The 70207-nt window shown below is 32.7% G+C and overlaps 5 protein-coding genes and 2 pseudogenes across 6 annotated transcripts; 3 read left to right on the top strand and 4 right to left on the bottom strand.

The window, feature by feature from the left end:
• Window positions 1-4168: 4168 nt before the first annotated feature.
• LOC120254456 lies at window positions 4169-5766 on the bottom strand (annotated as a pseudogene).
• An 8005-nt stretch (window positions 5767-13771) lies between these two features.
• LOC120254455 (putative 12-oxophytodienoate reductase 11) lies at window positions 13772-15736 on the bottom strand. The gene is made up of 5 exons (XM_039262555.1): window positions 15544-15736; window positions 15154-15294; window positions 14935-15065; window positions 14687-14860; window positions 13772-14608 (listed from the first exon to the last, which is right to left on the bottom strand). The coding sequence occupies exons 1-5, from the start codon at window positions 15603-15605 to the stop codon at window positions 14013-14015; spliced, it is 1104 nt and encodes a 367-aa protein (XP_039118489.1). The 5' UTR covers window positions 15606-15736; the 3' UTR covers window positions 13772-14012.
• Window positions 15737-20387: 4651 nt separating this feature from the next.
• On the bottom strand, window positions 20388-22019 carry LOC120254459 (annotated as a pseudogene).
• Window positions 22020-31644: 9625 nt separating this feature from the next.
• On the bottom strand, window positions 31645-37318 carry LOC120254457. Its single transcript, XM_039262556.1, has 3 exons — window positions 36708-37318; window positions 36218-36611; window positions 31645-31788 (listed from the first exon to the last, which is right to left on the bottom strand). The coding sequence occupies exons 1-3, from the start codon at window positions 37316-37318 to the stop codon at window positions 31645-31647; spliced, it is 1149 nt and encodes a 382-aa protein (XP_039118490.1).
• A 9611-nt stretch (window positions 37319-46929) lies between these two features.
• On the top strand, window positions 46930-51455 carry LOC120254462 (KH domain-containing protein At1g09660/At1g09670-like). 2 transcript variants are annotated; one of them, XM_039262562.1, is made up of 7 exons: window positions 46930-47226; window positions 48678-48763; window positions 49277-49419; window positions 49566-49700; window positions 49788-49904; window positions 50811-50954; window positions 51043-51455. In XM_039262562.1, the coding sequence occupies exons 1-7, from the start codon at window positions 47114-47116 to the stop codon at window positions 51199-51201; spliced, it is 897 nt and encodes a 298-aa protein (XP_039118496.1). In that variant the 5' UTR covers window positions 46930-47113; the 3' UTR covers window positions 51202-51455. The 2 variants fall into 2 exon arrangements, with proteins under 2 accessions (XP_039118496.1, XP_039118495.1); XM_039262561.1 differs by having other exon boundaries at window positions 48663-48763.
• Window positions 51456-54565: 3110 nt separating this feature from the next.
• LOC120254453 (peroxidase 47-like) lies at window positions 54566-57112 on the top strand. Its single transcript, XM_039262553.1, has 4 exons — window positions 54566-54894; window positions 54987-55175; window positions 55376-55538; window positions 56549-57112. The coding sequence occupies exons 1-4, from the start codon at window positions 54721-54723 to the stop codon at window positions 56944-56946; spliced, it is 924 nt and encodes a 307-aa protein (XP_039118487.1). The 5' UTR covers window positions 54566-54720; the 3' UTR covers window positions 56947-57112.
• Window positions 57113-64587: 7475 nt separating this feature from the next.
• On the top strand, window positions 64588-67817 carry LOC120254464 (fructokinase-2-like). Its single transcript, XM_039262563.1, has 5 exons — window positions 64588-64875; window positions 66545-66955; window positions 67029-67163; window positions 67251-67367; window positions 67480-67817. Exons 1-5 carry the CDS (start codon window positions 64669-64671, stop codon window positions 67609-67611), a joined length of 1002 nt encoding a protein of 333 aa, XP_039118497.1. The 5' UTR covers window positions 64588-64668; the 3' UTR covers window positions 67612-67817.
• The last annotated feature ends 2390 nt before the right edge of the window (window positions 67818-70207 follow it).

Below are 70207 nucleotides of genomic sequence, written 5' to 3'. Positions count from 1 at the left end.
AAGTATTGTTCATATGCGGGTTGGAATGCCCGGGTGAGACAAGGGCTTCGGGCCGAAGCCCTGCGTCAAAGGCACCGCCTGCATGCTTTCCGCCAAGCTTGTGCGGCTTCCAGTGGGGATGGCCTTTCTTTAGTAATAATAATAATACAACTCCTACAATGCTAAACAATCCCTCTTCGGTAGCCTAAAATGAGATAATGAACTCTAAAGATGATAAACACGCATACAACATGCAAGCCACCCAATTTAGCGTGAAAAATCCTTCAAATTGAGGGGAAAATCATGAGGCTCCTTAAAGCCACTTAGAAATTCTTCACTACATCAATAATGGATACACGAGGTTTCGCCTAGATACAACTAGAGGATTACAATCTACTCTCGTAGACACAAGCTCAGAGGTTCACAAGAGGGTGAGCATCATCAATACATGATGGATTCCACAGAGATAATCCAAAAGAAGATCTATATTTCACAAACATGAGTATCACAACAGACACCAAAAAGAGATCAAGGAAGGATCAAACTTGAAGAATCTGTAGGGCAACTTGCAAGGAATTCCTTCGACAAATTGAGCTAGATCTCGCATGACTTCGGCCGATCATCTTGCAACCCTACTCTCTCTCCTTCTTCTTATTGGGTTCTTCCCTTTCACTTTTGCCCTATCTCCTCACATCTCTCCCCTTCTCACTTGGATTTTAATCCCAATGGCAAGATTACCATTGTGCCCTCAAGTGGCTTCCACTATTGATGTAGTTTTGTTTTTCATTATGGGATTGGGGCTAAGTCCAATTTTATTTATCTAGCCCAAATGGGTTGAAACCCAACAATAATTATGGTGAAATCTTCTTTAACCTAGAACATCTACTTAGATATTACTCCCTATGTATAATCAATGCCCTTATGATGTTTTTTCTTGTATTTTGTAAATAGATTTCCGTTTTGTGTAGATTGTCTGATATTATTAACAGTTGGGTGCTGTTCTTGGTGTTTAATATAATAGAGTCTCCTATCACTTTGTTTTGTGATAATAATAGAATGATTACACAAGCTAGAGAACCAAGCGCTCATCAAAGGTCAAAGACATAGAAATAAAGTTTCACTTAGCATGAGAGATTGCTAAATGAGGAGGTATAGAAATTTTGAAAGTCTTTTCCTCGGAAAATGTTGCAAATCCATTAACTACACCTTTAAATCAAAATGTGTTTGAGAAATATATTGACATGCTAGGTTTCAAATTTGTGTTTGATTAGCTTTGAGTACAAATAGAAAACCGGAAAACTAGTATGCCCTGCAAAGGCAATTCTAGTCATTATTTACTCATTTTGTTACTCTTTATTTGTCACTTTCTAGAAGGCTTTTTCTTTTTAGTTGTTACTCTAAAAAATCAAAAGAATTAATTTTTTGTTTTGGATTATGATGAAAGAATTAAATGCATTATCTCTTCAAAATGCATGCCATAAGTAAATAAGTAAATGGTGGCTCCAACTAAAAATAGGTTGCCTTTTTGTTTTCCAATAAAATAATATTTAATTATTATGCATTGTGAAAAACTTATAAAATTTTTATCAAAGATATATATCTTTGAGTTTTTTTATTTTTAAAACAAATTTTGGTGAGAGTAAATGTTGAAAATTAAATTGGAATTTTTGCGCATTGTTAAATTTTTTGAAGGGATATTTTTAATTTTTGATTGAAACTATATATTTTTTATTTTATTTTTATGTTATTTTCAAAATAAAGTTTGGTGGAAATGAATGTTCAAATTTTTTAATTGAATATTTTTCATATTTTAAAAATTATAATAGGAGGGAGTATTTTTTTATTTTTAATTAAAATATATATGTGTGTGTGGTCTTTTTGATTTCTAAAACAAATTTTGGTAGGAATGAATATTCAAATTTTCATATTTATTTATTTTTTTTAGATTTTAAAAATCATGGAATGAGGGAATTATTTTCTAGAAAATAAGCATGCATCATATTTACTATATTTCACAACAATTATGGAAAGATAATATGATGGTTCATTTAAGATTGAAGAAAGAGTAAATTCAATGAGATTATAAAGTAAAGGGTAATTTTGGAAAACAAAGTGATATTTTGACAAAATTAAAGCATGTAACTAGGGATGCAAGTGGGGCGGGGCGGGGGCAGGGCGGGGAATGGGATCCCCATCCTCATTTCCTTTTCCCACGGAACGGGAATTCCCCGTCTCAAAATTTCCCACGGGGGAGAATTTCCTCCGGCTCACTCTCTTGTGGGTCGGGGAATCCCTGCCCTACCAAATTTTTTTTTGTATAACATTACATATGTAAGACATCATATATGAAATTAAAAAAATTAACAAAATATTTTTTAAAATAAACATAATATTATGTATGAGAAAATAACAAACTAATTATTGAAAATAACAGAAAGTTTGAAAGTAAATTAAATGTATAAATTCATTCATAAAATTCATAATACAAAAACTATTACAAAAATTTCATATTTCATTAATTTTTTTAAAACCCAAATATTTGGTCATTATAATATTATATTAATATTGAATTTTTTAATGAATAAAATTAATCATATGAGATATTTTTAATAAATATTATATATATATATATAATATTTAATTTAAAAGTCGTGGAATCCCCAAGGGGAGCGGGGTGGGGAATACACTCCTGCCCCACCCCGCAACTCGAGGAGGGGGTTTTCCCCATTCCATGCCCTGCCGGGGCGGGTTCCGGTAGGAAACGGAGATTTTCCGCCCCACTTGCATCTCTACATGTAACTAACTTTCTTAATACATGTGAAACAGTTAAAAGTGGCAATTGTATAATAATAGAGGGAGTAATAATAAAATAATGTTATTTCATTGCATATATATAATTATGTGTATATTATTCATGTTTAATGGCATATTTATTCTTGGGTTGTATTGTACAAAAATCGAATTAATGATGGAGATAATTAAATTGAGACGTGATTATTAATGTTTCTTGCAACTTAAGCAACTTAAAATAATTCACTACTTATGAAATAAAATATGATGTTGTATTCACTATTAATTACAATATTTTGTACTGATGCATGTGATAGAGTTATATATTTCAGCTGCAAGAATAAAGAGTCTTAATAACATTGTAGATATTTGTAGTTGACAAACACTAAATTGGACCACTATAGAACATTTAAACAAAACATTGTCAATTAGAGAAACAATTATTGTGGTTTTCTGTCACAAAGAAAAACATTTAGACAATTATTGAATTGAACCACTAAAGACACGATTCTAGTCCTATTACTGAGATGGGCTTACTTTTTGTCTTTCTTGCTCCAAATGTTTTGACAAAATGACGAGTATTAGATATTATTCTGGGGTTATGTTATTCTGATTTTTCAAATGATAAGTATGTCCTAATGTTCGATAGTCTAATCAGTGTCATTAGGTAGCGAGCTCAATCAATATTTTCTTTCATTTGGTTCCGTGTTTTGCTTAATCACGAGAACTAATAGTCTTTTGGTTCCGTATTATTGATCGTGTTGGAGGATTGGAGGATTTTTGTGCTTGTGAAATCTATGTGAGATTTAACACATATATTCATATGTTCATATGATGGATCCTCGATAATTAATTGATTGTTGATTTCATATCAATGAGTAATAATTGCTAACTTTAATTCAATTATGAAGATTTTTAAACAAAAATTAGGCCTGATTCTAGTCCGCTACCGAGATGGGCTTACTATCTGCCTTTCCTGCACCAAATGCTTTGGCACAATCACAAGTTCTGGATATTATTCTAGGGTTCTGTTATTCTGATTTTTCAAATGACAGGTATGGCCAAATGTTCAACAATCTTATCAGTGTCATTGGGTAGCTAACTCAATGAACATTTTTATTTATTCTTTAGGTTTCGTGTTCTGCTTAATCACAGGAACTAATAGTCTTGCTGTAAATTTGTAATTTCCTTTGTTTGATTGATCTTGTTTACTTTTGTTTAATTAATGATGGGATCACAGGATCACACTCATTGTATTGGTGAACTAAAACAATTTTATTCCAGTCAATTTAAATAAATATGGGTACATGATAATTTTTGTATCTTTTAATCTGTAATATGGTTTTCTTCTTTTACTGAAACAAATGCAGGAATAAACTTCAAAAGGCAGGCAAAAATCTTCAGGAACTCAAGCAGAAGGCTCATTGAGAAACGGGTAATCTGTATACCCGACGACAGGGTCTGGAGTGTAGAAGGTAAACCTGTTGTACTTGTTCAACTGTGCATCCAACTCAAATCTCTTCGGCAAGTCAGGATTTGCCAAGAACAAGCGACCAAAGGCAATGAGATCAGTATAACCTTCAGCAACAACCTTGTTACCTTCATCCCGATCATATCCTCCAGCAGCTATAAATGTTCCATTGAATGCCTTCCTCAAGTTAAGAAGACGGTGTGGAATCTGTCTTCTACCATCTATAATAGCCATTCTCGGCTCGACCATATGGCAGTAGAGAATGCCGAACTTGTTCAGTGCCTGAACCATGTAGAGTCCGAGAGCCTCTGGGTTTGAGTCCCAGGCTTCCATGTAATCTGCAAATGGGGAGAGTCTAATGCCGACTCTATCAGCACCAATCTCATTCACAATTGCTTCAATCACTTCAATAGCAAAGCGGCATCGGTTCTCCAAGCTACCTCCGTATTCATCAGTCCTGTCATTCGCGCTGTCCTTCATGAATTGTTCCAACAAGTAGCCATGAGCACCATGGATTTCAATTCCGTCAAAGCCTGCATTTCAGAAACAACAAAGATCGGGTAATGTGATTGGTTTTGAGTTCGAACTTGTATTTAGTATAAAAAGAACTTACCAGCTTCAATAGCGTTCCTTGCAGCCAATCTGAAAATCATTGACAATTTGCGGGATCTCATCGGTTCTTACTCGTCGGGGAGTAGAGTACTCTTCAACAGTACCATCATGATGGGTTTGAGGCGGTATTGGCCGATCAGTACTGGAGATCGGAGATTGTCCATTAGGTTGGTAACCTATTTTACCAAAAATTTCATAGATTATTAGATTAAACACATAAATCTTTACACGAATGAATTGCATGAATGATTGCATTAAACTTTACCATAGTTTGAGACTCTTCCTACATGCCACAACTGACAGAAAAAACACCACCCTTTATCATGCACAGCCTTCACAATTGGTTTCCATAGCTTCCACTTGTTCTTTAGTCCAAATTCCAGGAGTTTCAGGGTACCTGCAATTCAGATTAAGAGCAGACATTTTATTTATGATTAAAATGGAGAATTAAAAGGATTTAGAAGTTGATAGAATGAATTAATTACCCTTGAGCAGTGTCAGAAACTCCAGTAGTTTCAGTAATCAGAAGGCCCTCCCTTTGGAAGCCCTCTGACAGTAGTACAAAATGGCATGGGGTTGAGGAACATTGCCATAAGACCTTGATCTTGTTAATGGAGCCAAAACTACTCTGAAGTAAGTAAAACATATGTTGTTTATGTCTTCATTATATCCAATTAAATAAACAAAGTGTAACAAGATTAATTAAATAGTTTATACATTAAGATAAGGCATCATTAGCAGATTGTTTAATAAGTTTGATGAGATTTGAGTAATGAACCTGTGTGAGAGATCAAACTTGCCCATCTTATAAGAAGTTAGTAGAGGGATTTCTGCTGCCATCTCTTGTGTTAAATCACCAAAACTTGAACACTGAATTGAGGAACAGAAAAGAAACAGCTTCTTCTTTTTCTTGTTTTCTTTTGATTGTTTTTGAAGACTTTGAGCTCCATTTCATGGTCTATTTATAGCAAAAAGGAAGAATGGATTCTAGGAAATATGGAAGGGTTTTTGCAAATACTATTGAAAGCGCCATTTTGGCTGCTATTTTACTTTTTTGTCCTTGGTCAAAGATGAGCAGGAGTCAAACGCATTTGACTTGGAATATACATTGAATTTAGTCATGTTCTTCAATTTTGCAGCCACAAAGAAACATGCGAGTACACAAATATTTGACATTAAATATTATCAGATGGAGTGTGTCATGTATGACATCTTTATTATGCTTCAAAAATTTCTATCTACATACTTTTTAAGATTTAAAAAACAAAATCATAATTTATTAAAAATTGAAAACCGAAGTTGAGGGGATAAATCATTGCTTAATATAGTGATCGTTATTTGACCGTGAATAAAGTAGATTCTGCGATCAAATCTTCAATGTTGTCTGTTGGATCTCCTGAGAAGAATATTGTTTCATTCTTCTTCTTCAAGGTTGAATAGTAGGAGATTGATCAGCTCTATTTAATTCCTAAAAATCTTTTGAGAGTCATTTGGTAAAATTTTAATTACCCTATGCGATATTTAATCGAGCTTAATAAACTTAATGATCAATAAGTCCATCGAATCGGAAGTCGAGTGACCAAGTTTAATAAATAATTGAAAGCTCGATAAGTCGACTATAATTTGTGCACCACTGTACTTATTTGTTTTTTTTTTGACAACTTTTAAGAGATAATGTTGGCTGTGTTTGTAAAAGAAAAACATAAAATAAAATAAAATGTTTATATGAAAATAGTATATTTCTTTGAAAAATAAATCTTTAGAAGATTCGAGATTTTTTTTTTCTTTTTCTCTTAAAAAAAAGTTTTGTTATTATTTTTATAATGAAATCGTTTTCGCACTAATTTAAAACGGTGGTGGGCGATGTCTGAACTCGGCTGCCAATGAAACAGTTCAATGCACCACCGACAGATGTAACCCGATAACTTAATTTGACCATAAGTAGCTATTCATCCACATGTTCTTTAAGATTCGTGGTGGCTACAAATCCATGAATCGAAGCCGTTGGAGATGGTATGGTCACAACCTTTATATTGTGTCTCTTTTTGTGAGTGTGATTTGCGGGTCCCTTTTGATGTGGCAGGCTGACAACTTATTTATAAAAAGTGATTGGCGGGTCCCATTTTGGTCGCTGTTTTTATTAATCATGTGCTGCGCGTCTACTTCGTTTCATGATAGTGGATTAGCGTCATTGCAAATGTCACCCATAAGAGACAATAATAAAAGTTTATTTTATTTTATCTTATTTTTAGCACATATTTCTGCTGCATGCTGAAGTTGAAGGACATTCTAATTTGCCAAAAACCAGACTTTACAATGCTAATTATACTATATATATACTTTCAGCAAGAAACCACCCCAACTACATTTTTGTTATTACAATGCAAACACTTAACAAAGGAGTGAAGTATCTTAGACCGCTCGATTATTACCACGTAGTAATCATAATAAAATTAATTTAATTAAAAAGTATTTATGATAATTATAATAATTCACTACAAAGTATGTAAAGGGATGAGAGTGAGAGTTTAAAACTTTACTGTCGTAGTATTGTTTATTGGTAATGTTTATTCATTATATATTGGGTCTCAATGTGGATCTTATGTGGGAAGAGTTATATTCTCCATCTCTTCAGAATTACTTGAATATCATCTTTGTACATGTCTATCTCTTGACGTTTCTATCAAAATAAATAAATAAATAAATAAAATAAAAGTTATGTTTCATTAAAACTAAACTAGCAGAAATTGATAATTTCTATTAATGCTTTATGGGTATTGTTTTGGGTAATAATTTTCATTCCTTGTTTTCACTTCGGAATTTTAGTCAATTTTAACTAAAATACAGGAATATTTTACTTATGAGCAAATGTCTTTTTCATCATATGCATATATATCCTTAAAAAAAAAGTTGAAAATTAATTACTATATACCCATATTGTTTTATATCTGATTGGATTGAGTTTCCTTTCTTTAATACAATTTTTAAAGAAAGAAATTAAAAAGAAAACTCCAAACCGGAAAGAAGTGAGAAGAGATGTGAATTTTTAGGTATTTCAATTTTAAATACTATAAAAATATTTTTTTATTAATAACTATCTAAAGAAAAGATTGAAATTTGTGAGATATACTCATAATTATATTGTTTTCCATTGGGTATATATATATATATATATATATATATATATATATATATAAATATAATTTGACGAGATGTGGACAAACCATGTTAGGAGCTTGCACAAACATAGAGTTAATATCTTAGCACAGTTGTATACTCACCCTACGTGAGTTGAGGTCAATAGCGGAACCAGAAACAAAATTATAGAAATGCTGAATTCAAAATTTTTTCTCAAAAAAAAAGTATATTTTAAACAATTCCATTAATTCAAATTTGAGATTACAATAATAATTTATATGAAATATATATACATCTAAAAATTTTGGGTTAAGTGTAAAAAATCTATCATATCTATATAATTAACAATGAACTCAACTAACAAGTAACAAATAATCCAATTAAAAAACAACTTAATGCAAATTCATAATCTAATTCAATTAGTAATCTCCGTAGTCTAATGCAATTGAGGTTTAAATTCATCTCTTCGGTAAGTACATAAATACCTTACACAGGATACCCATTGCCATTAGACCAAGAAGTGTTGATTAATTTTTCAATTATTTTTTATACGAAGTTCTTCTTATAAAATTATAAACAAGCTAAGGGGTTGTTTGGATTGGCTTCTAAGAAGCCCAAAAGCATTTTTTTTATAAGTTAAGCACTTTTGGATGAAAGAAAAGATGGTATTGGCTTTTCTGCAAAAGTAGGAGTTGTTAAAAAAAAAGCCCAAATTCAGCTTTTTTTTCAAAAGCTGGTAAAGAGGTGCTTTTGAAAAAAGCACTTCTAAAAAGATGTTTTTTTGTGTTGTAAATTACCAGTTTACCCTCAACAATTAAACAAATTAATGCCCTCAATCCTAGCTTATTAAACAACAAAAAACATGACTATAATAATAATAATTATTATTATTATTATTATTATTATCATAACACATCAAGTTATAATAATTAATAATAATTGTAATTATAATTATAATTATATTATAATTACAATACATTAAGTTATTATTATTATTATCATTATTAATAGCAATGTATAATAATAACTTAATGAATGCCCACTTTAGTAATTTGCCACCCCTAAAAGCCCTTTTAAAAATCCACATCCAAACAACTTCATACATATAAAAGTACTTTTACATTAGCTTACCCAAACATAAAACATTAAAAAACACTTAATTTACTCTCAAAAACACTTTTAAAATAAGTGCTTCTATAACTTGAAAAAAAATCATGATCACATCTGACTTTAGTTAATTTACCAAAGAGTTTCATCAACACAATTTCCGCTGCTTCACATCTTACCTCTCTAATATGCCTTATATTTCAAAAACCATAACTTTAGTAAATAAATTAATTTTTTAAAATGTTAAAAAGTATATATTTTAAATAGTATAAATTAGGGTTTTTTTTTTCAAAAAATTAACTTTTAACCATAGAGGTATGTGCATTATTTCCCTTAAAAGATTCTTTTAAAAAAATCTTTTTTGTTCTTGAGAAGAATCTTGTAAATCAATTTATAAGGAGACTATTTCCCTAGTAATGTCATTGCAAATGGCATGTAGAAGATACTAACGAATTAAATCGTTCTACTTTACAATTGATTTAAAAATGATTACTTTTATAATTTTTTAGTTTTACTGTAATTTACTGATCCCTCCACTGGGCAGGATTGTATTCTTTGCTCTTTTAAATAATAATTAAAAAATTCCTTCAATTAAGTATAAATTATTTTATTTTATTTTATTCTTCTGCCTTTTTTTCTTTTCTGAGCCATTTACATATCATGCAGACATCATTTTAATTAAGTTGGCATATCTAGGGTAGGACAAGCAATCGAAACGGCTTCTATTCTATCGGTTGGACAATTACTACGCTTAGCAAATCTGAATCTGATTAAGCATTCCTAAATGACCAAAAACATTTTTGTAATTTTAAACTCTGAGGACAAAATCTGGGTGGATATCTTCCAAGCTATGGTCATTGGAATGTCTGGAATATGAATTGCTTAAATCGAACCTCCTGGTTTTTCAAATCCATTTGTAAAACTAATGAGATCATCAGAGTAAACCTGAAAATTTCTTCTTGCCACCCTCTTTCTATTGATCTGTGGAGAGACCCTTGTATCATGGATTTACCCATTAACATGAAGCCCACCACATCAACATGAACTTAATCTAGAAGAATTTGTCCTTTGTTGACTTTATTCGCAATGACTCCTTGGATCAAGATACGTTGAGTAATATTTTCGGCCAAAATCTGGATTGGAAGTGGATAAACAAGATTGATGCTAATGCCCCAAAAAACTTCTGGATTTGGGGTCATGAAACTATCAAAATTACTCTTGCTTCTACAGTTTATGATCATCTCAATATTTGTGATGCCAAAGATTGGTTTGGGTGGCATCGGATTTGGAGACTTCGGGTTATCCCTCTCATCAAGATCTTTATTTGGAAAATGTTCCATGGTAAATTGCCAACAGGGGCCTATTTATATGATCTCAACATCGGCCCTTACACTCTTTGCAAATTCTGTGAATTAGAGCCTGAAACCGCAAGCCATCTCTTCTGGAATTGTTCAAAGACCATTGCTTGCTGGTACAAAGTCCTAGACTGTTTGGGTTTACCTTTTCTTAACTTTCATGTTCTCAATTCAGGGCTCTGGATTACCAGTTCCTTCAACCACCACCACAAAAGCCACTTTGCCAAAGCTCTAATTGTCACTACTGTTTGGTTAATTGGAAAGAGAGATGCAACCTTATCTTCAAGAACCGGAGACCACATCTAAACACCATTGTAGACAAAGCTTGGTCCTACTGCTCAGATTTTGATCATGCAATTACCAGCAAACATAGGGAGTTCTCTAAACCCAGAAATACTCACCCTATCATCATTGTCCATATTGATACAACCTGGATCAGAACTTCTCATGAGTGTGGAGTAGGATATGTTATCATCTCTAACTACAACAAAATCTTGATTGCAGGAGCCTGTGGTAGCAGATCCGACTCGCCAGTCTTGGTTGAGATGGAGGCCGTCATTCAAGCTCTAAGCCTTTGCATCTCCAATGGATGGCATCCAAACAGACTTTTCTGCGACTACCTAGGAATAACTCAAATGATTAATAACTTTCAAAAAACAGTTTCTTAGCCCTTCAAGCCGAAATTCCAACAGATGCAAGACTGTCTCAATATATCACTTCCCCCACCTCTCGCTAGAGCTTATTAACCGTGACTTAAACACTCTTGCAGACTCCCTAGTTGCTTTCGGCCGTCTAAACCCTCAACTTTCTCTCTTTTCATAAGGCCACAACCCCCATCACTGGCTCGAAGATTTGTGCTAGCAGTTGCAGCTTTCTTTTTAAGTCTTTTTTTTCTGTTCTTTTTTTCTTTTTTAGATTCAGCTTTTTGCAACAAAAAAAAAAAAATTTGTAAAACTCTCACCCGGCCCATTAGATGTGCGCATAAATAATAAATTATTATTTATTTATTTTTAGGAAAGTGAACATGCCACATTAGTCTACATAACCATCGGACAATGAACATCTTAGCCCATATAAAAATCGTCAAAGAAGTGCGCAATTTTTTTAAATATTCCATGCACGTTATGCCTGCAAGGATTCATTTTTCGTCACCCTCGAGACATGAGACTTTATATACTAGTAGGTTAAGAGACCGGTAATCTTCAATTAAATTATCAAAATAATTTTTCTTTTTTGACAAATTTGACAAACACTATTAGGGGTATGCACACAAGCTAAGAATTAAATATCTAGCCCCGTTGCCCTCATCCAGTGGTGCGGGGGTTGAATTGTAAGCCTGAACCCACAACTCTGGATCCATTACCATCACTGTATTCAGCAAGATTGATTCAAATGTCTTACACCAATGGCTTTAAAAATAGGGTGGATGTCATTGACCTATAAAACTTTGACCAAAATAAAGAATTATGTATGGGCTTTAAGCCCTTTTTCTATCAATTAATTCCCAAATTGACAAATGCAAGCTATGTTTTTATATTTGAGTTTGGTATCATATATGCCATTCTATGTGGCACTTATATAGATATTTTTAAATTATACTTAGAGAAAAAAAAAATTCTTTTATTTCTTTGTTTTTGTATATTTTATATTTTGTAATATATATATATATATATATAATTTGAAAGGGAAAATAATAATTTTATGAAAGGCCAGAATCTATGGAAATTTGTGTAAATTTCAGATTTGCCAAGGATATATATGTTAAATCAATTTTAAAATAGTGTATAATTCATTATTAAGTAAAGTATCTCAATTAATTATTAAAAATAAAAAAATAAAAAATAACAAAGAGTACATATCAAGCCATCAGGCATTAACAGCCGTTGGATTAGTGGGCCTTCAAAGAAAAATAATAATAATAAACAGAGTTTGTGTGCCTCCACCGAAAGGTATGTGGTTATTCTAATGGTACTAGCCTGATTACAAAAGGTATTTTATAAAAACTCTAGTTACTCATAATTTGAAATACGGACACAATGACATCAAAAAAGATTTCCAACTGTGGAAGTGGTTTTGTAAAGTAATTCTTCTGTTCGCTGGATAACTGCATAAGATCAATTTCCAGTGATACACACCTTTGACATGTGGTTTGTCCACATGTTAAAAAAATAAAATAGAGAATGTGCCTTGGATTGGACTCATCCATTATGTTTGTGTGCTGCAATTACAGTTGAATGCTGTGAAGCGGCTTTTATCTGAATATAAATTGCTTTATCATCTTTTCAATATTTTTTTTGGTGTATGTTTTGTGATCTAATTAACTGTATTCAAAAGTTTATAAACGTTTTCTCATACTTTGGCTTTAGGTATGCCCTTCTAGTGAATATTGCAGCTACTTTAATGTGTCATAATCAGCATTTAGATTGCTGATCATGTTGGCTACTTGATCCGGTCATGCATGACAACTTCACAAGAGATTGAGTGTACAAAATTCTTGTAACATTATTGTTTCATGACATATTGTTTAAGTCTTACAAATTGGTGCGATGATAGACAAATTTATTGGTTTTCATGAGCCTTAAAAAGGGAAATCTCTTAATTTAATCCTGAGTTGATAATTGGATAATGTATCCTTTTGATGCTGATAATCTTTTATTTGCTTATGTTATTTTTACATGCATGCTTGCAATGATGCAACTTCATTGTTTCCTCTGTGATTTAATTGTTTAGATTGCAACTTCCAGATCTAGTGTCCTTTGGTTTTTCTCTCCTCTCATGTTATGCTTGAACTTGCTGATTTATGCTAGAGTTTTGGTTTACTCATCTGGGAGGAATTTCATGGACAAATTCAAAGAGTCCCCATGATAATGTGTTAGCTATACTTTTTGTGCCAAGAACTCTCATGAAAATATTTTCTTATTAATGTAACAATTTTGTTCACATAACAATATTGGTTGTTATTATGAATTGCTTGCGTTTATCTTTATTAACTTTATTTCAGGCCTTTCCCTGCAACTTTCATATTTCATTGACCTTAGCTCTTTGCTAATTAAGTGATTAGAACAACATCCTTGGTTTTTTCTACCTTAACAAATAGATATGATTTAGGACTTCAAAAGAAATTAATTCTGAGAAGATTGTCTATCATTACTAACAAAGATCGATGTGGTCAAATGAAAATGGACCTTCCGGCATGGTTGCATCTCATGTATTCATTTTGGAAATCTTCTTTTGTATTTAAATTCAAATTAAATCTTGTGGTTCATGACTTTTATCATTAGAGTCCTATGGAAAGGATTATATATAAAGAAGCACCACGGGTTTTTAATTAATCCTTCATATTCATGTGAATATCCAACCATAGACAGGACATAACAAAATAGATTCGAAGTATCACTGTGTTTTCTTTAAACATATTGGTTCCAATTCCTCTGCTTTTCTTGTCCAGTTTGCTATGGCTGAAAATATCTTCAATCTGTAATGTTGTTTTCTTCTCTAAGTACCATGCCGAAACACATGCAGAAATAACTCTTGAGAAGGCAGGCAAATTCTTCAGCAACTCAAGCGGAAGACTCATCAAGAAACGGGTAATCCGTATACCCAACAACAGGGTCCTGAGTGCAGAATGTGAAAAAATTGTAATTGTTCAGTGGTGCATTCAACTCAAATCTCTTGGGCAAGTCAGGATTGGCCAAGAACAAGCGACCGTAGGCAACAAGATCAGTATAACCTTCAGCAATGGCCTTGTTACCATCATCTCGATCATATTCTCCAGCGGCGATAAATGTTCCTTTGAATGCCTTCCTCATGTTAAGAAGACCACGTGGAATCTGTTGCTTAGCATCTATAATTTCCATCCTTGGCTCAGCCATGTGGCAGTAGAGAATGCCGAACTTGTTCAGTGCATTAACCATGTAGAGTGCGAGAGCCTCTGGGTTTGAGTCCCAGGTTTCCATGGAATGTGCAAATGGAGAGAGTTTAATGCCGACTCTATCAGCACCAATCTCATTCACAATTGCTTCAATCACTTCAATAGCGAAGCGGCATCTGTTCTCCAAGCTACCCCCATATTCATCGGTTCTGTCATTTGTGCTTTCCTTCATGAATTGTTCCAACAAGTAGCCATGAGCACCATGGATTTCAATTCCATCAAAGCCTGTGTTTCAGAAACAACAAAGATCGGTAATGTGATTGGTTTTGAGTTCGAACTTGTATTTAGTATAAAGGAACTTACCAGCTTCAATAGCATTCCTTGCAGCCAACCTGAAATCATTGATAATTTGCGGGATCTCATCAGTTCTTAGTCGTCGGGGAGGAGAGTACTCTTCAACCGTACCATTAGGATATGTTTGAGCCAGTATTGGCCGGTCAGTGCTGGAGATTGGAGCTTGTCCATTAGGTTGGTAACCTATTTTGCCGAAAATTTTATAGATTGTTAGATTAAACACAAATCTTTGCATGAATGAATGCATTAAACTTTACCGTAGTTTGAAACTCTTCCTACATGCCATAACTGACAGAAAAATACACCACCCTTATCATGCACAGCCTTCACAATTGGTTTCCATGCTTCCACTTGTTCTTTAGTCCAAATTCCAGGAGTTTCAGGATATCTGCCATTCATATTAAGAGCAAGCATTTTGTTTATGATTAAATTGGAGAATAAAAAGGATTTAGAAGTTGATTAAATGAATTAAGTACCCTTGAGCAGTGTCAGAAACTCCAGTAGCTTCAGCAATTAGAAAGCCTCCTTTGGAAGCCCTCTGAGAGTAATACAAAATGGCATGAGGTTGAGGAACATTGCCATAAGATCTTGTTCTTGTTAATGGAGCCAAAACTACTCTGAAATAAGTGAAACATATGTTCATTATGTCTTCATTATATCCAATTAAATAAATAAATGTGACTTTGTATATACTAATTGTTTTCATAATGAATTAGACAGAGAAGTTTAATTAGTAGTTCACTACCAAATTTGTATTTAGTCCTCAATGTTTTCAGTATGAATTAGAGAGAAATAGATAGAACTCAAAATAAGGCATTATCAGTAGGTTGAATAATAATAAGTTTGATGAGATTTGAGTAATGAACCTGTGTGAGAGATCAAACTTGCCCATCTTATAAGGAGTAAGTAGAGGGATCTCTGCTGCCATCTCTTGAGTTCAATCACCAAATCTTGAACACTAGACTTTTTTTTCCTTTTCTTTTGATTGTTTTGAACACTTGTGAGCTCCGTTTCATGGTCTGATATAGAGCATGAGAAGACCTCAAAAGGGGGAAGTCTTCTAGGAAACAAGGCAGGGTTTTGTAAGTAATATTGAAAGTTCCATTTTGGCGTCTATTTTCTTTTTTGTCATTAGTGAAAGTCATGTCCTTCAAGTTTGCAGTCGTGGAGAGATATTAAGCACATACTCCATTCGAGATTAAATATCATTAGACCGAGCTTGTCATGTTTGATGTCTTCACTTTGAGACTTAAATTATGATGTGATGGAGAGGGAGGGGATACATGCTTGTTATGAGCACACATCTGTTTTAGGGGCGTGAGTAGACTTTGAATTTACACAAGTCCACCGGTTTCTTCTGCCCGCGTAAAAACATATTATAATAACCCCACAAGGAGCCCATTTAACCTATTTCCCTCAATATCTCTCTTAGTTTTTATCATTTGTAAATGTTAATATTTACTATTATTTTTTATGATTGTTTGTTAAATAATTTTTTTATAAAATATGAATTGATCACGTCCACAAATATAAAATTAATCGCTCAATATATTTGTGCCCTTATTTTACTTGTGTTAAAAATTTAAACATACCTCTTCAGTAAGAACATGAATACTTTAAATAAGGGACCTGATGAGTAATGACAATAGATTATGAGGTGATTGGTGTTTGTTAAATATTTTAATATAACTTAAAATAAAATCTTATAATTGAAAGATTGATTGCAAAAAAGAGATACATTGTCCATTGATTGGTGCACCATATATAGGAGTACAATAAGAGATAGTTGGAAATCTTATTAACATGAATCAATCAATAATCAATTTGAAAACTATCCTAATTTGGTTAGAGAGAAATCCACTGGTGAGCTGTACAAGTTGTCTATCGATAATAACAAAAGTAAAAAATTTAACTCATTGTAATTTTTTTTAAATGAGGAATATACATATGTTAATGAAAATAAAAATATATTTAAAGTTATGAATATATATTGTTAGGTTTTATCAAACTTAATTACGACATCTATGTCGTATATTATATGCGGAAGCAGGATCACTTACCTCCAACCATAGCAATTTGTTGAAGACGACGAGAGCCTTGAGTCCACGCTTGAACTAACCAGAGACTCTTCCAATCTATCCCGTCCTCTCCCACTGATGGAGCTAGGTATTTTCAAGAACGATAGATTGGGGACCCCTGGTGCTGTCTATATATAATCCTTTCCATCAAAGGATTAACTCAACTCAAAGGTTTGAGTTAGATCACAATTCAAAGTGCCAATTAGAGTTAAATTAGGATTCCACCAGATAAGTTATGGACCACTTTATTTAGTCTGAATATTAATTTGAATCAATATCATCACGAAGTTGAATTCAGAATAGAACTCAAACTAACATATATGTGATTGGGTAATGTTAACCGTAACCTGGAAAAGAATGTAGAGAAATGTATGTATAAAATAATTTTTTCAATCAATTTTTAAAAGATTTTGAGAATTTTTTATTTTTAATTAAAAAAATTAGAAAGTCTTGTAACTCTATTTATAAGTAAACGGTTTCCCAGTTAATTTTAAATGATTATGGGCAATGTCTGAACAATATTCCCATAGAAACAGTTCAATGGCATGTAGCATGTCTTGGCCATAAAATACCAGTTGTCTAGGTGTCTTTTATGATTCGCAGTGGCAGCATAGCAATGAATCAAGACCATTGGTGATAGACTGATAGCATGGCGATAACCTCAATTGAACCTCTTAGTGTGACTTGTGAGTGTGATTTGCAAGTCCCATTTTGGTAGTTGTTTTTATTTGTCATATGGCGAGTGGCGACTTCCTTTCACGATACAAGACTAGCACCATTGCAAATATCACTCTAAAAAAGTCCATACTTAAAAGAATGAAAAGAAATCAAACCTAATTAATATAATCTTTTAAAGACAACCTCAATTATGCTCATTTTTTATCTAAATTTCACTCCCAACCTGCCACACATTGCAATAGTGGATCCTGAGATTGCATCACTAAAAGCTTGTTTGGATTAGTTTTTAAAAAACCCAGAAAAGCTTTTTTATAAGTTAAATACTTTTGGGTTCAAAAAAGGTTTTTGTATTGAACTTCTGTAAAATAGAAAGTCTGTAAAAAATGCGACTTTTCAGAGCTCGTCGTACTGCAGTTCAAAAACTGCTTTTTGAAACTATTTTTACATCACTAACTTTCGGAGAAAGTTGTTTTTCGATTTTTACGAACTCATTCCCTACAGGAAAAACTATTACAATCACAAAATATAAAAAAGTGCCTAACTTACTATGAGGAAACATTTTTTTCCAGGAGCACTTCTACTAAAATGAAAAAAAAAATACTTTTTTGATAAGCCAATCCAAACAAAGCCTAATAATCTCATAACTCAACAAGATTGTTGTAGAATTGGGTGGCACCAAATAATGAGCCAAAATTATTCCATATTTAATTGATGAATGGTGGGTTAATGTTGGAGGATTTTGGACTTGTGAAATTATGTTGTAACTCTGATCTAACTCATATGTTTATGTGTTTATAAGCTTGATCCTTAATAATTAATTAATTATTGATTAAAAATCAATCAATTATAATTGATAACTCAATTTTAATAAGGAAGATTTTCCGACAAAAATTAGACATGATTCTAGTCCTATTGCTGAGATGGGTTTATTTTCTATCTTTCCTGCAACAAAATGTTTTGGTAAAATGACGAGTTTTAGATCTTATACTGGGGTTCCGTCATTCTTATTTTCCAAATGATAAGGATGGCCCAATGTTTGAGTCTTATCAATGTCATTAGGTAGCTAACTTAATTAATATTTTCTTTTTTTTTTATTTCATGTTCTGTATAATCACAAGAATTGATAGTCTTTGGTTCCATATCATTAATTGTGTTGGAGGATTGAAGGATTTTGCGCTTATGAAATTTTTGTGAGATGACACTTGTGAAATCTCAATGAAATAACCCTAATTTTACATATATATTAAAATGTCTATATGATGGATCCTCGATATTAATCAATTGTTGATTAAATATTGATGAATAGTAATTATTGTTGGTTTGGTGGCCAAACTTCGATCCAGCCCATTTTTTTTATTAGTAATAAAGACAGGGGACAAAATGCAAAAGAAACCCTAAACATAAATATGTGGCTATTGAGAAGGCATCGATAGTGAGAGAGAAAAAAGAAGCGTGATTGTTCTCTATGTCCATTGGAAGGAGGAGGCAAGAAAGCATATCTTCTTTTATTGAATCCTACTCAAATCGTGCAAGTTTGTTTTCGGAGCAATCTTGGAGTGTAAACTTTCTCTAGCTTTTTTCTTGGTGTGATCATTCAAGAAGGGGTTTTTAGAGTTATTATTTGTATTTCTCCATTGTTGGTGGTGATCTCAGTGTGCATTTGCTTGAGTAGTTTTTGTACTTGTTGATTTTAATAGTGGATTTGATTCGAGTTCTGGCCCGAGGTTTTTTTCCCTCCGAATAAGAGGGTTTTCCACGTAAATTTTGTGTCTGCTTGATTGATTTCATTTATTGTTCAGTTTAGTACTCGAAATTATTTTATTTACATCAAGAAGCATTTGTTGTGCAAAAACTCAACAATTACTAACTCCAATTCAATTACGGAGATTTTCCAACAATGATTAGGCCTGATTCTAGTACTCTACCGAGATGGGCTTCCTTTCTGTCTTTCCTGCACCAAGTGTTTTGGCACTATGATTAGACTTCAAAATTTTTCTCAGGTTCTGTCATTCTGATTTTCAAATGATATTGCTAATTACTCACTGAACATTTTCTTTCTTTTGGTTTGGTGTTCTGCTTAATCACAAGAACTAATAATATTGTTGTAATTTCCTCTATTTGATTGATCTTGTTTAGTTTTGTTTGATTGATGATGGGAGCATAGGATTGATCGCACGCATTGTATTGGTGAGCTAAAGTAATTTTATTGCAGTCAATTCAAATATGGGTACATGAGAATTTTATATCTTCAATCTATAATGTGGTTTTCTTCTTTTATTGATACAAGAATAAATCTCAAAGGCAGGCAAAATATTCAGGAACTCAAGGAGAAGGCCCGTCGAGAAATGGGTAATCTGTATACCCGACGACAGGGTCCTAAGTGTATATTGGAATGAAATCTGAATTTGATCCTGCAGCTCTTTGATTTATGAGCTTGAAAATTTTTTGTTTGTTACTTAAACTAATCCTTATCTTCTTCTCATCTTTTCAGCATGTATTTTAAAATTCAAACTAGAGCATGTATCAGCTTGAATGAAACCAAAAGAAGTGTATTTTTGCCTTCCAATCCACTCTCTTGTTGATCAATTACATATAGTACATCAGTTTCTTCACTCTAAAGTAATTTTATTGCAGTCAATTCAAATATGGGTACATGAGAATTTTATATCTTCAATCTATAATGTGGTTTTCTTCTTTTATTGATACAAGAATAAATCTTGAAGGCAGGCAAAATATTCAGGAACTCAAGGAGAAGGCCCGTCGAGAAACGGGTAATCTGTATACCCGACGACAGGGTCCTAAGTGTATATTGGAATGAAATCTGAATTTGATCCTGCAGCTCTTGATTTATGAGCTTGAAAATTTTTTGTTTGTTACTTAAACTAATCCTTATCTTCTTCTCATCTTTTCAGCATGTATTTTAAAATTCAAACTAGAGCATGTATCAGCTTGAATGAAACCAAAGGAAGTGTATTTTTGCCTTCCAATCCACTCTCTTGTTGATCAATTACACATAGTACATCAGTTTCTTCACAATGTAGAAGATGGAACTATTGTACATGCTCAATGGTGCGTCCAACTCAAATCTCTTCAGTAAATCAGGATATGCCAAGAACAAGCGACCATATATAGGCGATGAGATCGGTATAGCCTTCAGCAACGACCTTGTTACCTTCATCTCGATCATATCCTCCAGCAGCTATAAATGTTCCTTTAAATGTCTCCCTCATGTTAAGAAGACGGTGTGGAATTTGTTGCCTACCATCTATAATTGCCATCCTTGGCTTGACCATATGGCAGCAAAGAATGCCGAACTTGATCAATGTATTAACCATGTAGAGCTAGAGAGCTTCTGGGTTTGAAACCCAGGTTTCCATGAAATGTGCAAATGGAGAGAGTTTAATGCCTGCTCTATCAGAACCAATCTCATTCGCAATTGCTTCAATCACTTCAATCACTTCAATAGCGAAGCGGCATCAGTTCTCTAAGCTTCCCCCATATTTCGCGCTTTATTTCATGAATTGTTCCCACAAGTAGCCATGAGCACCATGGATTTCAATTCCATCAAAGCCTGCATTTCAAAAACAACAAAGATTGGTTATGTGATTGGCTTGTAGTTTGAACTTGTATTTATTATAAAAAGAACTTACCAGCTTCAATATCATTCCTTGCAGCCAATCTGAAATCAATGACAATTTGAGGGATCTCATTGGTTCTTAGGCGTTGGGGTGGAGAGTACTCTTCAACCTTACCATCAGGATGTGTTTGAGCCAGTATTGGCCTGTCAGTACTGGAGATCGGAGCTTGTCCATTGGGCTGGTAACCTATTTTGACAAAAATTTCAAAGATTGTTAGTGTAAACACATAAATGTTTCCATGAGTGAATGATTGAACTTTACCATAGTTTGAGACTCTTCCTACATGCCACAACTGACAGAAAAACACACCACCCTTATCATGCACAACCTTCACAATTGGTTTCCATGCTTCCACTTATTCTTTAGTCCAAATTCCAGGAGTTTCTGGGTACCTGCAATTCAGATTAAGAGCAGGCATTTTGTTTATGATTAAGATGGAAAATTAAAAGTATTTAAAAGTTGATTAAATGAATTAAGTACCCTTGAGCAGTGTCAGAAACTCCAGTAGCTTCAGCAATTAGAAGGCCTCCTTTGGAAGTCCTTTGAGAGTAGTACAAAATGGCATGGGGTTGAGGAACATTGCCATAAGATCTTGATCTTGTCAATGGAGCCAAAACTACTCTGAAATAAGTGAAACATATGTTAATTATGTCATCATTATATCCAATTAAATAAATAAATGTGACAAGATTAATTAAATAATGTAGATACTAGTTGTTATCATAATGAATTAGATAGAGTAGTTTTGTAGGGCACTACCAAGTTTGTAATAAGTCCTCATTGTTGTCAGAATGAATTAGACAGAAAGTCCGAAATAGATAAAACTCAAAACAAAGCATCATCAGTTGGGTGAATAATAATAAGTTTGATGAGATGAGTAATGAACCTATGTGAGAGATGAAACTTGCCCATCTTATAAGGAGTAAGCAGAGGGATCTCTGCTGCCATCTCTTAAGCTTAGTCACCAAATCTTGAACACTAGAATTTATTTATTTTTATTTTTTTTATTTATTTTTATTGTTTTGAAGACTTTGAGGTCCGTTTCATGGTCTAATATAGAGTATGAGAAGACCTCAAAAGGGAGAAGGCTTCTAGGAAACAAGGCAGAGTGCCATTTTGGAGTCTGTTTTGTTTTGTTTTTTTTTTTCGATTTTGCAGTAATAAAGAAATATTGAGCACATACTCTATTAGAGATCAAATATGTTTGACTTCTTTACTTTGAAACTTAGGGTGCGTTTGAATGACTGACAAGAACGGAGCAAGAACGTGTCAGAATGCGATATAGGAAGTATGAGTGTAATGGAGGTGATGAATGAAGAGAAAAACTAAATAGTGGGTAATGGGAGGGATAGGAATAAAACGCGTATAATGGGGGATTATCGACGAATGTAAAAAGCGAAATTGAGAATACGTGGTATAATTATTTTTATACCCTTTTAAAAAAAACAATTATGTATATATGTTTAATGAAAATTAAGAATTAATTAAGTTAATTAATTATTTTATTAATACAATTAATTATTTAATTAACTTAAATAATTAAGTTAATTAACTATTTATTAATTCAGTTAATTAATTATTTTATTAACTTAATTAATTATTTAATTAATCAAGTTAATACAATTAATTATTTTATTATCTTAATTAAGTTAATTAAATTAATTAACTATTTTATTAATTAATTTAATCATTTATTTTATTAACTCGATTAATTAAGTAACATAATTAATTGAGTTAATTAATTATTTTATTAATTAAGTTAATTAAAGATGGTTAGGTTTTATGTTGGGATATATAAGTAATATTTTTATTTTGATATGGGCAAAAACATTAATTCAACTATTAGTAATGGGTATTCCCCCCAATGTGGGGGGAATGACTTATTCCTTTGGTGGAGGTAATGAATTCCACCAACCCTCAATGATCACCTACATAAAATAACATCTAAACAAATGGAAGGGCATATGTAATCAATGATTAATGATTGAGGGCATCCAAACGCACCCTTAAATTATGATATGATTGAGGGGTAGGGGATATGTGTTTGTGTTTGTTATAAGCACACGTTTTTTTGGGGACATAAGTAAGCTTTGAATCTACGCAAGTCCAAAGGGCCTGATGGATCAACATTCACTGGTCTCTCCTCCTTGCCAAAAAAACTAGTATAATAACTCTTCCCCTTAGCCTATCCAACCTATTTTCTTTCTCTCTCTTTCGCTCTCTTATTTTTTTATCATGAAGATTAATATTTACTATTATTTTTATGCATTAGGATTTAATGAAACGGTGATACCACGTAGAATTTTATCCACTAAAATCATAAATTACCATATCAGTATTTATCTCTCTTTTTTTAAAAAAATAATTTTTTTATTATCTAAACTTCTAACATTAAACCGAAACCCCCTCATGAACCCAAAATTGTAAATCGCAAATCCCTTTGGGTTTTAGGCTTAGAACTTAGGGTTTAGGGTTTATGGTTTAGAGCCTAGGATTTATGGTTTAGAATTTTGGGTATAGGTTTTGTAGTATTTGGGTTTAAAATTGTAGAGTTTTAGGTATAGTTTTATAATGTTTTATAATTTTAAAAATTTAAGAATTTATACAGTTTGAATTTAAAAGTTTATAGAAAAAAATAACGTGGATGATGACATAAATGCCACGTTGGCATCCACATCATTTAAAAAACCTATTTAGTATGATGTGGTGATTTATAATTGGAAAAGGATATTATTTGATGTGATGTCACAGTTTCATATAATCATTTTATTTATTTTTATATAGTTGTTTGTTTTTTTTATGAATTATGGATAAACCATGTTGGGGACATGTACAGACATGGTGTTAATCGCTTAACACACTTGTGCCTATACCTGATCTGAGCTAAAGATTTGAAGATGTCTCCTTAGTAAGATACAAGTACCTTGCGTAAGAAACCACTGCCAATACATTAAGAAGTGGTTGGTGTTCATTAAATATTTTAATAAAAAGTAAAATAAAGTCTTATAATAACAAAAGTGAAAATTTTGAACTCATTATAATGTTTGTAAATGAGGAATATAAGTATGTTAATGAAAATAAAAATATATTTTAAGTTGTGGATATATGTGTTTGGGCAATGTTTACCGTAACCTGGATAAAAGAGTAGTGAAATGCAAGTATAAAATAATTTTTTTAATCAATGTTTGAAAAGAGTTTGAGAATTTTTTTTATTTTCAGTTAAAACAAATTTAGAAAGTCTTGTAATTTTATTTATAAGTAAATGGTTTCCCAATTAATTTTAAAAGATTATGGGCGATGTCTGAATGCAATTCACATGGAAATAGTTCAATACTGTATAGCATGTCTTGGTCATAAAATGGGGCAAGTTTCACTGGTGGCCACAAATGTTTCATTATTATAATGTTGTGGCCACATTTGTTTTTGTTTTTTTTTGTAACATTGTGGGCACAAATTATTTTTCCCGGTCGATCGATGACCACAAATGTTTTTCATGCCATAAACGTTGTGATACAATATAATCGCTGCTGTCATAGAGCACTTACTACATGGATCGTGTTTTTAGTAATCAGCATCATCAACTTTACACGAAATAGCTAAATATGTCGATGCTGGCCGTGGTCTGATCGAAAAATAGCTTTTGTGCTACTAACGTTCTACATTTCGCGTTATACGTAGCGTTATAACGATGAAAACATGTATGTAGCACCGTGAAACTTTACCCTCATAAAATGCCATTCATGCACATGTCCTTTAGAAATCACGGCTAATGCACAACAACAAATCAGGACCATTGGTGATGGTATAGTGACAACCTTAATAGAACCTTTTGGTGTGACTTGTGAGTGTGATTTGCAAGTCCTATTTTGGTAGCTATTTTTATTGATCATGTGATGTACGGCTACTTCCTTTCACAACACAAGACTACTATCACTGCAAATGCACGAGACTACTATCATTGCAAATATCACCCCAAAAAAGACCATAAAAGTGACACAACTTAAAAGGATGAAAAGGAATCAAACCTAATGCAATAATGGATAGTAATGTGAAATAGCCTTTTTTTAAAATCTAAATTGATGTAGAACTTAAAGACAACCTCATTCTCATTCAAACCCATTTATAATTTTTATCAAAATTTTCACACGCTTAAGCTCCCTAACATTGCAACTATGGGTCCTGAGATTGCATCAATAATAATCTCATAACTCAACAAGAGTGTTGCAGAATTGGAAAGCACCAAATATTGAGCCAAAATTATTCCATATTTAGTTAATTAATGGCCATATGAAGAAAAAGGTGATTAATGGATTCCTCTACTATTGTGTAGAAAACTAAGCATATATTGCAACTGACAGTTTATTATGGTCTTCATTTGCCAAGTTGTCTGAAGTAAAAATTTTGTTATCCTAGATAAGTTAATTGAAAATGTTGATTTTATAGAGATAAGGACGATAGCACATAAGCGAGGTCAACAAACATCTTAAGCTACCATGTCACGAAAGTGGTAAAAAACTATGTTGGCTTCATGACACTAGATTTTGTAATTTCAAAACATGCCAAAAGGATGTTGGGAGTTGAAACGCAGATCCTCACTTACAAAGGCAGTGGGATATGGAGGGTTGGTGAGGATCTCCTAAATATTGCTCATGGGGTGTGGGAGCTCATGCCATCTATGTTCTGGAGCATAACTATTAAGCCAATGCTTATCCCATAATAAGATTCTCAAAAAATTGTGAGATAGCTTAAAATCCCTGACAAAGAAAACCCTTTTTTTTTTTCTTTTTTCTTTTTTGCAATGTGTGTCATAGAGGTTAAAAATTATCCTCTTTAGTAGTAATTAAATTAAAAGTAAACAATTAAAATGTCCCCTAATTATTTTTGTGTTATAATTTCAGCCATCCAACTTTAAAAAGTTATGATTTGATCCTTTGCTTTTAATTTTTATTATAATTTGGTCACCCAAGCATACATCGTTAATAGTGATCACATGTGGCATACTACGGAACACATTTTTCTCAAAGCTAGCATCTGAGTTGGCATATGCCACATGTGATCGTCATTAATGGCATATGTTCAGGTGGCCAAATTGTGATAAAAATTAAAAAAATAGGACCAAATCGTAACTTTTTTAAACTGAGTGACCAAAATAGAAACACACGAAAGGTAAGGGACCATTTAAGTTATTTAGCCTAAATTGAATTTCCAGAGAGAGGCTAGTACTAATGGGTCCCAACACAACTAACAAGTTAATGGTGTTAGTTGTTGAAGTTAATTAAGTTCAAGATGGCCCACCTTCTTTGGTCATGGTATTTACATAGCCAGTACCAATTAACTTTCTGAAAAAGCGAAGATTCCAATTAACTTCTTTTTTTTTTGAAAAACTGAAAGATTCCATTGATATCAGCTTGCAAAGTAGAAAACATGAATGATAGAGGGCAGAGATACTTCATCCGATCAGATCATGTTCCAACAGCTTAAGCCAAAGCATGGGCACATTGGTTAGCTAATCTTCTCACAAAATCCACACTCACTACATCGAAACATGATAAGAGAGATAAACAATCACCAAGTACTATGGCTAACAAAGAGCCCTATGAGATAGAGTAGTGATGAAGAGCAATTAATGAGCTGGTTCAAAGAGAAAGGCTATTTTTTAAAATATTACATTTTTAAATTTTATTTACTAGAATACATATGTTGGAGTTCATTTACCAATATGCACATATGTCCATAGGCTCATTTTACAAACCTTGATGGCCCCATACTTCTCTGCTTTAGCTCTAACCATGCTTCACTCATCTCCTCCTCTTTCGGTACCGACAAGTGCTTCACTATCAATGACATCACCTTCGCCAACTGCACCTATTCCCTTTCTGGCAAGTACATGGGCTACAGCTACCATATAATGTCCATGCTCGCTAATAGCACTCACTGACGCAATCTTCACTGCGTCACCACCATAGAATTCCTGTCCACCCACCGGCTTCTCTCCTCCTTCCACCTTAGCTTCTATAGGGTAATCTTCCTTGTCAAAGCCTTCCTCAGTCAGTACTTTGGCCTCAGCTTTTACCTAGCTAGCTCAAGACAAAGTTCTTTACCCTTACTTGCAAAGTGATCCTGAGAATGATAGCCAGCAAGATGTACTATAGTGTTATGGGCACAGGCAAGTCGCCATCAATTGCTACTAGCACATGTGCAATGACAACAATGCAGAGAAGTACACACAAAGGAGTGACTTCTGTGAATAAACAAACTTTTATGCTATGTAATAGACCTGGAAGAGATTTCCTTTTGAACACTCAACGCTTTATGAGAACTGATATCTCTGTTATAACAAACTCAAAGTACATATAGGAGAGAAAACACTCCTTACAACTTAAGCCACTTATCCAATAAAAGTGGATTACTAACTGACTCCTACTTTGACTAATTCAAACACACTTCCTCCTACATACAGGCTAACATAACTAACATACTCAATGTGATAAGATTATCTAACAATCACTCCCTAATCTTGTTGCATTTGCTTGACTTCCAATAGCCCAATCTTCTTACTCATCTCCAGGAACTTGACACGCCCGAGTGATTTTGTTAGAATGTCAGCAAGTTGATCATCCGAGCTGATATACTCGACTGCAATCTTGCCTCCTTCAACGCACTCCCTAATGAAATGATAGCTGGTATCGATGTGTTTACTTCGGTCATGGAAAATAGGGTTTTTACACAAGGATATAGCTGACTTGTTGTCCATTTTGAGTGTGACACTGCTGAGCTCCTTCTTCAACAACTCATTGAGTAGACATCCTAGCCAAATTCCTTGGCATGCTGCAGTTGTGACAGCAATGTACTCTACCTCGCAGGTTGACAGTGCCACCATCTTTTGCTTCTGCGATTGCCAACTGATAGGACTCCTCCTGAGTAGATACAACACACATGTTGTGCTCTTGCGGTCATTGGCATCTCCTGCTTTGTTGCTGCTGTCACTATACCTGATCAAGTGTGGTTCTTCTTCATTCCTCCTTTCATAGTAGCAGCCCATATTTTGAGTACCACATATGTACCACAGAATGTGTTTCACGGCTATTAGGTGCTTAGTGGTTGGAGCCTCCATAAAATGACTCACGTACCCCACAGAGTAAGCAATGTCCGGGAGTGTACGTACCAGGTATCTCAGTCTTCCCAAGATACATCTATAGAATGTGGCATCCGTTGAAGAACTGGTACTTACTTTGCTTAACTTGAGCTTTGATTCCATAGGAACTTGGCACAGGTTACAGCCAACCATGCCACAATTCTCCAAAATCTTCAATGCATAGGTCGACTGATTCAAGGTGATACCATCGTCAGTCTGTTCCACCTCTATGCCCAGGTAATAGCTTAACAAACCTAGGTCGCTCATGTTGAATAATTTCTTCATCACCTCCTTGAATTTGTTGATTTCTTGCGGATGTGATCCTGTGATAATAAGATCATCGACGTAAATACCCACAAGTAAACTAGATAAATCAATACCTCTTTTGTACACAACATACTCCGATGGACTCTTCTCAAACCCGACTGACATGAAACTACTATCAAGCTTCGAGTTCCATGCTCTAGGAGCTTGATGCAGGCCATAGAGTGCTTTTTTGAGTTTCAATGCCTTTTGCTTATTGTTCTCATCCACGAAACCAGGTGATTAGGCTGCGTAGACTTCTTCTTCAAGAACACCATTAAGAAATGCCGATTTAACATCCATGTGATGCACTCCCCAACCTTCATGAGTGGCCAATGCTATGAGCAGTCGCAAAGTTTTCAGACGAGCAACCGGAGCAAATATTTCCTCAAAATCCACACCTTACCGTTGTACGTACCCTTTTGCGACAAGCTGTGCCTTGTGCTTCACCACAGCACCATGAGAGTCCTTCTTGATTTTGTAAATCCATTTTAGGCCTATAGGTCGACATCCACTCGGCTGATTGGTGAGATGCCAAGTCTCATTTTCCTCAATGGATTTTATTTCGTCTTGCATTGCTTGTCACCAACACTTGTATTTTTCTGCTTTTGCAAAACTCCTAGGTTCTTCGGCCACCATGAGACACAAGCCATCGTACTTATGCTTAACCTCAGATGTGTTGTCGTAGATGTTCACCAACGTGCGGTGCCACGGCAATGCATCATCCGAGATAGGTGAAACGTCGCTTGGTGGAGTTACAAATTCAACACCACTTGGTGCAGCTGGCGTTGCCATCGGTGGAGTATCAGGTACCGACGCTTCGCCACTCCCATGTGATGGCATGTCATCATGACCACCATGTGCGATAGAATGGGAAGCATACTCTACTATGAATATCTCACCATGAGTAGTCAGTTCTTCATCACCTCATGATGCATCCCACTACCATTTTTCCTCCTCGTCAAACACAACATCACAGGTCATATTTACCCTTTTGCTGACCGGATCATACATTCGATATGCCTTAGAGCTGGGCTCGTAGCTAATGAGCACCATGGGCATGGTCCTATTATCCAGTTTCTTCAGGTTTAGCTTCGTTGTCTTCACATGTCCAATGCATCCAAATGTACGAAAGTAGTGTACATTCGGACATCTCCCGTACCATGCCTCGAAAGGCATCTTGCCGTCAATGTTGTGGGTTGGTGCTCAGTTGAGGATAAATACCACTTTCATGACAGCCTCGCCCCAAAACTGTCCTAACATCCCCTTGGATTTAAGCAGGTTGCTGGCCATTGCAACTACCGTTTGATTTCGCCGCTTGACAACACCATTCTGCTGCGGCGAGTATGGCCCTGTGAGATAGTGCTTGAGGCCCTAGTCTGTGCAGTACTCACCAAACTCCGTAGACGTGAACTCGCCTCTGTAATAAGTACGGAGGGCCTTCAACTTGCGCCCAGCTTCTAGCTCAATTCTCACATGGAACTGCTTGATGGCCGTTGTTGTCTTGTCTTTAGACTCTAGTAGTGTCACCCACATGTAACAGCTGAGATCATCCACCAAGAGCAGGAAATACTTTGTGTCTCCTGGTGTGGCTGCCGTGATGGGCCCACACAAGTCGCCATGTACCAGGTCTAGCATGTTCTCTATGCGATAGTTCGTCTTCTGTGGGAACGGAGCTCACTTTTGCTTGTTGACAAGCCAACCATCATAGATTTGATCCACTTGATTAATCTGTGGTAGCCCACGGACCATGCCATGTTGCACCAGCTTATGGATAGCTTGAAAATTCAAATGCCCGTAGCGCGTGGGCCATCGCCACGTATTTTCATTGCATCTAGCTGCTAAACACACAGGTCGTACCAAAACAAGATTAAGCACATACACGCAATTCTTTGTTCTTCTCACCTTTGCCAACAACTATCACTATTGGTCGTGGATCAACAGTGTACCATCCTCGATAAGCATTTGGCGACCATTTAGTTGACTTACTATGTTATTGCGAAGCCTTGGAATATAGTAGACATCCGTCAATACGCGGTGCTCACCATTGTGACACGTGAACAACACCATTCCGCGCCCACAAATATCGACAACAGAGTCATCTCCAAACTTCACCGAGCCCTTTAAGTTAGAATCCAGCTCTGTAAAGCTTGCCTTGCACCCAGACATGTGGTTGCTCACCCCAGTGTCCAAATACCATGCATCATCATGGTACTGTTCTGCACGGTCAAGGTGTACTTGTGCGTGAACCTCGTTGAGCATGATGTTACTGGGCTCCGTAAGCTTGCAAACCTTCGCCATCAACAACGTGGGCTCGTCGTTTTGAGCCTGTGTAAGATACACCTAATCTTGGCGCTCTCGCCCCAGCTTACGACAGTTTCTTGGGTAGTGTCCGCGGATACCGCAATTGAAGCACTTGATTTTTGCCTTGTCAAGCCTTTTCTTCTCATCAACATGCTCTCTGTCATGATACTCCTCTCCTTGACCAATGTCGTGGCCGCGCTCACGCCCGCGCCCGCTTCTGGCACCTTTGGTGTGTCCCTTGGACATATTTGATGATGACCCAGTACTAGACTCTTTCCCGTGTGCCTTCCACTCTGTCTTCATGAGTAGAAGTTGTTCATCCTCATCGCCACCAACACCATGAATTCTCTCTTCATAGGTCTTGAGGCGACCAATTGCCTCCTCCATTTTCATCATCGTCAAGTTGGCAAATTGCTCGATTAACGTTACAATGGGTAGGAATTTGTTGGGGACAACACGCAAGAACTTCTTAACGACAGTGATTTCCTCGAACTTTTCTCCAAGGCCGGTGGACTTACTGACTATAGCTGTCAGCCTCCCTGCGAAGTCGTCAATCGTCTCCGCTTCTTTCATGTGGAGAATCTCAAACTCACTCTTTAGAGTTTGGAGCTTCACCTGCTTCACTTGATCAGCACCCTCGTACTTCATCTTGAGAGTCTCCCAAGCCTCCTTGGCCATCTCCTTCTCTGCTATAAGAAGGAGATTCTCCTCTGGAATAGCTTCATAGATTGCAGTGAGCACCATCTTGTCCTTCCTTGTATCCATATCAGTCCCCGACTGGATGGCGTCCCATACATCTTGTGCTTGTAGGTACCCACGCATCTTTATCCTTCACACTGTATAGTTTGTCTTAGATAGCATCGGATAATGGAGAGCAACACCAGTGCTCTCCCTCGTCAGCGTTGTCATGGTAACCTCGTCATCACCGTTGGTGGTGTTATTGTTTTTGGCATTATCTTCGGCATACGCAAGGCTCTGAGACCAAATGTAAATCAAACAAACTTTTATGCTATGTTATAGACCGAGAAAAGATTTCCTTTTGAACACTCAACGCTTTATAAGAACTGATTATCTCTGTTATAACAAACTCACAGTACATATAGGAGAGAAAACACTCTTTACATCTTACGCCACTAATCCAATAAAAGTGGATCACTAACTGACTCCTACTTTGACTAATTCAAACACACTTTCTCGTACATACAGGCTAACATAACTAACATACTCAATGTGACAAGATTATTTAACAACTTCATCTCAGTTTAATGATTTTTACTTAATGTGCTTAAAAAGTCAAATAATGAGTTGGTAAAGTCATATTAGAGTATAAACATTGTAATTAGGCAATGTTATCTACTAGGTTGTGGGGTAATGATTGGGTAGAGTATTATAGCACATGAGATGTTTGTTTTATTCTGTCAGATGGTTCTTATAATGGGTGGAAAATTCTGTTACAATGAACTCATATGCATTTGGGTCATGATTACTCTATTTCCCCTTCTCCTTTGCTTCACAACACCCTCTTCATCTTCTCTCCTACTCTCCTTCTTCACCCTCATTTCCTCTGTTCACTTCCCTATTTCATACTAGCTTTAACGCCCTCCCTATCTTTAACCAAGCAACACACAACATATAATGAAACTAATGAGAACCCTTTGGAGGGCTGAGAGGAGTTCAAGGACATTGTTAGTGAGACTTTCCAGCACAGTAGGCTTCCAACATCGCTGACTTTCTTCCGGTGAAGAGGTGACTAGGTATTGAAGGACATTTGAGGAAGAGGGACAAGTTTTTTTAATGGAGCATCAACAACCATCACAGGAGAAAGGAGTGAGGATCCTGAGGCGGTGAGAGTTGGCCACCGAAGCAATCAATGGTCATCGAGTTCCTCCTCTCCATGCAAGAAGGCATTTTGGAGTATTATGTTGATGATCTAATTAAGGGGCTTATTATGTTATACACTTATATCCTTTCAATTTATATAAACATGTTGCACTTTTTATAAGCCCATGCGTGTATGCGCATATTGATAAATAATCCCTAATATGAGTATTTAGATAAATAAAATATAAAAACAATATTTAAAAAAAATAGCGAAAAAAGAAATGTGTGTGTGTGTGTTTAACACTGCAGGGTTAATTTTTTGGGTGGGTAGCCAACTTTGCCCAATTTACATTTCGGATACTGAATTTTAATTCATTACTTTTTTAATACTGAACTTCGATTTGTTTTCACTGGCAGGGTATAGAAGGGATTCCGGTTTCTTGTTGCTGGCGTGTCTACCGGAGAGTACAGCTGGCATAACTTTCGCCACGTCATAGGGACACATGGCATACCATGTCAGCAAAACTTCAACTCATCCCAGTTAACATGTCACATCAACTTCATCATTTCCACATCATCTCCACATCTCATCTCCTCATCTTCTTCGTTTCCATCGCCCTGCCGAGGCTGTGAGAGAGAGAGTCCATCGCCTGAGCCAAGAGTGAGAGTGAGGGTCCATCGCGCTGTCGAGAGTGAGAAAGAGGGAGAGAGCGAGAAAGGCAAGGCTGATCAGAACCAAGGTTTTAGGTTGTGAGAACCCTAGATTTTCATTACACGGTTTAAAAATGGAGGCGTTTTTAGTTTTTGTTTGTTGTTTAGTGGGCTTGTAAATTTGAATTTTTAAGGTTTAACTTCCAGGAATGCAATATGTTGACTGACGTAACCTATTATTTTATCTAAATTTTTAGCAAACTTTGATTCGCTTTGTTTTGCATATTTTGTTGGATGATGTAACCTTGCAAATGATGTTGAATGCTGTAAATTGAGAAGAACCCTAATTTTGATTTGTTTTTGTCTTCATCTCAATGTAACATGGTTAATTGAGAAGAACCATAATTTTGATTCGTTTTTATCTTCATATATCAATGTAACCTGGTAAATTGAGAAGAACCCTAATTAGTATAAAACATAAAAAATTTGGTATTGAAATACATAAACAATTCATATTGAGTGTCATGCAGAACACATATTGAATCTGAAAATTCATAACACATCATACTGCAACAGAAAATCCACAGTATATCAATAAAATTTCATCTGAAAATTTTTTTAGTTGCAGCTCATTTACAAAAGAGGCAGTGGTGCCTTACAAAATATTAAGTTGCGTCAGCCATAAGAACAAGTATTAACAGAGGAGTTATAAGTATAGTGAAGTCTTCATTTACACATTTCTAAGTAACCCAAAATGTTAAGAATTTTTTTCCAACAAAACCCAAACTGTTAAAATTTGCAAACTTCCAGAAAGTCACCAAAACCAGCACAAGCACAATCACAAGCTTCATTAATTTCTACCATATTCACTTGATGAGGACCATGGTGGCAACCATACTTTTCATCTTTTTTTCGCTAGTTTCATCTTTGCTCCTGCCTTCGGTTTCATTGGAGTTCCCTTCAACATCCAGTGCAGATTGATTTAAAGACTTGGCTATACATGCTCTTAATTTCAATGGGGGTGCTTTGATTGGGAAACCTTCTTACCCAACTGCTTGGTTGAAGGCATAACTGTTGAAGGCTTCACTTGTGTTGGCTAGGTAGACAGTTTTTTACTGTTTATGTTTGTAGATAATCTCTTTTTACCGCCTCGTGTAAGCGATTTCCCAGATCTAGCGACATGTGTTGTTGTTGGTCTACCTGTGGTTTGCTCTTCTTTATTATTGGCATGTATAGCATCATTCTGGAGTTTTGAAACTTTAATATCAAACTAACACATGGTATAATATATATATTGTGCTCACATGTTCACCAGGACAAGTGTCCTGTGTAATACATTCAGGCTCAAGTTTTTTATCTAAGTTGGGCTCAGCATTTTGCTCTACATTAGCTGTAAAATTTTACTCCATGTTGGCTTCAAGAATTTGTGAATCATCAGGAAATGAAACATTATGCTGAAGCTGAACATTGGATTCATCCTAAGGAAAACAACCTATCCAAATGTAACAACCATGAGAACCCATTCAATGGGCAGTTGGACAATTTATTGAAGTGCAGAACAGGACTACCATTTAAACAAACAATTCAATCACATAACAGTGGCCAGCAGAAACTTTATTAAAAGGCTCACATTTAATTGTTATTAAACATCATATGGCACTTCATTACATTAATCAATTGTTGCACATGGTATCATAAATTCTCACCTCATTTCTTTTGCCTTCACCAGATGGTTGCCCTGTTTCTTTTGCAGCTCCATTTTTTTTGTCCCTTGCACATACACAGACTAAGTTCCCTAATATGCTAGAGATAAGTATGAAAAACATAAGCTTGTGAAAGTTATACAAGACAAGCTTACATGAAATCTGTTGTTATGACCTTGAGCACCACATATCTTGCAAGTAATTTTCACCCCTTTTCTGCTTGTTTTTCCTTTTGTGTATCCTAGTGTATTTTACCCATTTTCCTTCTTTCTAAGAAGGGTCTTCTTACCTCTCCTTCTCAGTGCAACTTCAGGAAGAATAAGTGGTGGTTGCTCACTTCTTGGCCAACAATCCTTGCCTTCGATGGGATTTAAGGTGTGACTATATGTTTTTAGGTATGTACTTACCTTATAACACTCATATACATAATTTTCGGGCTTATCTTGGTCATAGTACAAGGCTGAGATTGCATGAGCACAAGGGATCCCAATTAACTGCCATCTTCAACAAGAACAACTCTTTTCTTTTTTATCAACAACATATTGCCCATCATGCCCTAGAACTTGGTATTTATCACTTCCTGACCAAGTTATAATGTAATGTAATACCAACTCTTTTTCTTCAGTTTCTCTAGCTTTTTTACTATGTTAGTGCAGTGTAATGTCTTGCATTTTACTATGGCATCTCGCCTTTTTAGAATCCTAATCATCAATTGGGTCCTTATCATTTCATTTATTGTAATCATGCCCTTTACCCTAGCTTCGAGAATCTGAGCATTAAAACTCTCAAAGAGATTATTAAGAAGAATGTCACACTTGAACTGTGTTTTAAAATATGCCCTGCTCCAATGGTGGCAATCTATGTTTTTCATGTATTGATAAGCTCCTTCAAACAATGCTTTCAAATCCTCCATTGCCTTGTTGAATTCTGGGATATAACTAACTCTAGCACAGGCCCAAAGCTTGTCTTTTAGATCCTTTCTCCTAAACTTGGCCTTAAAGTTAGTGTGAATATGTCGCACACAAAACCTGTGTTCACTATATGGAAATAAATCCTCAATTGCAAGTATCAAGCCCTATGTTGTTAAATTTTTTAGTTGCATACAAGGATTGAGGGGGAAATGAAGAAAAAACAAAACAAAGAACAAGGACAAATGGGAAACAACTAATTAGCTCAAATGAATAAGACAATAACAAATTACTAAAAGAAGACGAGATGGTTTTGCTTACTTTTTGTCTGTCGCTCATAAATGCCCAATGGTGGCTATTATTGATCTCCAGATCAGCTGCAAGCAACTCCAAAAACCATGTCCAATTCTCCCTATTCTCTATGCTCACCACAGCCCAAGCGATTGGGTACATACCGTCATTCGCGTCCACTCCAACAGCCGTGAGAAGTTGTCCTCCATATAACCCCTTTAGAAAATAACCATCTACAGATATAAAAGACCTACATCCTGCCATGAAACCTGCTTTAAGTGGAGCCAAACTGATGTACATCCCATCGAAGACACCTTGATTAATGCATTTCAACATGATTGTTGACCTAGGATGCGTCCTTAGTAACTCAAGCCTATAATCGTGAAGCTTTCTTATCCAGCTCTCCTCATCACCATCAATTAACCTTTCAAGGAGGTAATGAAAAATATCATAATAAAAAACATAACATACCCAAGTATATAACAATGCACGCAGGAATAAAACTTTTATTAAATATCACCTCAACGCTATGCATTTAGACCTCCAGGCTATTATTTTGCTAATATCGGTCTCTTCATTGCTCCTAACTGTCTGTCTGATTCCAGCAAGCTTCCAAGAGGGGTATGCCTTGAACTGCTCCAAGTAATTCTTCGCAATCCATTTTGCACTCACATGCCTGATGCTGTGGTGGTCTCTTGTGCATTCATGTTTAAGAATTTCTGACTTTATTTGTACTGTCTCCTTATCAGTTACCATTGGTGAACACCACAAGTAGAAAGGGCAGCCCTTTTTACAAAAAGCATTACACCTTTTCTTGTTGTTAGGCCTAAAGTTCATCACATATTGGTTTTTGATGCCGTAATTTCTAACTGCCTCCCTAAACTGTTGAAAACTTCTGAATTTTTGGCCAATTTTAAAAACAAGGTCGCTCATGTCCACCTCGTTACTGAATTCAGGATATTTCAGCCTAATAACCCTCAAGACATCCTCATATGTAGAAGAACCAGAATGCAACTCAATAGAAGCTTTAGAGGTATCACTGCCTTCAGCATCCTCACTTTCTGATTTGTTTCCTTCCTTTTCTTCTGCCCCTCGTCCAGCTCTTTCCCTCTCTTTTTTTGCCAAATGCATAGACCAATAGTCATGTTAATCCTCAACCCCCTCTTCATCAAAACTGTAATCAGAGTCATACATCCCACTCGCAACCTCATCACCCATCTCTGATTGGACATCCTCTTTAGTTCCTTCCTCTAGTAAGGTTGCCTCCTCTGTTACCACTTCCTTCCCTCCTAACAAACCATGCTCTCTCTGTCCTTGCACTGATTCATCAACATTAAGGCTAGTATTTCCCTCTTCAACTAATGTGGAAACCTTAACATACAAATCCATAACCCTAAACATACCCACAGATAATGCCATGGATAAAGCATCGGAATTACTTTTGATTTTAGACAACATGTACTTGTTCTTGCTATAATCAAACCACCAAAAGCTAATACCATCCCTTTCCACTTTCAATTCTTTGGCAATTTCAAACATTTCCAATCTTGATATCTGGTCTGCACAACAGAAATCAATATACCTTGTCAGTTTGTATTTGTCCACATTGTTCACATCATCATTTGTGTAATGAATCTTAATTGTGAATAGATCTACATTATCACTTGCACATTCAAAAGCCACAAAAGAGGAACACACTTTATTAAAATGCAAAAGCTTCTTCGTGACAGAACAAGCAATTCACTTGTTTTTTTCTATTCACATTCAGGACCACATCACTAAAATGCAACATCAGGACCACATTCAGTTCATATGTAACAAAACTCTAAACAAATACAAACACCAAATTAAAATTCGTGAACAAATACTCCAAACAAATACAAACACCAAATTAATGTTCATGAACAAATACTCTAAACAAATATAAACACCAAATTAAAGTTTCAGTAACAAATACAAACACCAAATCCACAATCAGGTGTCCCTCAATACTCTAAACAATTAGACCTACAGAGACAGTAACAACTTTACATGCCGATATCCCCAAATACTCTCTCACTCGGTCCCTCTATACCCTAACAAAAAAACATAGATGAAACCCCAAATACTGAATCCTAACCCTAGATCAAATTTAAACACAAAATCCCACATCAATTTCCATTCAATGGATCAAAAAATATGAACGATGTCGGAAAGTTAATGAAAGAACTTACAATATTCAGGGGCTTCATCCTCTCCCCACCTCACTTTCTAGTTCACAGCTATGAAAATCTAGGGTTCTCACAGCCTAAAACCTTGGTCCTGATCAGCCTTTCCTTTCTCGCTCTCTCCCTCTTTCTCACTCTCGACAGCGCAATGGACCCTCACTCTCACTCTTGGCTCGGGCGATGGACTCTCTCTCGCAGCCTCGGCAGGGCAATGGAGACAAAGAAAATGAGGAGGTAAGATGCGGAGCTGATGTGGAAATAATGAAGTTGATGTGGCATGTTAACTGGGATGAGTTGGAATCCTGCTGACATGGTATGCCATATGTCCCTATGACGTAGCGAAAGTTATGCCAGCTGTGCTCTACGGTAGACACATCAGCAACAAGAGACTGGAATCCCTTCAATACCCTGCCGGTGAAAAACAAATCAAAGTTCAGTATCCAAAAATTAACAAATTAAAATTCAATATTTGAAATGTAACTTGGGCAAAGTTGGGTACCCACCCAAAAAAAAATTAACCCCATCATTCAATATTAGAAGATAAAATGTATAAAATTTGAACATCATATGGAATTCTTTTGGATGTATAAGAATTAATCATTTTGGAAACACAACCAACTTAAGTTAATTATTAAAATGCATCTAATTTTTAAAATTTCAGTTAATATTTTCTTCTTGCATGATTTTTTAAATTTTGAAAATTAAAAATTTTTATCATAAGAAAATACAATCTCTAGGAAAGTTTTTGTAATTTTGGAGGATTTGACAAGAATATATATATATATATATATATGTGTGTGTGTGTGTGTGTGTGTGTGTTGTGTGTGTAAAATCAAATTAAAAGATGTTTATTGTTCCTTTTTTTTTAATAAAGATTTCTATTCGTCTGTAATTAATTGCTGGTAAAATATATCTCAATTAATTATTCAGAAGAAGATAATAAAAAATAATAAAAAAGAGTGCATCTCAAGCAGTAAGCATTAACAACCGTTGGATTAGTGGGCCCCCAATTCCTCATCCCTTCAAATGAAAGAAAAAAATAATAATAATCAAATAGAGTTTTAGACAGAGAAAACATTTATTATTTCTCCACAAAACCAAGGGAAAAAAAAAAGAAATTTTGAGAGAGAAAGAGGGAGCGAGAGATGAAGAGGGGGCTTGATAGGGTTCGGAGATCGAAGCTTCTGCTCGCCCTCTTCGCCTCGATCTCTCTGCACGCCATCGGAGGTTTGTTCTCCCTTGAATTCCAACATGTTTCTTTCTCAGATCCGTCGATTTGGCGTTGTATTTTCTCTGGACGATGATAATTATGTGAATCTTTTGTTTGTTTGGTTTTCTCCATGAATTTCTTCATGAATTTCTTTTATTTTTTTGATGAATTTGATGTTTCTCGCTCGTTTTGAAGATTTTTATTTGACCTGGGGAAGAATTTTGGTGTTGCGTTTTGATTTAGGACAATTTTGTAGTTTTTTGATGCCGTTATTGGATTGAATTAGTTTAAATTGATCATTTTGGATATTTTGATGTGTTTATCTTGGAATTATCTATCTGAATTGAGGTGTGTCATATTGGACAGAATTTAAAATTTATGTGAAGATTTGGTATTTGGGGTGTATTTTGTCATTTTGAATATTTGGTTTAAATTTTGTTAGAATTTTACTGGTATCTTTCAAATGTTTTAATGTTGCAGAGAATTTTAGATTTTTTTTTTTTTTTTTAATTCTGGTGGTTAGAGGAATTTTCATTCAACTTTGTCCCAAAAAGAAGCAATGTTGTCAGAGTTTTGCTATTATCTGTCAGATATAATATTGCGGAGAGTTTAATATTTATTTGAGAGTTGGTAATTAGGATGATAGCAACCTGAATTTAACTGTCTAGAAAAGAAGTAATTTTGTTATGTACCAGAAAAGAATGTGCCTTGGATTGTCCTCATCAATTATGTGTGCTGCAAACAAATTGTTTCTCATATTCCAAGTGGTTATTGCTTAATTCTCTTGGTAAAATCATCCATTTAGTTAGTAGCCTAGAATGTGTCTCATTTTCTCATTCACAATAACCATGAAAGAAGTTTAGGATTGGCTGGATCGGTCCTTTCCTTTGCTTGATTGAATAAGGGAATCATTTCCTAATGCCAGTGAAATGTGAAAATGAACTTTATTGACATAGTCTTAATTGCCCTACTTACCAATCATTAAAATCAATTGTAGTTGAATGTTGTGTAGTACTTCCTCTGTTCCTTTTTATATGTTGTGGTTAACCGAATCTCACGTACCAAAAAACTTAGTTATTTCACAAAATTTTATAAAAAATTAATTTTCTTTCCAAAATTGTCCCTAATTTATATCTTCACATTTCTCTCTCGTATTTAATTCCAAAAAGAGAGTTGAATAGAGTGGTAAGAGTAATTTTAGAAAAAAAAAAATAATAATAAATACTTTTTGATGTTAGAAAAGGATAAATAAAAAAGAACATGGATTTGTGACATATAAAAAGGAACGGAGGAAGTAATTTGATGCGGCTTTGATGAGTTGATCTGACTAGATCACTTTATTATGTTTTCAATTTTCCTCTTGTGTATGTTTGAGATTTAATTAACTGTTTCCAAAAGTTTATATAAATGTTCCAGTACTTTGGTTTTAGGTATGTCCCTCTGGTGCAATTACTTTAATTTTTTATAATCACTGTTTAGATTGCTGATCATATTGTCTACTTGATCCGGTAATTCATGACAACTTGACAAGAGATTGAGTGTACAGAATTCTTGTAACATTATTGTTTCATGACACATTGTTCAAGTCTCACAAATTGGTGCTCAGACGAAGAATGTGTTGGTCTTCACAAATTTTAAGATGGGCAATCTCTTAAAAGAATATAATCATCAGATTTCATTGTTTTTTTCTCTGTAGACATACTCATGTAGTAGTCCCAAGGTTGGTGAGTTGTGGATTTTTATTGATATCCTAATGTTGCTCAATGCTCATCCTAAATTTTGATGGTTGATGTAGAAGTTTTGAAGATCTCTCCTATCGTCTAGGATAATTTTGTTGCCAATGTGATCAAGAGGACTGAAATTTTAATTTAAGATCTTCAGACTTGATAACTGAAAACTATCTTGTAAACTAGTGTTGTTAAAGGTGACCGCCTGGATGGCCTAGGCAGTTTTGGGTATATGCCTAGGCATTGGCTGAGTAATCTTTTAAATATCAATTGGGCACTTAGACTTTAGGCATCCACCTGGCCGATGCCCTATGCAATTAATTCCTGCCTACATCTGGTGATTAGTTAAAAATGTTTCGATGTACCCCATGCCAGCTGAATTTGGCCAATTTCCAACCCAAACCCATATCCATCTTTTAAAAATTTGAATCCATTGACTAACTAAAACTCCGTCAAGAAAGTTAAAAAGTTAAAACCTTTCATGACATGAGCAAAAAGCTCTCTTGACGTGGTTGGAGAAAAGACAAGCAAAATGGGATTAAGGAATCAGTTGGAGCAAAAGAAATCAAATAACTTAGTCCTCGTTCAATATAACCAAAGATTAAGATAGAACTTTTTGGCAAGGCATTTGACCCAATTGTTGTTGATGAGATTGATCTAACTAATGATGGATTATAAGTCCAAATGATATAGGTGAAAATAAACGAGTCTTTGAAGGTGACGACCTCACATGGTCGGTGCCTCGGTGGTGGATGAAGCAATGTGAGCATCACATGCTATGGATGGTAAAAGATCAACAAGGAAGATAGCTCCACACATGGAGATTGGAGTTGGCAACTGTGATAAAATAGCTATAACAACCCAAGTGGGAAATTATTATTTTGAGGAGAAAGAAGCCGATTCCGAAGAAATGAAAAAAAGAAAATGATTATGCATTGGAGGATTATGAGCCTGAGAATGATAATGTGGAAAATTGAATATTGGAGAGAAGAAAGAGGCATAGAATCTTTGGATTGATACCTCTGTGGGCAATAGCTAATGCATATTTTATATTATTTACTTATTTATTATTATTTGTTGGCAAAACTTAAGGATACTGGCCGAAGTTTTATGTTTAAGATTAAACTATTGACTATGCATATTTTTCTTAGATGGTGAAGTACTTTTGAGAATGGAAGTGTGTCTTGCATTTATGTGCTAGCTTTTTAAATAAATTTATTCAATATTGATCATGGAACTCCTAAATAATTTTTTTTTATATTTTTGATATTTTTCTATAATAATCACAGTTTAGGCACCGAGGCAGCACCTAGGTAGGTAAGGCTTCTACTGCCTAGCCACCTAGACAACATTGTTGTAAGCCATTTCTGGGCTACACCTTAGATAGGGAATTGTCAGAAAACATAAAAATGATGTTCCTTCTTCATGTGCTGGTGAGATATGAATCTTTTTTCTATTTCGGCCGCCATTTAAATCTTCCTGTCCCGCTGGATTTTTCCACATGCTTTTATTTCATCATCTCATGCCTCTCTAAAGGATCGATACTCTCTCAGGTCTGGCTGATAATCCAGCAACTTCAAAAGATAGTTCAAAAGCAGACACAAGCTCTAAGTCCAGCAGCAGCAGTGTTGGGCGTGAAGTGCTGATCATATGTCTTGCAGTGGTTGTGGTTGTAGGATTGTCCATTCTTCTGTTCAAGTTGTGGCAGAAAAAGAAGAGAGAAGAACAACATGCTCGTCTGTTAAGGCTGTTCGAAGAAGATGATGAGCTCGAGGTTGAACTCGGACTACGGGACTGAGAACTACTCCAATTCATCAATCCAATGTAATACTAGGCCGAGGTACTCCTTATCATTCTCGAACCAAATATTCTGTCATTGTGGTCATAGCCTCGCTAGATATGGCTAATATTCTTTTGATCTGTATCTTTTTCAGGTTTTGGCCATTTGTTACAATGAAGAGTTGTAGTGTAAGACTTAATATATGAATTTGGATATATATATATATATATATTAATGTTTTCAGGCCCCAAAGAATGAGACAAGTTGTATAATGTATCTGTTTTGAAGTTGCTGTGGTGATGTGGAGAATTCTTTTTTGTCTTTTCAATTAATTTTTTGAATTCACATTTCATTTTCTTTAGTTTTAGACCAATTCACTGATGCTGTATTGGTCAATGAATATATACCTGTCATGTTGCCCTGCTAAGTTTGGAAATTTTGATTTTTATTCTGTATTTATTGACATGTTGATAGTGAATTTTTTTTTATTCCATTTTTAAAAAAATTTATACCTACAATTTTATTTTATTTTTTTTAAGTAAAATGTCTTTCAATAGAACATTGTTTTCCTCGTGCAGGTTGCGTGTGGGATTGTTAGACGTGGACGGAAAATTACACAAAATTGTTTAGTGTCCATTTTCTCTATTTTGTTCTAGAATCTAGATTATTTGACTTGTTTTATTAACCAAAGTTCATATGCATTTGATTTATTTAATTTTTAAATGCAAATATTTGTTATAAATATACCATTGTCTATTTGTCTCATGGTAAAATTTTATTAAGAAAATATTATATAGATGCTATAGGAAAATTATTTTCATTGTTTATGTACCTGAAATACACAAGACTAGCATATATAAATATTAAGGAAAATTACTTGGAGATCCCTGCAAACGTGTAAAATAACATGCAAGTGCCAGTTTACCTGAATTTTGCAAAGACCATCAAATTTTTACATTCTAAGTTTTGTTCTTTCAATCTTTTTTATATTTTTTAAATACCAAAACTACCCTTCCAAAATGCCGGTCAAGTAGAGTGTCTTCATTTTTCTCTTTCTATTGCTTTTTCAACTTGTTTGCTTTTACTATGAAATTTTCTGTTATCTCTAGAATTTCCTCTACTTCTTCTTAACAAGCTAAGAATAAGTATTTAAAATTTGCCTACATATAAATAAGACAATAAAATAATGGTGATAAATATTAAGCAGTTGGAGCAAAGCATTAGACAGTTAGAGCAATATTGTAAGGAGTTGGACCAAGATATTAAGCAACTAGAAAAAAACACTAAGCAATTAGAGAAAGTTATTATGTATTTGGAGCAATATAAGAAACATGCTTCTTTGTATTCCTTTTGGTCAACTATAACAAAATCTAGTATTGCACAGTATTATTATTCCTAAACCTACCAACAAATTTAATTGTTTAGAATTTCCTCTAATAAATGTATAGTTCTCATTTTGTACAAATCCTTCATTAATAATATACCATTAGTATTATGATCTCATATGGTGCTTCTTGTGGTTGTTGCTTATATCTTTTTATATTTACAAGACAATATGACAACATTGATAGATATTAAGCTGATGGAGCAATTTACATATTCTTTCAGTTAACTACTTTGAGTTCTTAAATTCATTTTCTCCCTCACACACTTCATTTATTCACTTTATTTCTTTCTCTTTTTCTTTTTCTTTTTTTTTTCTTAAATACATAGACATGTATTCATTGGCATTATGCATGATGCCTTTCTTTCTTATCAAGATTTAATAATAATAATAATAATAATAAGCTTTGTTAACAATTAAAACCATAATGAATTTAAAACCTACCTTTCAAAAATTATCACCGGCAAGACTCGATAATGTATTTAAAAGCTTGAGTTGCGTGTAAGCATTCTCCTTCATCTTCCTCCAGGATCTTAGAAAATAACGTTGTATTTAATTAAAGTATCAATACGTCAAATCAAGAATAAAATTATTGTAAAAATTTTTTTTAACAAATATATTTATTTACATCATATTCTCCTTAAACTTGCAACTTAGGTATAAATTTATCTAGACCTTTAGGTCATATGCAAATCTGTAGAGGACCATGGGGTCCTCAAGTCTAAATATTAATTATAGTTTGATTAGATAGATCTAAAATATATAAATGTGTGAACATTAATTTTTAAAAAAATTATCTTGTATGTACACATATTTGCATTTGTATGTATGACAAAATTCACCCTTTGAAGGGTATATATGTATATATACTCATGAGATTTAATAAATTAAATATATAAAATATTTTTTTTATAAGGGAATAAATAATAAATACATAACAAATATATATATCTATATATATATATATATATATATATATATAAGAAAAGTGTGAGAAAATCAAAAGTGTGCCTAAGCTCTTCTCATTTAGATATCAAACTAGATTAAACAAGTAATAATTCAATCGAATTGAAATAACATCGTCTAAAATTTTTATTTTTCTTTGTTGAAAGACTATAAAGGACATTTCTAGAACAATAATTGGGTACATATAATAACCTTCTTCAAAAAATTAAATCCATTTTTTTTCTCAAGAATTTAATCAAGAGAACATTAATTTTGGAAATTTCTTATATAAAATAAAAAAAGGAAAAAAAAAGAAAAAATGAGTGATTAAAATTAGGACTAAGAACAGTCACAGATCATGACATGTCTAGCTTTCCAATGAGCCACCATATGCCACTGTCATGACTCTCTCATACTTAGCCAAACATCATGTGTGACTTTGATTCCTACAAATATATACACAAGCAAACATATCATTTCACCTCATAAATAAAAATAAAAATATAACATATAAAAATATGTCCCACCAAAATCTTGTCTTATTTCTACTTTTTTTTCTTTTTTTAAAAAACATGTTTAAATTGAATTGAAGAAAGCTCTGAGTTTTTATTTTCCTTAACTATTTACCCATGTGAGTACTATTTTATAGTACAATGAAAAGAAAAATTCTTAAACTATGAATTTCATTAAATTATGCTAAGTTTATACTTTTAAAAGTATTTAAAACTGCTTATATTTTTTTATTATGTCTCTATCAATAAATTATAATTTAATAGATCCAATGAGAGGAATAAAAATTACACCAACTCAATCCAACCACAATAAAAATACTCACCTTTATGATCCCAAAAACTCTTGTGTATTTTAAAAGTTCTTACTTTCATTATTTCCTTCTCAAACACTCAAATTATCAAATCCATATATAAAAAAATAGGTTAATTTTAAGTACTTTCTTGATGAGAATACAATATTTTGAACTTATTATATTTTTTCAATTTTCATTATTTAATAAAAAATACAAAATAAAAGCACTTCCTTCACTAATTTTTTAAAAAACAAAACATATCTTTTTATATCATATTACAACAACATAGGTTTAAAAAATTGACAGATAATAATATATAATTTTTTTTATATTTTTTTTCTAAATCAAAAGTTGAGAGTTTTAAATCATTTAAACTTTGAAATTGAGGGATACATAATTTTTATTTTTCATTTTTATAGATAAAATACAGTACATTAAACTGAAAAGTCCAAATCAACTCAGTACTAACTTGTGTTTGAGAGTTTTAAATTAAAAAATAATAATATTAATACTCATGCATGTGATATCATGTAATTTAAAAGGTGAAAAGAAACAACCATATAACAGTGCACCACATCAGATTGAACTGGACCTTGGATTCTATTCAGTACTTTTTTTTACAGTTACCATGCTTCCATCTTCATCCTTTATAGCAAGATTTCATCTTTTCCTGACTTCTTTTTACCCCTCTCTCTCTCTCACTAGAGATAGAGAAAGAGAGAGATAGACAGGCTGGTTCCTTCCCATTACTTGCCATCTCTTGTCACCAAGAAATCTCTCCTCTCCAATCACACCTTCTTGCCTTCCTTCACTAGATTCTTCACAAGCATAGAATAGCACAAAGAAAAAGGTATAGGGATCAGTTGCCATGGATGAGAGGATCCCTCCTGCTACTTTCTTCCAATACCCTCCCTCTGGGATCCACTCATCTCCTCACCACACCATCAGACCCTCTTCTGCTTCCTCTTTTGATAGGGAAAGGTTTGAGCTTTCATCCTTTTTTTTAATTTCTTCTTGTGTTTCCTTTTCATTTTGTTCATCAAAGACTGCTTTTTGATTGTGTTTTAGTGTTTGTTGTTTCTGTTCAAGCTTCTTGTTTTGTGTTGCTTGAAGTATGTGTTTATTGCATTATATGCTTTTTTTGTTTTAAGATCCAATGAAGATATTGAGGTGTTTGTGGATTATAGTGATTGCTTGGATTTTGGGGCTTATGAGTATTGTCATCTACTCTATGTGACTTTGTGGCTGTGGTTTGTGATGTTCGATTTGCCGGAGAATGTGAGTTGCTAATAAGAATATATGTCTTGATGTTGGTGTTTTTAATTTGAATAGGTAGCTTGTATGCATTTTCAATTCGATTCTGTCGCAGCGGGTGTTGCTTCAGTTCAAGGATGGAGTTCGATGTTGCTTGAGATATATTGCATTATTTTACTTTTGGATATTAAGATCTAATGGTGATTGAGATATTTGTTTCTTATGTGAGTGAGTGGTAGTGGTTTGCAAAGATTCGATTGATTTGATTCTCCTCCGGAGAATGTGAGTGCTAAGAATGTAATGAGGTTGGTGTTTTAATTTGAGTATGAAGCTTGTAAGCATTTCTGATTTCATTCTGTTTCAGTCTAAGCATGGAGTTGTATGTTCCTTACAGTATATTGTATTTTTTTTTTACTTTTTGGTATTAAGATCTAATGGTGATCAAGATTTTTGCTTTTTCCCTATATGGTCGTCTATTACTTGAATTTTGCGGCATTGGTTTGTGAAGTTCGATTGATTTGATCCTTGGCTGGAGAATGCATGTACTAAGAATGTCATGAGGGTCACCATCTCCAATTTGATTCTGTTTGACTGACTAGTGTTTCTGTTCAAGCAGGATTGCTGAAGACATATTGCATTAAGATCCAATGTTGTTTGAGATATATTTGTTTCTTACATCATTGGCTATTACTTGAAACTTTGGGCATATTTGTGCCATTTGGTCTAGGTGACCTACTATTTATGGTTTGTGAAGACCGATTTATTTGATTCTTGGCCATGGAATTGACGTGCTAAGAATGTCGAGGGGGTAATGTTTCAATTGGAGCAGGAAGCTCAAAGCCATTCCCAATTTGATTTTATATCATCCTAGAGAGAGTTTACCTTGTCATAACAATGAATACCACGGTTATTTCATCCATTAATAAGATATAACTCAAGCACTTTAGCCAAAACATTTTGAACACCTTCACATCGACTTCGGGGTATGCAAATTAATGAAGCCATTTACTACTCACTGTCATTTATAGCATATTGTTTTAATTCATAGTTTATTTTTCTGGTTTGGTGCTTCCTGAGTTGCATGTTTGTGAGTTATGCATTGATGTAAAATATTGAATAATCTTTGAAGTTGATTCCTTTACAAGTTCAGATTTATATATTAGGTTGAATGGTGGCAGATATTTAGCTGAACTACTTGCTGAGAGACAAAAATTGGGACCATTTGCGCAAGTTCTGCCATTTTGTAGCCGGCTTCTGAATCAAGGTACATGATCCATGTGCTCTTGGATGTTTGACACACTCATCGAACTAATTTATTATTAAGAGACGCTTTATTTCATCTTTTAAAATTTGATGTCAGTAAGAACGGGAAATGGTGTGTGTATATGTACTTAACTTTGCCTGTAAATTTGAAACTGAAGTTTAAGTCTTTATTTAAGCAAGATCAAGTCCAATAATGAATCACTGCCTGTTAATCAATAAGCAACTTCATGGACAGTTTGTTTTGGTAAACTATGTCGATTTTCATTCTTGAAGATATATGTACTTGATCATGTTTCAATTATGGCAATTTTTCAAGGGTAGAAATGTCTCTGTTTCTCCAATTGTATGAACAATGAATTTACCTTGAAAATTTAATCGTCTTCATTTTTTCTCTCAAAAACCAGTTTCCTTCCTTTTTATTTTTATGCAATTGTTACCTTTTTCAGTTTATACATTAAATAAAAGTTTTTGTTTATTTTATTTCTAATTGAAATGGATCATCTTTATAATGCAGAAATTTTGCGCACATCTATGTCACCAAACCAAAATTTTGCCGAGACTGAAAGAATTGACCATGGTAGCCCTTTAAGATTAGCCAGTCATTCTGCTGCTGGTGGACAGATGGATTTAGAAGTTTGGCCGGGAGCTCAAGCACAGGTAATTTGTTTATCTAGATGTGTAACATAAAGGACATCATCTTTTAATCATCGTTGACAGTAATTTCCCCATCGTCATCACTATTTACTAAGTCGACAGTGATATATATGACTTAAGTATTTACTTTGTCAACTAATTATGTTCAGGAAAATGGTTATCTCCAAAGAATGAGAGCACTTCAAGCATCATCGATAGGTTGGAATGGAGCTCCCGGAGTTACTACCAGCCCGGTTGTAAAGAAAGTCGTCAGATTAGATGTTCCTATTGATAAGTTCCCATCCGTATGTTGTTTCATATCTAGCATATGAATTGACTTACTTAGAAGTGTAAATTTTCATTTTCTCTGATACTTGCTTGCTTTGATTCAGTACAACTTTGTCGGGCGATTGTTGGGGCCGAGAGGTAATTCCTTGAAAAGAGTCGAAGCTACGACTCAATGCAGAGTTTATATTCGTGGACAGGGTTCAGTGAAGGATGCCATTAAGGTACCATGAATCTTAATCTATTTCTTATTTAGAATACCTCAAGATTGTTAAAGCCTTGAAGCGTTTACATTTCTATGTTATTTGCTATGATATACCAATCACTCAAGAATTATTTATTTTAAAAATATTTAATAAAAATACTTTTTCCCAGCTTTCTGTAAGTTACTGTAGAAACACTCCTTGTGTCTGAAAAATCAAAAGGTATTTTGGTTGGAAATAAGATTTTTAGCTTAATTGTTAATTTTATTGTAGCGTAATTGTTTATTTTAATGCTACTTTTTTTGCTTTTCGGAGCTATCCAAGCACCCTCAACTTGCCAAAGAAGTACTCTGCTTTTTCTAGACAAAAAGCAGTATAAATGGGCCCTATATTTTGATTCATGTGACGATGAGACTGAGACAGACTCATTGACGATATTAAGTCTTATACTGTGACAATGACGGGCATAAAAATATACATCAGGCTTTACTAACAATGTCCGGGTATTTAATCTTATGTTGATTCCTTCCATTCTTTCAAGAGTTTCAGAATCTTACTTCTTTTATGATAAAGTCATTTCTGAATCATGTTAAAAGTAAAAGTATTGTAAGTTAAATATGACTAACACTAATTTACGGTTTTTAGCGTCTTGGTGGTTCTTTTCGCCTTTTTCTTTTTTGCATATGACTAATGCTTTACCATGTCCTTTTCTTTCTTTTTGTTATTTAGCAAATACGTTGTCTTCAAACAATTGAAAGAAAGTGATGTCACATGAACATGAACATGAAAGATTTGCATCAAAGAACATCAGAAATTTATCTGAACTTGAAGTATTCTCATTTGAATGTTATCTGATTCTTTGAACAAGAAGTAAAATTTAGGCTTCTGTTTTTCCTGCTATATCTAAATATCGAGTTTATCATGCAGGAAGAAGAGCTGAGAGGCAAACCCGGGTATGAGCACCTAAACGAACCATTGCATGTACTTGTTGAAGCTGAGCTTCCGGCAGATATAATTGACAACCAATTGAACCAAGCAGTAGGAATTCTCGAAGACCTTTTAAAACCGATGGTATGTGCTACATAAAACCTCAAAAGATTCACTTGAAGTTCACATGCATTATTGCATCGTTATCGATTTTTCTGTGTCAATTCTTTAGGATGAATCCTTGGATTACTACAAGAAACAGCAGTTGAGAGAGTTAGCAATGCTGAATGGAAGTTTACGAGAAGAGAGCCCGGGAATGAGTCCGAGCATGAGCCCCAGTGCTTCTCCTTTCAACAGCACTGGCATGAAAAGGCCAAAAACAGGAAGATAAGTTCAGATTCATCACTCTATACTTCTTTTTAACTAATAACAATTCACTTGATGATCTTTCACTCTATGAGATTCAGATATGTTCTGTATTTGTTTTTACGGGGATCTTGCATTGCATTGCTGAAGAATCAAAGCGATTTCCCGGTTATATATTTTTCTGAATTACAGGCTCTAAGTTTATTCTTCTCCGCTCGCTGTAACTTCGGCTCGAAACTTTTTGAATTCATTGTATTGTAAGCATGGAAAACTTATTTCTGATAGTTTTGTGAGATGCAACTCTGAAGCACAATATTTATATATATATATATATATATATATATATATAACTGTTGACATTCATACCTAAGTTTTGTAATGTGTTTTATTAAGTTTAAGTGCTTTTATGTATGTTAATTGTGTTCTTATGTGTTAATGATGTATTATTAAATGATAAATTTATGCTATTGATTTGTATAGAATGATGAAATAGATGTGTGAGATGTTAGTATATAACAATTAGTTTCTTATTCAAGCTAAGCTCTACTTGTGGGTGTACATCTTACAAGACCCAACCCTAAGATTTATTTTTGCATTTTTTTTAATTACTTTATCATATATTATTAAATTAATTAATAGGGGAGGATTATTATAATCAAATAAATTATTTAAATAATAGTAACATCTCTCACACACCTCTTAAAAATTTATATACAATGTTTGATTGTGGGAGTTTTAAGAAAGTATGAAAAATGCATCAGGGGATGCAATTTCCTTAATGATATATTTTTTTTCTCTCGTTTTATTTTATTTATTTCATTATCAAATTTTTAACATATATTTTTTCCATGCTTTTCAAATTAAGTAATTAAACTTATTTTACAATGAAAATTTTGCCCATGTGCTATGATTATGTGTGACAATTATTTTTTGGATGTCACTATTTTCACTTGATTGCACTTGCTTTCACCATGTTTTTTCCACTTTGGTAGTATGTTAGTTATTTTTTTTTATGTTGCTTTATTTTGTATTATTTTGTTTGACTGTATTTACTTTTTTATTCAATTTAAGTTGTGTTTTATCTAAATTTTTTAAAAATTTTATTAAAAAAATATATAAATCAATAATTTATTGGTCTATTGTCATCGAATCTCTTGTGTAGGGTGTTTGAATCTTTATTGAAAAAGCATATTTGAACCTCAACTCATGTAAGATGAGAGTATGTCCCCAACAAGTGATTTGTTCACATTTTTATTAAAAAAAATGAATAAAATTAATTTAATAACCTATAAAAAAATGTATTAAGTTAAGATAATTACCTAACTCCATACAGTAAACATGTTCTATCAAATTTCTAAATTTGTTTAATTTAATGAATGCAATGAATCTCTTAGTCCATGCTTCTTTTGGCAAATTTCCATTAACACTTGCTTCATCCGAATGAATGAATGACTGAAAAAAGCTTTCGGAGATTATATATATATATATATATATATTCCAAACCGACCCATAATATTATAAAAATTTTAAACACTGTGGGATTATGTAACTATGCACTAATGCAAGTACACAAACAAAAAGCCAATTGTTAAACAATATAAACCTTATCCCACATGCTTCAATACTAACCGACTAATGTTATTATTATTATTATTATTATTATTATTATTATTATAACAATAAGTTGTTAGTCACAACTATTTACAATCAGGAATCCTTTTTCCCCACTTTATTTTATCAAAAACTAGAAACTAGATAAACCAAGATGAGTTTTTCAAATGATTGATAAAGCTAGTACTAACTGCATGTTAAGTTTATCTCTTCTTTTTTCTATAATTCTTCACTTGAAAATCTTCTGGTGGTTTTTAAGGTCTATTGAGCATGTAATTAAAAACATACTCCTACATACTCATCTTAATTGATTCTATTAACTTATCAGTAATAGGCGTCACTCTCAAACTATATATAACTTATCAATAACTAAAAAACCTAGATAAACCAAAATGAGATTTATCAATCATTTGATAAAGTTTTTACTAAATGCGTATTAAGTCTATCTCTTCTTTTTTTCTACTATCCTTCATTTGAAGAACATCTATTTTTTGTAAGGGCCTATTAAGCATGTAATTAAAATCATACTCCTATATACCATCTTAATTGATTCTATTAACTTATCAGTAATAGGTGTCACTCACTAATCAATCTTGTTTTCGTAACGTTTGACATTTATTTCAATATTATTATTATTATTATTATTATTATTATTATTATTATTATTTCATTGTAAAATTTCACAATTCATTGAGTTTTCCAACCTCCCATCACTAATGAAGTTGTTATGTTGGTGCCAACACTACACTCCACTTAGCACAAGAAACATACAAAGTTGAAAGTAGTGGAGATTCTGCACACTTAAAATTATCCATGTGTTGATGAGATACACCATAAATGAAGTGAAAAGAGAGAGAAAACATTGGAAAGTTCTTCTCAAGCTCTGCAAGTGTTATTTGCTTTTTGGACTAAGTTCATTCATTCAACTCTTTTGGTTCACATGCAGAATGGAATAAAAAAAAAATGAGGCCCACGCGCAAACCCTAACCCTAACCCTAACTTTGTTTTTGGAAAGGCACAACCACATTGGTGCATGCTCTTTAATTTGAGGATGATGACTGTGATGGAAGGTGGACATGGGAACCAGCTACACATCTCCCACTTCCATTTTGACTTTGAGTTTTATCACTTTGTTTTTGCTGAAATTTATGTTTAAGTTTTTTATTATAATATTTATGTGAAATATTAATATTTTAAGTTGAATCGAGACCAAGTAATATCAAAATTTATGTATTAACTCGTATTTTATTAAGAGAAACAGTTTTTAAAAACATAAAAAAATGATCTAAATAAGCCCTAAATATATGTTTATTCGGTACATTTAAAACTTCAATCTAATTAAAGACTAATTAATACTTCGATTTAATTAAGACTAATTAATGTAATATAAAAAACATATTATTATTTAAAATAATATATAAAAAATTAGTACATATTGAAAAAAAAAAAATTGTGTTAGAGATAATACTTCGAACAAATAATTTCACATTGTTTTAATTAAAAATGATTGTTTTACATTTCATCACATCAATGAACACTAATGATTAAACTTTTTTTTAGTTAAATTGAACTTTTAAAATTAAAGCAAGGGCATTATGAGCAACAAAAATATACCACTAAAAAAAGGCAAAATAGAAATAATCTGTATTGTTAATTAGGTCCATCTCATTCAACACTAGTGCCAAACAAACACTTGTTAAAGCTTGTTTTGACTTTGAGATTAATAAATAATACAAGATTTGCATCATGGTCACAATTAATGGCATGAATATTCTTATCATTCTCAATGTACCTTCACTAGTATGTGCCTATATATATGTACATAGCACTTCATTGGCCTTTCCTCAATTCACTAGCTACATCCTCTTTATAACTCTTAATTTGAAGATGATTTTTCATTACATTTTCAACTTACTTTCTAGTGATTGAGTTGATGAAACATGGAGCTAAATTGACTAGTGTTCATGCTCTCTCAATGCAATATTATACAATTCAATGTCCGTTAGCCGAGATGTTTGTCAAGAACACTGTGAATCAAGCTCTGCAAAATGACCCGACTCTCGCGGCCGGTCTTCTTCGTATGCATTTTCATGACTGTTTCGTCGAGGTATTTGTATCTGTATTCATATTAATTATATCTATTGTGCTAGTCTATGCATTAGATCGATTGTTATTTTATATAGTTTTATAATTTTGTAGGGATGTGATGGCTCGGTATTGATTGATTCGACTAAAAATAACACCGCGGAGAAAGATTCTCCGGCGAATTTGAGTTTGAGAGGATATGAAGTTATTGATAAAGCAAAGGAATTGATTGAGAATCAATGCCCAGGTGTTGTTTCATGTGCTGATATTGTTGCAATGGCTGCTAGAGATGCTGTGTTTTGGGTATTCCTTCTGTTTTTCGTATTTTGTATTTCGTATTTCATATTTTTTCTCTTCATTGTTTTGATGTAGTACTTGAAAATCTTTGACATATTTGGTAGGTTTATATTACTAAAAACTGATTGAATTTTAGTCTGAGTAATATTTTGAACAAATATATATTTTTTGTTTAATTTTTTATTAATTATAATTGGTATTTGAAGGCTGGAGGACCAGTTTATGATATACCAATGGGAAGAAAAGATGGAAGAAGATCAAGAATTGAAGACACAATAAACTTGCCTGCACCAATCTTGAATGCAACATCTCTAATCAAAATGTTTTCTAAGCATGGTTTCACTGTTCAAGACTTGGTTGCCTTATCTGGTAATTTATTTATTTATTTTTTATATAAGTATGCATAAAAATTTTAATCTAAAAATTAATAATATTTTTGTAAGAATATACAAAAATTAATTATTTTTTATAAGATCACGGAGTAATTTTTTTTTTAATAGAGAAAAAATATGATTTTTATAGGGATACCAAAAAAACAGTTTCTTATATGTATATATATATATATAGAGAGAGAGAGAGAGAGAGAGAGAGAAAAATTAGACATTTTTTACAGCATATATAGAATAAAAAAACAGAATTATAAATATGCTATAAGAAAGTGGATGATCCTTTATATGTTTTGTGAAAAATAAAAAAGTTTATTCGTTTTAAGGATTAAAATTTGTTTTAGAGGTTTTGGAATAAGGAAAAAGTAATTACTCAATTTTTATAAAATACTTTATGAATTATTTATATATTAACCCTCTTAATTTTAAGATTATTTCTAAGATCTGAAGGACACTCTAACATATTTAATCATATAGTCTCCTGAATCATTTTATTTTTTATTTTTATATATTTCTATAGATAAAAATTAATTCAAAAATCTTGAAAATATACATACCTTTACAAAGTGCATAGTTGTGAATCTATATTTAGGGGGAAAAATATTTTTTATAGTATATATTCCATTTGAAAAACCAACATTTGTTCATATATTTTTATGATAGATAAAAAAAAAGACTCAATTTTTCTAAAATACCACTACTAGTAAAATATATATATATATATATGAATTAAAACTTTAAATAAGTAATATTAAGTCAATTAATAGTTTGTTTAGTTTCAAATAAAACTCCAACTCCAAAAACATTTAAAACAATAAAATTCTATGCCAAATAAATTTACTCAATTAAGTAAATAAAAATTATTTAAAGTATTTTCATAAATACTTTGTTTTGAGATTGGTAAAATATATAATAAATTAATGAATATTAATATTTATTCAAACCATACATCTATAATTTACTAATCTCAAAGCACCCATATATGATATATAGGAGCTCACACACTAGGGGTGGCAAGATGCTCATCATTTAAAAACAGACTAAGTAATTTCGATGCCAAGCACAATATTGATCCATCAATGAACTCTCGTATGGCGACGGCATTGATAAAGCAATGCCAGAACGGAGACGATGTTACTGTGGCATTGGATCAGACAAAGAACTCTTTCGACAATGCGTATTTCGACGCGGTCGAGTCATCGACCGGATTGCTTACTTCTGATCAAACATTGTACATGAACCCTCAGACCAAAGGTTGGATTGATGCTTATGCCATGAACCAGGCCAGGTTCTTCTTGGACTTCCAAAGTGCCATGGTTAAAATGGGGCTCATTGATGTTAAGGAGGGGAATGATGGTGAAATAAGGCTCAATTGCCGTGTTGTTAATTAATTAATTCATTCATGAACTTTGATGAACTTGAATATATGGATGCATGAATTGTATAATTGATGTTCATGTTGTTGTTGTTGTAATAAGTCTTAAGTCCATGTTGAATGTTGATGTAGTTTTGTTTGTAAGGATTGGACTAAATATGAACTAGAAGTTTGATTGTGAATTTTTAGTTTGTTTAGTTTTCTTTTTGAATTTATAATTAATTTTTTATTAGTCAGAATTTTATAAAAATGTTATATTTAGTTTTCTGAAGTGCTTCATATTTTTTAAATGGGCTAAATACCTGTCAACAATCTATTGATATTAAATTCTCTGCGTAAAGCGTTCATGTCTTCATTAAAGAACTAGGTTTAAACCTTAGTTCATGTAAAGTGAAAACATAAATGAATTAAGATAATACTTTTTTACTTGCACATGTACTTAACGGCGTTAATGCAACATGTCCACTTTCATATATATATAAATATATATATATATATAATCCTTAAAAAGAATTTTAAATTTTTACATAATTTTTCTTTTGTTTTTCACTTCAACCTAGGTTTAATTTTATATAATTATTAAGTTTAGTAATAAGGAATGAACATAATGTTGTAATTATTCGGACGGTGAGGAGAACCTATAATTATTTTTTTTTTCTTTGAAATTTTTCATATGTATTAATATTGTTATTAGTTTTAGTGTTATGTTTATATCAATGAGAAAATTGGATAGACATTACAATATGGACGAAACGTAACATCGAATATCAACATCTTGATTTACACCCATATACAAAGTATATTACCATAAAATGAGAATATATAACATGTCAAGTAAATTTAATGGTATGCAAATTTTTTTATATACAAGTAACTATTTATGTAAAATGTATATATTTACAAATATTGAACATTGGACAATTTTTGTATACATAATTATTTGTAACTCTAAATCCATAGCTTTACACTGCGAAAGCAATCATATTTTTATTAATTTTCTTTCGGAGTTGATTAAATTTAAATATACATAAACAAATTGTTGTTTTTCAAATTTATTTATAGTAAATATCAATTAAAATTAGCTCAATTTGAGTTTAAATAATTTTAGGCTATTACTAGATTGATAAATAATTGGTTATATAAAGATATATTAGAACTTTTTATTGGTTGGCAAATGAATGAGAATCTTGACATGTTTGTTTTTCATAAAAGCAATGTTTTTGATTGACACTGGGGACCATAATCCTTAATTGGTGGAGCACCTAATTCATGTTTCATGCAAACATATCTTCATTTTTCTATTTCTATTTCTGAAATATTTTTATTATTAAAAAATAAATTTATTTCATTTTCATGTAAATTTTTTAAAATTTAAAGGCTTCAAAAATCAAGATACAAATTTCAAAAGTACAAACTTTATATATATATATATATATATATATATATATATATATATATATATAATTGGAAGGACCTTGATTTACCAAATTTCAAAAAAATCCATAATCTTTTTAAAAATACTTAGCACTTAACAACCGGCAAACTAGAGTAATTATTAATATACCTCCATAAAAATCATATTTACATGTATATTAATGGGAAGGTGGCATGTCAAAAAAATTTATAGTCCAGCAACATTAGTCTACTGCATAAAATATTGATATGTGGATTTTAGTCTTGAGTTTAAGTCTTATATAACACAATAATGGTAATAGATGATGACGTATGAGTTAGATGATCAAATTTTTTATTTATATGTATACTTCTGATCATGTATATGCTTTAGTTGTCTTTGATATGAAAGGCACTTGATTTTGATTGACACGTGATATGCAATTGTTTAGATTGGATCTAAAAAGGCACTTGATTTTGATTGACACGCCTATAAATGGGTCCGGACCCACTTACCAAACCTAACCTAACCATTTTAATGATTTTGATTTTTGATCGGCCGACCATGAAATGCTTTGTAAAAAACTCTAGATCTCAAAAAGTCAGCAACTCAGCAACCATTTCCCTTCCACTTCAAGCATCCCACTTTATCTATTATATTTTAAAACCTTTTTCTTCATTTTATTTATTTACTTATTTTATTTTTAAAAATATGAATAAGTTCAAATGTCAAAGTGGTGCATTAGCTTTCTACATATAGTACACTACAAGCTAAGGTAGAGGAGAACATTCGCTTTCGATCTTCGTCCGCATAGAAAACTAATACTTCAGCATAGAGCAGAAGATAATTCGTTTTTGATATTTGTCCGCATAAAAAATTAATGCCAATAAGTTAAGAATGTTGAGTTCCAAATTTATTTTATTTTATATTATTAATTAAAAAAACATTATATAAAATTTTGTAATTAAATTTATTTTTTTATTTTTAAGCTTGATATATCCCCTGGAATGTGCTTTGTTGGATGGTTGACACAATTTATAATTTTAAATTTAGTGGTTTATCCATTTTTTTTATATATAATATTAAATTTTAAAAAAAAAATTATTAAAAGACCTATAAAGTCCTAAAAAAAAATCTTTATAAGAGAAGGAAAAAATATTGAGATTTAATTCAAATATTTTGGAGTCCTTTTGAACCTATTTAGCACCAATTTCTCAACTAACCACCCTAATATTGGTTAAGGATTTCCTTGCAAACTCTGTTGATTAAATTTAAATTATAATTTATTTTTAAAATGTAATTTTAATTGTGAAATATCAAATATCCATCCAAGTTTTTTCTACAAAATAAATTAAATTACCCACATCCAAGGAATTTTTTTGTCAAGAAGTAGCAAATTTTTTTATTAATAATAAAAATTAATAAAATAAATAATGTAAACTTCTAATTATAACTTTCTAATTAATTAATATTTTACAGTTAATAATTTTATATATGTTGTATTTTTAATCTCAAAATATTTATTAAGTCAAATTATCAATAATTATTTATTGTGAGGTTGATGGGATAACCATTGTCCTTGACTTATCCCTAACTAAACGCACTCAAAGTTTTAACCCAACAAATAATTATTAAAATAAATATAGTAATGAAATTGTTTTTTATATCTTTAAATTTTGGAAAATTTACTTATAAGTTCTTAGGAAGTTTCAAACTTCCAGCAGACTGCAGTCTGAATTTTTAAAATTCCATTACATTCCTCCTTTTTCATCGAAATTCTTTTTAGTCCCTGCCGTTTGGTACATTAATTTAATGGCATGTGAAAAGTTTGAAATGCCATTACTTTTGAGTGGAAAAGTTAGTGAACTTTTTTTCTCGCCAAGTCATATCTCATTAAATATTGTCAGATTTTTTCTGTTTCTATGTTAAAGACTTTTTCTTCTTCTCCGCCTTCTTCTTCTTCTTATATTTTTAACATTTCCTGTGTATTATTACTACTTCCAGTGTATTATTAGTTTTTCATGTGTATTGTTTAATAATTCTGTGTATTTTGTGTTATGCATTGCCCCACAGGGAGTCCTTCTCAGACAACATGAATGCTCGATGTCAAGGCTTTTCTCTCCCAACATCCTCCTATTTGGGCGCTCAGTATTGCTGGGTGTCCAAGGAGGAAGAGAATCGAGCCACATGGTATCAATGTCCGTGATTTACATTGTAGTCGGTGCCATCAGTCTAGACATAATTATCGATCATGTAATGCAGTCATAGCAGACTGAGCGGGCTATGTATAATGCAAGTGGGGTTTATTTATATTTTTTTTCTTACAACGAAAGGTTTTTGTGTAATAGTATTTTGAATTGTGTATATTTTGATATTGTTGTGTATTACCTACATTTCTTGTTTATTACATATGTTTTTTTGTGTAATATCTATGTTTCTTGTGTATTATCTACATTTCATGTATATATGTATGTTTCATGTGTATTACCTATGTTTTATGTGTATTATCAACGTTTCCTACATATTATTTTCCTTTTATTGTTAAGCGTTTTCATGTTAGTGTGCATTATATAACTTTCTTGTGTAACATTCGAATTCATATACAAATGTTGTTATTTATAAACTGGAAAAAAAAAGTATTTATACTATTGTCTATGACCATACATTAGGTATCAGACATAGGTGCGGTGTTTAAGTTCATTTTGTCATCCGTCACAGACCTCGCCTCAACGATGATGTTATCTTTCTTTGTAGCATCGGTCTCCTCACTGTCAGCACTCTCTCACCTAGTAGAGCCCTCTTCTTGGGAAGCCATATGTACAAGTGGAGCGAAACTCCTTCGCTGTAGCTTTCTCATCCTCGGCAACGTCCTTCTCATATGCAATTGGAATAATTTTTCTCCGCATACCGTCAATGAGTATTCGTGCGACGTAACGAAGCCGTAGGAATGGGATGTCCGAGGTATGCCTAACGATTCCCCGTTCAGAAGTTACTCTATATAGCGGACACAAAATACCGGACAGTCAACGCTTCCAGAATCTTACAGGGGACAGTCCCAGTAAATGACATCCTCCATCATGTATACTGCTCGCCTCCGCAGCGAATTGCAGTTTTTACATAGCAAGCGCCAAAGGCCATGTGACAACAACACACTTCTTGAAAGCCAATGGATTTGTCAACAATTCTCTTTGTCACTAGCTGTCACAAGTTCAAAGAACTGCAAAGCAAATGCACAACAAATACAATGTCGTTAGCATATTATACACAGTTATGTAGACATAAAAATGGATCACTGCACATTACTTACGTTTTATACACAAGAAGCAAAGATTTTATACACAAAAAGAGAATTAATAAGGTAATAATTAAGGGTGTTTTTGCAAAAAGATATTTTATTGTTCGAAGGGCAATAACGTCATTTCATGGATTTGGGTTTGTGTTTCTCCACTCAGGGGTTATCTAGTAATTTCCGGCCCCATTTAACCCCATGTTTAACACAGTTTGAGGGATATGAATTAAAAAAAAAATAGCCCAATAAAAGAGGGACCTTCAAGGAAAGTGCAAACTTTGAGAGATTTATTGTGAAAGTGCAAACTTTATAGGATTTTTGAGTATTTTCCTATTAATTTTTTTTAATATGGACAAGACAAACCTACTCTATTTACATCTTAATCATACATTTGATGGAAATTGAACTCTCGATCTCTGGCATATGAGCCAAATTACTTTAAGTGCTAGCCGATTACAATAGTGGCTCTTCAAACTTTATTATTATTATTATTATTAATTAATTAATTAATTAATTTATTAATTAATTTTAATAATGTGAACAAGTATTACACTTACACTCCCTATTGACATTGTGATACCTTACGTGAGAATTGAATTTTTGATTTCCGCATGAGTCAAGTGTCATTTCGTGATCTTGACTGTAATTTTTTTTATGACAAATAAATGATATGCATATTTTATTTAAAAAAAATCAAGGGTGTGCATAGATTTAAAGTAAGCTCAATAAACATGTATATTTTCACACTACGTGAATTTTAAGATTTAATTTTGGAGTTTTTTTTTTTTTCTAAAACAAACAATCTATGGCTTTTTTTATATAAATTATTGCATTTTTTTAAAAATTATTTAGCAAAATAAATATTTTTAAAATTAATTATCAAAATGCGCAAAAAAAAGTACCATGCATAGTACTTACATGGTATTTTTTTGCACATGGGTTATTATTAATTTTTTTTAATTTTATAATAGTTTTATATATGATATTTTACATTTACAACCTTATAAATTTTTTAAATTAATTTTTTTCACAACTCTATTTAAATTTTACAATATTTTTTATATAATAATTTATGTTTTAGTCCTTATAATTTTTTTAAATTAAAATTTTTTCTCACAACCCTATTTAAAATTTACAATGATTTTTAATATAATATTTTACATTTAAGTCTTTATATTTTTTTTAATTTAAATTCTTTCTAACATATATCATTTTCAATAAAAAAAAAACACATAAGAGAAGACCTTTGAAAGTGCGTCCCAAGTCTACAAGAATTTGTAATGAAATGGATATAGAGAAATCGATCAGCAGAAGCGTTATGATTTATGTCGAAAATGAAGGTCATATCGTTGAAATTATCTCAATGGGCCTGGTCCAAGTAGTTGTTCGTAATATGTGATTGTCGTAATCTTTTTTATAATGTTTGTTATCATTTTCATCCGTTTAGAGTATGATATGTGCTTTTGTTAGAAATAATTTAAATTAAAAAAATATAAGGACTTAAACGTAAAATATTATACTAAAAAACCAATGAAAATTTTAAATAGGGTTGTGAGAAAAAATTTTAATTTAAAAAATTATAAAGACTAAAATGTAAAATATTATATAAAAACCATTATAAAATTTTGATAGAGTTGTGAAACAAATTTAATTTAAAAAATTTATAACGTTATAAAATGTAAAATATCATATCTAAAACTATTATAAAATTATAAAAAGAATTTAATAATAACCCATGTGCAAAAAAGTACCATACAAGTATCATACATGGTATTTTTTTACGTATTTTGATAATTAATTTTAAAAAATACTTATTTTTGGTTAATAATAAAAAATGTAATATTTATAATTAAAAAAAAGCCACAATCTATGGCACAACTCACAAGTGGTTCTTTAAACTAATTTTCTGTCCATCTTTTTGATAAGATTATTACACAATATATATAAAAAAAAAAATTCAGGAAATTGGAAATGGGATAAGGGTTAGCTAGCATTGATGAGACCAGAGTCATTTTACAGCTGTATTGCCACGTCAGCAAACCAAGCAACAAAGATCCCATTCCCACCTACCTCACCACTGCCGTCCGTCCCTTCGTAAACAATACGAAATGTTATCATTTCTTTCTTATGAAAACCTTTGGCCCAACCATCTCAACTAATCATTCAAACAAATTAAAATTAATAATATATATTTATATACATCAATAATAATATTTCAAGCCACCCAATAGTGAGGCACAGGGATTCTATTTGAAATAGTGGGGCCAAATCTCTTCTCACACATATAAATAATAATTTATTTATTTTCTAAATAAAATATAAATAAAATATATCAAAATTATATAAAAAAACAGAGCTAATATTTCAATAGATTTATATCCTCGTCCTACCTGGATTAATATTTAATATTTTTTAAAATAATTGTTAAATATATATATATATATATATTTTGAGAAAGCCGACAAGCGGCAGAACCCAGAGACGTACACATGAGGGAGTGCGCTCACCACCGAACGGTGCCCTCTCATCTTGCGTGAGATGAGAATTAAACTCAGGAAGCCACACTCGACACTCGAGGCGAATACCCTAAATAAAGGATCCGATGCCAATAGACCAAATGACCGTTAAAATTTTTTTTTAAATAACCAAAACACTCTAGACGGAAATCTATTACCAAAAAATTAATATGTTATTAGTCAGGTTATCCATATAAAAAAAATAAATTATTATTATTGTTATTATTATTATTTATCATTATTATTTATAATATAGATTTTTTTTTACCGGAAGTGTGAGTTGGCAAAATGGTGGAATTTGCAGTTGATATCACGTCAGAGTTTATCCATTAATACCAATAAAATAATAAATACGTAATAATTAAATAATAATAATAATAAATACGTAATAATTAATAATTAATAATAATAAATCCTCTTTATTGCTTTCCTTCTTTTTTATATACTGCCCCATTGCTCCTCTTCTCTTCTCTTCTCTCGATCTTCTTCGTTGTTACAGCAAGCGAAAGAGCTCAGAGGAACTTGGGAGATCGGCGAGGGATGGGGATCACAGTGGAATCGAGCGGCAAAGATGAAGCAGCAGGGCTTGTGGTATCATTCGGAGAGATGCTGATCGACTTCGTCCCTGACGTCGCCGGCGTTTCTCTCGCCGAATCCAAAGGCTTTTTGAAGGCTCCCGGTGGCGCTCCGGCCAATGTCGCCGTCGCCATCTCCAAGCTCGGCGGCCACTCTGCCTTCATGGGCAAGGTACTCTCTCTCTCTTAGATCGGGAGAGAACTAGAAGGTTCTCAAACGGGTCGGATCTTTGTGGATCCGATCTGGAGATCCGATATGGATCGATCGGTGTGATTACCAGATCTATCGGATTTTAATTTTTTTAAGGGATTTATAATTTTTTTAAAATGTCAACCCTTCTTCTTTCGTTTGTTTCTTTAATTTTTTTTTTAAAAAAATGTAATTATCTTGTTGTCTATTTTAAAAAAATTTAAAAACTCAAAGGAAGTATGGGATAATTTTTGGTAAACTATTTATGATTGTAATTGAAAGGTTTAGTTGTGATTTAGAGGTTTTGAGTTTAAATTTTTTATATTATAATTTTTTTTTATGTCCGTGAGAGTTATGGGTGAAGATTTTTTTTAAAAAAATTTATAAGTGGTCAATGTTATAAAAAAAAATAATAAATAAAAATTAAATTAAAAGAAATTTGAGTTCATTTTCAATTTTTCCCCTTTTCTAAATATGTTGTCAGACTTTACAATAGATTAGGGATAAAAAGGACATCTATTAAATAAAAATAATAATAATAACCAAAAATTACGAAATTGGAAAAAAAAATATATATCGAAGGCGAGGATAATAATAGCATTTTTTGAAAAAAAAAAAGAATTTTTAACTTTATATATTTATATATATACGAATTTTTTTTATATAGATTTATATACAAATTTTTTTTAACATAATGATTTGGTGGGGTCATTCTAATAATAAAACGTCGTTTTCTTGAATCGGATTCTTTGTCTGGATTCGGGTTTTCGTTTTTTAAACCCTAACTTTTATATATATGGACTTTGAGATCCGTGTTTCACGAGGAGAATCTTGATTAATATTATATGTCCTTTTTTATATTATTATTATTTTAGAATTTTTAGATATGATTAAAGTTGTATAAAAAAAAAGAGAGGACTAGTTTTTTTTATTTGGATTAAAATAATTTAATTAATTGTGGTATTAATTCATATCAATTGTGTGAATCTTTGACTTTAATCCATTGCATTTAAGCGGGGAAACAAGTTGAGAATGGAATAGACTTTTTTTAATGATTAAATAAATAAATATCATTATTACCTAGCATTAAAAACGTCAAATGTTAATAAATTGCAATAATTGATTTAACAATTATATATATTTATAATAAAAAAAACTGCCAATAGATGCATAGATCCTACTGTGAAAAATGAGTGTCAGCTATTGAAATATAAGTTCAAGTTTCGCTGGAAGCATTGGTGATAATGGTCTCTAATTGTGGTCTTGGGTTTTCTGCCCAAATTCGTATTGTCGGATAAGAATGTACAAGCTAACATGTGCGCATGCCATGATTAACGTTTCGCAAAAAAAAAAAATAATAATAAAGGTTTTTTTAAGGTTGGATTTCTTTTTTTTTTTTTAATCACCTAAGCAGATTAATAATATTGTAGACCAATTCTGCTTAACCATTTCTGTGATTTATAAAAATCCATATATTTTAACTGAGTCTCAATAAAAACACAGTATTTTTCAATTAGTCTTCTTAAGCAATTCAACTTTATATGTGGCTTAGCTTGGTACATATTCATGTTTTAAAGGAGAATTTGAACTATTTCCTGTAATCACCACAAGCTCAAGAAAGATCTAAACATTTGAATTTCATGAAACACAGTTTGGTGATGATGAATTTGGACATATGTTAGCTGATATCTTGAGAAAACATGGAGTTGAAGATGAAGGAGTGCTTTTTGATCCTCATGCTCGCACTGCTCTTGCCTTTGTGACTTTGAAGAGCAATGGTGAACGTGAGTTTATGTTCTATCGAAACCCAAGTGCCGACATGCTCCTGAATGAGTCTGAGCTCAACCTTGATCTCATTCGTCGTGCAAAGATCTTCCATTATGGCTCTATTAGCCTCATCTCTGAGCCTTGTCGGTCGGCACATCTTGCTGCAATGCGTGCTGCTAAGGAGGCCGGAATTCTCCTCTCTTACGACCCTAATGTGAGGCTTCCGCTCTGGCCTTCACATGATGCTGCTCGTGACGGTATTAAGAGTATTTGGAACGAAGCTGACTTCATCAAGGTAGTAATTCAAATTCACTAAATTAACCAATATGGGACTATTAATTACTCTGATACGTATCAATACAAAACAGGTCAGTGATGAGGAAGTGGCTTTCCTTACAAATGGAGATCCACAAGATGAAAATGTTGTTCTATCCTTGTGGTTCGATGGCTTGAAGCTACTCATTGTGACCGATGGAGAGAAAGGATGTCGATACTTCACCAAGGTTTCCTCTTTACCTATTTATCTATTTATACGATTGATAATTAATCTCTTTGTCATGGCAATGTATGTTTGTTTAACCTCAATGTAGGACTTCAAAGGGAAGGTTTCAGGTTTTGCAGTGAAGACAATTGATACAACAGGAGCTGGTGATGCCTTTGTTGGAGCACTCTTAGTTTCTCTAGCCAAAGATAGCTCACTCTTTCAGGTTTTGTTTTCAGTTTTCAGACTTCTTTTTTCTGCATTTCATTTTTTGTGTTCTTCAACTTTATGACTGAAATTTCGGCTGTGTATCTGTGATTTACTTTTGTGGTGTGAAGAATGAAGAGAAACTTCGAGAAGTACTTAAATTCGCTAATTCATGCGGTGCAATCTGCACAACTCAGAAAGGTGCAATTCCTGCTCTGCCAACTCCATCTATGGCTCAAGAACTTGTCGCGACGGCGAATTGAAAAGCTCATTGTGTGCAGTAAGAATAAATTTAGTTTTATGTTTGTTTGTTGTCTCTGCAAGTTTCTTCCGAATGTCTTGTGATGAATGATTTATCTTCTTTATTTGTATCGCAAACATGTTTATGAACTTCTTGATGTTAAGTTCATCATGTTAATCTTTTGGGAATGATAAGTTGGCTCAAGGAATCCATTGCTTGCTCTATAAATTTTATGATGCTTTTCACTATCTTATCACTATTTAAGACTAAACGAGAGCAGGGTTGCAGCTTCATGTACCTTTTTTTAAATTTTTTTTTTTAAAATCAGAATTCAAAATATGATGGAAATTGTTTCGATGAAATTTGTAGAATTGTTGTTATTTGAAGATTACAGCAAGATATAAGATGTAATTTTGAACGTGACTGTTTTTCTGTTTTTGTCATTTTTTGTTTATCAAACCTTGTCTGTATAAACACAATAAGTGTTAAAAAGTGTGTGTGTTTTTTTATTATTGCAAATCTTTAAATCTTTAGTAGAATTAAATTAACAAAACAAATTATTGTGAGGCAAGATTTTGATAAGACTTTTCTGACACTAATATTGTATTATTATTATTATTTGTTTTTTTGGTAAACAATTTAAATTGTCACTTATATTTTTATGTGTTTTTATTTTATTTATCCAATTTAAAAAGTTACAATTTTATCTTTTACTTTTAGTTTTTGTTACGATTTAGTTTTTCGAACATACACAGTTAGCAGTGATCATGTAGTATATGTCAGGTCAGATGCTCATGTCAGAGGCATAGGCATATGTTCGCCTAACACTCAATGACCAAAATAGAGTGATCGAAATAGAAACAAACAAAAAAGTAATAGACCATTTAGGTTTTTTATTTTTTTTTTTTTTAATATATAATATATTTTTTATCAGAATTTAAAACTACATGCTATGATAATTGTTATATTTATCTTCAATGAAGATGATTGCGTAATTTATATAAACATGCATATTGTCATGTTTTATATTCGGGTTTCACTAAACTTGTATATTCTTCAATATTTAGATACTTGGCATTTATTTGTTTTTATTTAAGAGTTAAAAATATTTTTTGAATAGATATTAAATTATTTTTGTAATTATTCACAGACTATTCTTTTTATTTTTTTAGTTTAAAAAATCAAAATGAGCTTTCTGAATTCAATGACAAAAATGAATATAGAATGTAGTTTTACCTTCAAATTTTATAAAAATGAATATCTATTTACCTTTCACTTTATAAACAATTGTAAAATTCACTTATATTATTTTTGAAAAATATGTGTATTTGCCTTCCCTTAGTTCAGATTTAATAATATCAATACTCAAAACTACAATTATGTTCATTTAATAAAAATTATTTGGTTAAAATCAATACATTTAGGTCTCAAAGAAAACATCAAACTCTAAAATAAATAATTACCAAAAATAATCTTATATTCCATTTTCATTATGTTGCCTTTTTCAGACTCAGTTTCAAAATTTAATCCTAATGTTTAAATTTTAATTTTAAATAATACTTAAAATATTTAATTTTTATATATGACAAAATTATTATGGTAAAATTATCTAACAGTCCCTGGAAGTTCAAAATATTTTGATTAATCTCTCTAATATATTTCATACTTTTCAAACCCTTATTTTTAAATTTGTTTACTCATTATTTTTTTGTAATTTTTTATAATATCAAAAATACCCCTACCTTATCAATCTTACACTTGGACATAGGCTTATTAATACACGGTTGATCTGCCTGGATGTAGATGAACAGGCGAGTACATGACTAAAGATTATTTTATAATTTTGACCGGTCTCACATTTTTCTTACATTTCAAATTCTTATTTTTTAATATGTTTACTCTTTATTATTTTGGTATTTTTTTGTAACATCAAAAATACCCCCTACCTCACCCTTTTTATCCTTGGGCATAGACATATTAATACAAGGTTAACCTTAAGGTTTATCCTTTTGTGCCTCATTGTAAGATAATTTGGTAATGAGTAAACTTGGTAAAATGATGATGTATGACAAGGCCTAGTTTCTGAACTTACAGGAAATAAACTTGGTAAATGGTGAACATGAATTCCTCATCATCTTCATTAATCTTTTTCCATTGATCTAGATCCATATTGAAACAAAAGACTTTGAGAGGTAAAATTTAAGCTGGAGAGAGATAAGTATACAAATAGCATAAGAGTGTTGGTTATAAATAGAGAGAAATTGTTAACGGCTAGTTTTTGAAAAACTTCAACGGCTAGTTTTTTTTAAAAAACTCTAACGGCTAGTTTTCATTTTTGAAATTAAAAATTCCTATGGACAAATTCCTGCGCACATCCAAACACTGATTCCGCAGAAATTTTTCCTTAAGTAAATTCCAAAGAAATCATTTCTGAATCCTATGGAATAAAATTCCTACATAAAAATTTACTATGCATCCAAACAGGGCCTAAAGCTATTCTTTCCGAATGGGTCACACAAACTCCTCACACGAATGATGTGGATGCCGAAATCAGTCATTTAAAAAAACCTAAAATCTAAAAATTAAACCGCCCGTCATCCCATCTCCCTGTTTTCTCT

Source organism: Dioscorea cayenensis, unplaced genomic scaffold, assembly GCF_009730915.1.
Source record: "Dioscorea cayenensis subsp. rotundata cultivar TDr96_F1 unplaced genomic scaffold, TDr96_F1_v2_PseudoChromosome.rev07_lg8_w22 25.fasta BLBR01000460.1, whole genome shotgun sequence".
Lineage (NCBI taxonomy): Eukaryota > Viridiplantae > Streptophyta > Magnoliopsida > Dioscoreales > Dioscoreaceae > Dioscorea > Dioscorea cayenensis.
This window is presented reverse-complemented; position numbering and strand designations above follow the sequence as displayed.

Excerpts from the sequence above, each read along its gene's own strand:
- LOC120254462 (XM_039262561.1), top strand. The coding sequence starts at position 47,114 with ATGGATGAGAGGATCCCTCCTGCTACTTTCTTCCAATACCCTCCCTCT. Across the intron at positions 48,764-49,276 it reads TAGCCGGCTTCTGAATCAAG|AAATTTTGCGCACATCTATG; the intron begins GTACATGATCCA and ends TTTATAATGCAG. Across the intron at positions 50,955-51,042 it reads AAGACCTTTTAAAACCGATG|GATGAATCCTTGGATTACTA; the intron begins GTATGTGCTACA and ends TCAATTCTTTAG.
- LOC120254464 (XM_039262563.1), top strand. The coding sequence starts at position 64,669 with ATGGGGATCACAGTGGAATCGAGCGGCAAAGATGAAGCAGCAGGGCTT. Across the intron at positions 64,876-66,544 it reads ACTCTGCCTTCATGGGCAAG|TTTGGTGATGATGAATTTGG; the intron begins GTACTCTCTCTC and ends CATGAAACACAG. Across the intron at positions 66,956-67,028 it reads ACGAAGCTGACTTCATCAAG|GTCAGTGATGAGGAAGTGGC; the intron begins GTAGTAATTCAA and ends AATACAAAACAG.
- LOC120254453 (XM_039262553.1), top strand. The coding sequence starts at position 54,721 with ATGAAACATGGAGCTAAATTGACTAGTGTTCATGCTCTCTCAATGCAA. Across the intron at positions 54,895-54,986 it reads TTCATGACTGTTTCGTCGAG|GGATGTGATGGCTCGGTATT; the intron begins GTATTTGTATCT and ends ATAATTTTGTAG. Across the intron at positions 55,539-56,548 it reads AGACTTGGTTGCCTTATCTG|GAGCTCACACACTAGGGGTG; the intron begins GTAATTTATTTA and ends TATGATATATAG.
- LOC120254455 (XM_039262555.1), bottom strand. The coding sequence starts at position 15,605 with ATGGCAGCAGAGATCCCTCTACTTACTCCTTATAAGATGGGCAAGTTT. Across the intron at positions 15,295-15,543 it reads AAGTTTGATCTCTCACACAG|AGTAGTTTTGGCTCCATTAA; the intron begins GTTCATTACTCA and ends CACTTATTTCAG. Across the intron at positions 14,609-14,686 it reads AAGGAATGCTATTGAAGCTG|GCTTTGATGGAATTGAAATC; the intron begins GTAAGTTCCTTT and ends TCTGAAACACAG.
- LOC120254457 (XM_039262556.1), bottom strand. The coding sequence starts at position 37,318 with ATGCATTTGGCAAAAAAAGAGAGGGAAAGAGCTGGACGAGGGGCAGAA. Across the intron at positions 36,612-36,707 it reads TCTAAATGCATAGCGTTGAG|GTTAATTGATGGTGATGAGG; the intron begins GTGATATTTAAT and ends CCTCCTTGAAAG. Across the intron at positions 31,789-36,217 it reads TTATGAGCGACAGACAAAAA|AGCCTTGCGTATGCCGAAGA; the intron begins GTAAGCAAAACC and ends ATTTGGTCTCAG.